This window comes from Leptodactylus fuscus, chromosome 9, assembly GCF_031893055.1.
Source record: "Leptodactylus fuscus isolate aLepFus1 chromosome 9, aLepFus1.hap2, whole genome shotgun sequence".
NCBI classification, from domain to species: domain Eukaryota; kingdom Metazoa; phylum Chordata; class Amphibia; order Anura; family Leptodactylidae; genus Leptodactylus; species Leptodactylus fuscus.
Window position 1 is genome coordinate 13,141,471 of NC_134273.1, and position 72,089 is coordinate 13,213,559.

Consider the following 72,089-nt stretch of genomic DNA (forward strand, 5'->3'; position numbering starts at 1 on the left):
CTGAATGTAAGAACATGAAGTGAAATTTACCTTTTAATGTATTACTGGATGCCTTGTGCCATGTACAGGTTATAGCCTCATTTCATCTGTACCCCGGTGCTACAGATATCATAGATAACTACTCTTTTCTCATACAAATAAGTCACAGTCAACCTGACTACAAAGGAAACCTTCAAAGAGATGTTCGGGATTAGTAAAACAGCGCCATAACTGTCTGGAGGTTGTGTGTGGTACTGCAGGAACAGCTCTATTCACTTCAATAGAACTGACAACCACAACTATAATGGGGTCCGTGTGTTTTCCGCACAAGTTATTCGAAGAGGAAAGTACTTTTCTCTCTGATTGACTCGTGCAGAGACCGCACGGAAAACATACGGACCCTATTATAGTCTATGGGGTCCATGTGCTTTCATGAGCTCACCACTTGTCAATGCATTCAGTATTCCATTCGGGGGTCCTCATGCAGACTCCCATAATGGTATACCAAACACGGATGTGAACCAGGTCTTACCTGAGCTTCTCCTCTGCTCTGTTAACAGCATCTAGTGATATGCTTTACATCATAGTCATGGCCATAGTCAGCATTAGGCTTTGGCCACTCATTGGGGTCTATGGGAAAGTTTTCTAGACATGTTTTGTGCCCCATAGTGCATGCCGTATTGAACCATATCAGTCTCATGGTAGTCCTTGCAGGTCCAGTTCCAGTCCATGGTTCCAGACTATGCATTTAGGTTTTTAACAGGCTCTGTAGTTTGCATTACTCTCCAAGCTGCCATACACAGCGTACAGTATACAGAGCAAAATCTGCCCCATAAGGGTAGAAAATGAAGAAGAATTTGAGGCGGGCAACACCATCATTCTGCAGTTCCTCATCCTCAAAAGTAGCAGCAGATTCTGCCATTTGACTATACCATAACTGTCTTTCTCACTCAGAAACATTTCCAGGATCATGCAGGACATATATAAAGAAGTACTGACCTGTATATACATTTTATCTGTAGCATCAGATTAAACACTTATTCACACCACAGTATTTTAGAAAATACCTGAACGTGTAAATGCACCTTAAGATCTGTCAAGGTATTGAGTAATGTATATTGAGCTCAATCACGATGTACGAATTCAGTGTCCTGACTTCCTATAACCACCCGAAAGCAAAATTGAGAGGCTGCCAAGATCTTCAGTTCCATTTAGAGGAGCAGGGCGGTGATCAGCGCAGTTTATCACGGAGGGATCGATACCTCCATTATATGGTGACAATTTCTCAGCTCAGATGTCCATTCCTTGTTCCTATTTCTCTGTCACTGGGTACAGTGTATCGCCAGCCTGTCTGCAGTCTAAGATAGATACTTGTGGGGTCGCCAAGAAAGTAGAAAAATGTCTAAAATACAAAGCACTGAATAGTGGAAGATATAAAACAAAGTGGCACTTGGTAGTTCAATGTAAAATTTACTCTACGTCGGAGAACTCCAACTCCAACAATGCCATTGCCAAATACAATATAGGATAATAGAAGGAAGAGTCGCAACGGAAGACCATCGTCTATCAACCAGTGTCGGAACTGGAAATCACAAAGGTCATCAAAGAACCAATAACTATAGTAATTTGAGGGATCATTGTAGTCACAGGCAGATAACATTTTGTAATTTAAAGGGATTATCCAGGGACTGTGGATATTTGAAGGGGTTGTCCAGGGACTGTGGATATTTGAAGGGGTTGTCCAGGGGCTGTGGATATTTGAAGGGGTTGTGCAGGGACTGTGAATATTTGAAGGGGTTTTCCAGGGACTGTGGGTATTTGAAGGGGTTGTCCAGGGACTGTGGGTGTTTGAAGGGGTTGTCCAGGGACTGTGGATATTTGAAGGGGTTGTCCACGGACTGTGGATATTTGAAGGGGTTTTCCAGGGACTGTGGATATTTGAAGGGGTTGTCCAGGGACTGTGGGTATTTAAAGGGGTTGTCCATGGACTATGGATAGGTAATAATTAGTATGAAAAATCAATTTGGGGTTGGATAACCCCTTTAAAGAAGTTGTCTGTAACTACCTTACTTCTTAAATTGGACCAGAGGGTTCAAGGCTGGTTCCAAGCCGGGGTGATATGATCGTAACCAGTCTCCGTCCCCTGAATAGTTCTGACTCTTCCTTCATTTTCCTTTTTCACAGGTTACCTTTGCCATAAGGGTTTGATGACTATTGTAAAGCCAGCCCCCAAAACAGAGATACCTGTGAATAAGAAAGAGGATGATGGAGGTCGAGCAACTTGGAGGGAGGGGGCTAGTCACATGACCCAGCCCAAAGCCCCCAGTCCAGTTTAAACTAATGCAAATCATAGTCCTTGGACAACCACTTGAAAGGTTCTCTCCGGCCCCCAATTGATTTTTATACTGGTGACAGATCCAGAATTTCCGGGTATCATTGCTATAGTGTGGATAGGGGTGCTGCGCTTCCCATAGGAGGGTGCTGCCATCCACTAACAGTGTCCAGCACCCAAAGCATCCCAGGACAGCTGATCTCTACGGACCCCCATAAATCACATATTGATGACTATACGTAAATCCCGGACAATCCCTTTAAATTCAGGAAACCACAAAGATATTCTTTGAAGTGAACCAGCCCAGGCCGAGCCTGTTCTTCGACGGCGGGCATTCACTTTGAAGGTACTTATTGATCAAATTCTGCCCAGAAATGAGAAATGCAACATTGAGATTTGGGTTATGATTTTGCCCATATTTCAGGATGATTTTCTTGTGATATCGTAGGATGTGGATACAGACAAGTCATCCGAACCCAGGCAGAAGGTCATAGCGAGGCCTTGAAGATGAATGATAATATAATGGCCACTAATCAGATATAATCACAAGACTCCCCATATAAGTGACATCTACTCTCTCATTACACATAAGATTCCTCCCATTAATAAATCAAAGGACGAGCCATGAAAGTGATCTCTTTATTTGCACCACTGAACCAAAGCTTTGTTCTTCTGCACTTCAGTGCTTTGTTCGTATTGAACTGTCAACTCTTTGATGAACTGAATTCCCTGTTTTCTGAGTGACATTTTTTATCTTTGGAGACCCCAAAGTCTAGTATCAGAAAAATAGTAATAACAGATACTCATGCTATTACCTCTCCTGGGCTCCCTCGTGGTGTTGTTTCCCGGGCATCTTCTGGCCTCTTCTTGCCTCCTTAGTGACATAAGGAGCCCAGGTCACCACGAAGACCCAAACACGTAGGGCGAGTCAATGCCATGATGCTTGGTCAAAGTGTCATGATGTCATTGCAACTAATCCCACACCTCAGCCATGACCTAGGGTGGCTGAAGTCATCCAAGAGGTTGGAAGAGGCCGGAAGATACCTTGGGGAGAAAGGGAGGGAGCCCAGGAGAGGTGAGGGAGGTGAGTATGAGTGTTTATTATTTTTCAGTACATCCCCTGGGCCTCCGAGACTTCTCAGATTATATTAAAGGGATCCTATCATTCAGATCAAATTTTTTTTGTCCCTAACACGTAGGAATATCCTTAAGAAAGGCTATTCTTCTGCTACCTTTAGATGTCTTCTTCGCGCCGTCGTTCAGTAGAAATCCTGATTTTTGCCGTTATGCAAATGAGCTCTCTTGCAGCACTGGGGGCGGGCCTCAGCGATCAAACAGCACTGGGGGCATCCCCAATGTTGCGAGAGAACTCTCCAGCGCCGCCTCCATCTTCTTCTGGAATGTCCTCTTCATGTGTCTTCTTCTGGCACAGGCGATGAAACTTGTAGGCCTCAGGCAAAGCCAACTGCGCATGCCCGTGGCCACAAGAAAAATGGCCGCTTACACAGTAAGTAAGCGCCCATTTTCTTGTGGCCTATGGGCATATAAAGTCGGCTCTGCCCTAGGCCCTAGGCCTACTAGTTTCACTGCCTGCGCCGGAAGAAGACGCATGAAGAGGGCGTTCCTGAAGAAGATGGAGGCAACGATGCAGAGTTCTTTTGCAGCACTGGGGACTCCCCCGATGCTGTTTGAGGGCTGAGGACCGCCCCCAGTGCTGTGAGAGAACTCATTTGCATACCGGCGATGTGGAGAAGATCTTAAGGCTACTCTTACGTGTTAGAGACAAAAAAATCGATCTGAATGATAGGATCCCTTTAATGGTGGTGGTGACCGCAAAATTTTGGAAAGGAACCAACTTGTCGTGAACAAATATCAGTCTTCTCAGCTCCACCTGCAGATCATGCGCCATGTTCAACGTGAGCAAGTAACCTTAAAAATAATCACGGTTATATGCGACCAGCAATTGTGTAACCATCGTGACAATCATGGCAGCACAAAGCTGATGACTACATAGAAGTGGAGGAGAGACGGCGAGACCAGAACATCACAATGGTGACTAATACTGAGAACATGTAATAGTTATCATCAAATATTAGAAATGAAAAACATAATAAAATATATGCAAATCACCGAGCGCTGCAAACACAATACATGACATCTGAATGCACATCAGATGGGAACAACGGCATCTGACGGATGGATAAGACGACGGCGCATGCAGAGAATGCCGGAAACTGCAATTACGGGATGATTGTAATGATAGCTATTGATAACTAAGTAATGAGAAAACAAAAGCAAATCAGCGGTGTATGTGCCGACATATTCAGATACAGGGGGACTCAATCACATAACAGCCACGTGAGAGGAGGCGAGATGGCGGTGATAGGTGATGATGGCGTCGGTAGATCGGAGAAGCAGGATACAATTACAGGTACCCAACCATAGGCCCCACAGATCCAGCAGGCGGTAGCCCTATTTGGAGTAGATTTTGGTGACTTATCACTTACAATAGCATTGGATTATCCACAAGTTACCTATTAGATCTTATTGATGACATGTCTCATGTAATAAAAGTGACTGTACATACGATCTATAGAGATGGACTTGAATAATTTCCAATGTTGGACCCAAGAAGCTCCAATCCTTCTCCCCTGTCTGCAGCTGAACCCCATCTTGGCCACAATAATGAGACAATTAAGCATTGCTTGACCAAGAGGTCTTGAGGCAGAAGGTTATCATGGTGTTTGCATATAGGGACCAATGCTTAGACCACCATTGAACAACCTTAATCTGTGGCACTGGCCTAACTATAAGGGTTGCCTGTAGTCGGATCTGCAACCAGGCCTAGAAGCCAAAGGAACAAACAGGTCCTCCTCAACACACCAGGGCTTTGTTAAAATACTTAGATCTCTTGTCTGATTTTTTTTTTTCATGTCTGGTATTGCAAATGTATTCCCCCTGCCCTCTGGTGCACTGGACTGAGAAGATATATGATACACAGCCTGCCACTGTCAGAAAGGATAAGGGCTGTGACACAAAAGGGGGGCACAATTATTACGTGTGGAGCACAGATAGGGGATGGGAATGATAGTCAGGTTAGGTACATAGAGATGTTGTGAACAAGTCTTCATGGCGGTCTGGGCAAAGTCAAGAAGGAAAGGGTTAATGTAGATGTTGCCAAAATGTATGAATGGGATGTGGCTGATGGTTGTGAAAAGAAGTTGTGCCCAAGCTGAGTTTTTGCACCAGGGCATGTAGTAATTGAAAATACAACCACTGACTTTTACAAGTGACTGCTACAAGGAGATTTGCAGAACTTCTAACTACAGTACTTTACATCTGTCCATGCACCAATAGCTCCTGACATTGTTATCCAGGAGCCAAAACCTTCTGCAATGTATTGACTACTGTAGACAATGAAACTTACTAATATAGGAGTCAATCCCCCACCATGCTGATTTGGATCTTTCAGTAGCCTTACCCAGGGGCCGGAAGTCTTCTGCTCTGACTTTGGAGGATGTGACTGACCCCGCTATACTCCGAGAACAAGCAGCAGGAGTGGAACAGAGTCGGCCAAGTGATCCAGAGACATAGTATCATCAGGAGAGCTAGAAGACTAGTTGGTATGGTATTGAATGCTTGTAATTGGTGCAATGGGGAGCAGCAACTCTATTAGGAAATTTACCTTCTGCTACAGTCAAAAAATTGGGAAGGTGCCTAAATTGGGAAAAAATTTACGGGGGAACTCTGGAATAATTTTCAGACCCCAGAGTATAATAATCGGAGACCCAGGCAAGGATACAAACATAAAAAACCCCTGTTAATTACCTCTCCTGGTATCCGGCGCCCTCCCGGCTGATATCGGTAAACATCAATGATGGAAGGGATGTCACTTGAGCCAGGCTTGCATCATGATGTATAAGGACGCAAGCCCGGCCCATGTGACGTCCACGATGTCACCAAGAAAACCCGAAGCCTTCCAGAGCCAGGAGAGGTAAGTAACAGTGTTTTTATGTTCCCTCACCTCTCCTAGCCCTCCATTCATTTCTCGGGGGGTCTCAAAAGACTGTACACACACAATGTTGCAAGATTTTTATGCAAGACTTTGCAAAGCTGCCTTTATTCTTTTAATGAAAATTTGTTGCAAATGTGAACAAGGCCAATAATTCGTTACACAATGACTTACTATATGTATAATGCAGAGTTTTATACAATACTGTAAACTGTCAGTATATTATAATATCTCCATTAGACTGGTGACAATGTTGCTTTTAGTAATGTGCTAAAGTGCTAATTCTCCTGGTAAATACGGGGACAGATAGAACATGAATGAATTATTAACATGCCAAGAGACTATTGTTCTTCTCCTCGCGTTCAAGTGACAGCGTGGAATATAAATGTCCAATCTCTCTCCCCCTGGCAGGTAGATGGGGAATGGTTTCTGTGCTGTGATTGTGGAAATAAGTTATTACTGTAACCAGGTCCTATCCAGGCAATCGGAGCAGCAGACAATCCATAGACATTCTCATGGAAAAAATCCTATTGCAATTGGACAAGGGACCGACCTTCGGGATCCCCGCAGATCAGCTTTTTTCCCATGGCGGACCAGCTGCAGTGACCCCATGCTCATTACGGCTGCCATTAAAAGTACAGCAAGCCAGCACTGCCACAGGACAATAGCTGATCTTTGGGGGTCCCAGCCGTTGGACCTGTGCTGATCTAAAATTGATGGATAGGATATCAATTTGTAAAAGTGTATCCAGAACAGATTCAGACTTAAATTTGAAGAAATTAAAACTTGAACTTTTTTGCAAATGTAAATAATTAAAAATTTTGCAAAATTGTAAAGATTTCCTTTAAAGGGATCTTATCATTAAAAGTCATTTTTTTGTCGCTAACACATAGGAATAGCCTTAAGAAAGGATATTCTTCTCCTACCTTCAGATATCTTCTCCGGCCCGCGGTTTGGTATATAATCCGATTTTTGTCGATATGCAAATGAGTTCTCTCGCACCATTGGGGGCGTCCCCAGTGCTGCCTGAGAACTCTCCAGCACCACCTCCATCTTCTTCAGGAACAGGGTCTTCACGCATCTTCTTCCGGCGGTGGCTTCAAACTTCTAGGCCTTGGGCCTAGGGCAAAGATAACTGCACAAGCCCATCGGCCACAAGAAAATGGCTACTTGCACAGTATTGTAAGCGGTGCAATATTGTGGCCGGCAGGCACGCACAGTCGGCTTTGCCTTAGAAGTTTGAAGCCAACACCCGGAAGAAGATACATGAAGACCCCGTTCTTGAAGAAGATGGAAGCGGCACTGGAGAGTTCTCTCGCAGCATTGGGGACACCCCCAGTGCTGTTTGAGCGCTGAGGACCGCCCCCAGTGCTGCGAGAGAACTCCTTTACATACTGACGAAAAATGGATTATTTACCGGAGAAGACATCTAAAGGTAGGAGATGAATAGCCTTTCTTAAGGCTATTCCTACGTCTTAGGGACAAAAAATTAACTTTTAATGATAGGATCCCTTTAACCCTTCCGTTGTCTTTATTGGTTACCAATGAATATGACCATGAATGTAGAAACTTTCTATGGTCAGAGACTTATCAGAAACATTTTTGCCTAGACAACCCCTTTAATAAAGGCGGAGGTAGAACGGGCTGCGTTGTACTATCCCCATAGAACGGGCCCGCCTTGTACTATCCCCATCATTGCCCGTGGCTTCTTATTTTAATAGTTTGCATTCAGTTTCAATACTGGATTCTTCTAGCAATATCAGTAATAATTTAGTTTTTATGCCTGGCCCAAGTTCATGTTAGTTTTTGCAAGTGCCCCAGTAAAATGTCATTAAAACCCCCAAAATGAGCGGCATTATTTCTTACCTTTTCCTAGATCTCCCGCTGCTTGGTGCTGTGATAGGTAAGCTACATTGTACATTCCCCTTAGATGAGGATATACAGGAATATTCTCTATTCAACCCTATGGATTACGCTGGTGGCATATAAATAATCTATTAAATATTAATATCTCCAGTATAAAAATTCTGAAAGCGCCATCAAAGTGAGCGCTCACCGTCACAGCGGACATATGTATTCAGCATCGAGTAGGCTCATGGGAATCTCACAATGTTTGGAAGAGAAGTACAATAAAATGAGACTGTTATGAAGGAATGACCCCGGCTGACCTCATAAGTATACAGCCCTTAGGTGATATATCAGGTGGTGACCTGCGAACACGAAAGGTCTAGTAACATTATGTTGTGCTAGAGCATTGAAACATCTTAACGATTCTTTGTTGTGTCATTTGGCTGCTACACGTTTCTTCCTAGTTGTGTTTCAGTTCTTGATGGTCGGGTACACTGGCCCTTTAAGAAACTCTAAACCTTCACCACCTCCTCCAAGCCCAACTCTGCATATTATTTAATAGCGGCTGCTCCATTGATTCTGGTACAGTTGGAATTTTCTCTCTAGCCCCCACCGTTTCTGAGCAATCAGTGCTGTTAGTTTTGGTGCCTGATAAACTATTTAGGCTCTGAACTGTCAAGAGGGCGGAGTCAGACAGAAGCAGACAAGGGGTCTGATTCTGAGCTCTGATACTGGCTGCCTCTGATTGGATCTCTGAATCACACCGCCCACCTGACAATACAGAGCTGAAATAGCACATCAGGCACCAAAACTTACTGCACTTGCTGCTCAGGAACCGTTGTATTGTAAGAAAAAAATTCCAACTGTGCTGGAATTAGCCCACTGAGCCCAGATGTCCACTACAATGGGGGATTCTGCACTGTACAAATATTGTGCAAAGGTGGGTTGAGCATGGCAGGTAGTGGGGTTGGTCGGGGACTCTTGGCCTGACCTATCTATTAGAACTGGTGTGCGTGTGTATAATGCATCCTTGGAAAACAGATTTTGTTGCAAGATAACCATCAACTACGCCAAGGCCTCTGCTTTGCATACAATGAGACAAATTGTGAATGGATGGCTAGCTGCCATTACAAACATGAGCATTCCTTCGGTGGTGGCTAGCATTTTTATTGCCACAGTTTGTAGGAGCCGGTTGTAAAGCGGTAAATAACCTGAGATTTGCAGATAATGCTATCTCTTTCGATGAAGTAATGCAATGGCGTCAGTAGAGCGCTCACCGTTTCATCCTTGTCTTGGCTATAGACTTGTTCCTAACACCCATTTACCGCGGGCACCCAGCCAGGTTTAAGTCTCATCTCTTTCACTTTAGCAATGAGTTTTATTTCAATGGTTTTTTCTTGCTCCTGTTTTATTTGGATTCTTTTTCTTCATCTATTCATTAGGTGGTAATGAAGGATCTTCAGAAAGCGAATTTATTTCATTATCTAGATAATTTTATATTTAGGACGCCGTCTAGCGCGGATCTTTGTCTCGATTTCGTAAATAAGTTTTATGAGATTTGCAGTTTGGTTAAAAACCCTTTAGCTGGAGGAAATACAGATTTTTCTTGTGCTAGTCTGAAGTTTTTAGGAATTTTTGTTAACCCTTCGTTCACATCTGTGTTCGGTATTCCGTTCAGGGAGTCCGCATGGGGAATACCGAACGCAACTGCAATCGGTGTGCAGTAAAGCATACGGACCCCATAGACTATAATGGGTTCCATGTGCTTGCCGTGCGCTGCCCGTGTCTGCTTGCCGGGTAAACTAAGACAACAAATAGGCGATTAGACTTAACCGTCTAAAAATCGAGTCCAATTGAGAAACAATTGTTGGCGGAGTCAGAGAAGCTGCTGTCTGACCATGGCTGTCAGTTTTGAAGGAGTCAGAGTCGGGCATTGGATAAATAGGAGTCCAAGACGGAGTCTTTCAGCATCAGACACCTTGGTAAATCTGGTTGACTGTTTAGTCTAACTTTGCACTGTCTTCTATTATCTGTGTCTCTGTCTCAGTAAGAGGAGGATAGAAGTAATAAAGGGAAGGTATTATCAGTAAATGTCAGGTTTTTATTGTTAACATTTTAGGAGAATTTATAATACTGATGGATTGTGCGCTGGTCGTTGTGTTCCCTGCGGTGTCAGAGGATTTGTGGCCTCATGTCTGGCCTATATATCTGTTCTCATTTATACACTATACACGGGAGTCCTATAGACAGTGAGTAGATTTGGACAGGAAAACAGGACCCTTGTTCTTGTGCTTGGCGAGGGTCTCATTGGTAGGACTCCCATCAATCAAACCCCCATCTGTTAGGGAACCCTGAAACGGGGACACAAGAGACAGTGAGCCCTAGGCTTATGCCCCCCGCTCTCCCTTCCTATTGCCAGGCCCTATCCTACGTAATAGGCGGCAACCACGAGGACAGTCCCTCCCTGAGTATGTGACACGCAAAACGCAGACAAGACGAACAACAACAATGGGAAGTCAACTTAGCCAAGGGTCAGTAACAGTCGGGCAATACAGTACCAAATTGGAGTCCAAAAAGAGAAGTCAGTGAGGAAAGCCAAAGGTCAAGTATAATAGAGTAATCAAAAACAGCGACAGTCAGAGCAGGTATGCGCACGGCAATAGCAAGCGCCGGTGTGAATAGGAACCAAGGTTAAATAGGGAGGAAGAACCCGCCCATGGAGGTGACAGGACGGCAGCTGTCAATCACAGGGCACGGCCAGATTAACCTCTAGAGCAGTGATGGCGAACCTTTTAGAGACCGAGTGCCCAAACTGCAACCCAAAACCCACAAAATTTTCGCGGAGTGTCAACACGACAATATAGACTTAATACTATGCGGATCCACAATTGCGGACAGTTACTGACCAAAAATTACAGTCATGTGGGGCTTTACAGAGCTTTCAATAATACAAACAACGTTGTACTGAAATGTAAAGGTCTCGGCATTTGGTACTTTGAACAATTAATTTTCACTATTTACATCGCACAGGATCTGTTTTATAGTTACCGTGTAATATTCTTACATCCTGTACTAATATCACGTCTGCTATAAAACAGATACTGTGTGATATAAATAGTGAGGGGACCCCAGACAGTATTATATGCTCTGCAGTGGGCCCACCACACAATATTATATTCTCCACAGTACCACAGTAGCCCCCCAGTGTTATATGCTCCGCAGTAGGTGTCCCCCCCCCCCCACAGGATTATATGCTCCACAGTGGCATCCACACACAGTATTGTGTGCTTATAAATAGGCCCCCCCCCCAGTATTATATGCTCTTTAGTACACCCCCCAGTATTATAAGCCACCCCAGTATTATAAGCCCCCCCCAGTATTATACACTCCCCCCAGTATTATAAGCCCCCTCAGTATTATACACTCCCCCCAGTATTATACACTCCCCCCAGTATTATACACCCCACCCAGTATTATAAGCCCCCCCAGTATTATACACTCCCCCCAGTATTATAAGCCCCCTCAGTATTATACACTCCCCCCAGTATTATACACTCCCCCCAGTATTATACACCCCACCCAGTATTATAAGCCCCCCCAGTATTATACACTCCCCCCCAGTATCATACACCCCACCAAGTATTATAAGCGCTCCCCCCAACATCATATACACAGTGAGCCACTCTCATACTCACCCCTGAAGAGCCGCCGGCATCCACCTTCTTGTCACTGGCGGCGCTGATGACGTCATCGCGCCCGCGTCGGGGCAGAGGTCAAACTCTGCAGCCAGTGTAGGCCGCGGTCGCGCGATCCGCGGCCTACCCTGACAGCTTTCAGCTGTATGTGCATTTGCACATACAACTGAAGGCAGTGATCGCTCATCAACGGGGAATCCTGTACCGGATTCCCTGTTGGTGAGCGATCCGGGCGACCGCACGCGTGCCAGCATGGAGGGCTCTGCGTGCCCTCTCTGGCACGCGTGCCATAGGTTCGCCATCACTGCTCTAGAGGATCAGAGCAAACTGAAGGTGAAGGAGATGGGTGTGGTGGAAAATCAATCACCAAGGTGAAAGAATAGGGCAGTGTTCAGACAGAGCAAGGAGAACCAAACGGAAAAAATCACAACCGAACACATCTCCTGCGCCGCAGCATGCGGCCGGATGTTACACCATCGATCCCCCATCAGGGATACTTAATACTTAGCCCAACCCCTTTAAGTATTAAAGGTTTGCTACTCTAACTTTTGATTATATACTATATATTATATGATATACTCGAGTATAAGCCGACCCGAATATAAGCCGAGGTCCCTAATTTTACCACAAAAAACTGGGAAAACTTATTGACTCGAGTATAAGCCGAGGGGGAGAAATGCAGTAGCTACTGGAAAATTTCAAAAATTAAAATGGTCGGAGTTTTTGGGTGCAGTAGGTGCTGGGGAAGGGGAGGGGGTGTTTTGGTTGTCTGTCTGCCCCTCCCTGAGCTTGAGGACTGTTTTTTTCCCCCTACTTGGAATTCAGTCTAGCTGACTATAGGGTATCTGCAGTGCTCCTATTAACCCCTTCCCGACAGAACAGGAGCACTGCAGATCCCCTATATTCAGTAGACCGGGCACTGCCAGACACAGGGATACCTAATGTGGACATAAACGGACACTTGAAGAAGGGACAGGTTGCGTCCCGAAACGCGTTGTGTGTTGTCTACTATATGCTGAATAAAAGTCGTTGGGAGGGTAAGCGCGGATCCATTGATTTTATTCTATCTTTCTCGTGTACATACACCTGGATGATTGGTCCTAATTGTATTTGCCTAATGTGTATGTGTGTCACAGTAATTCTCTACTTTTATATGTATTCTAGGGAAAGGAGGGGTTTACAACTTTTTTTAAAGCTTCTTTTTTCCCCCACTATTTTATGGGAGATTCTATACATTGATATTGCGGCTTATACTCGAGTATATACGGTATTTGACAAAATGTTACAAAAAACTAAAATTCCATTGAATAGAAGAAACAAATTGTGGTTTTGTATACCAAAGTCAACGATGAAAAATCATGAAAATTCACCAATTATGTGAATTGGGGATGTAATTTGGTTTTTTGCTTCTCCTGGGCTGAAGATTCAGGTTAGAGGCCCGACCATGTGTCTTAAATACCCTGGCCAAGGCATAGTGGGTTTTTGGTGCCCAAACCAAAATTTGAGAGTTCACTGATGTAATATCAGAGTGAGACCGGAGCAAGTGTTCACATTTCTGCTATAGTAGCTCCGTCTTATTCATAAGGCGAGCTATTTTTACAATGAGAACGCCATCAAAGCCAACAGAACCGGTTTATTTTCCAAGCAATGTCACTGTGTTCCCGGAAAAGCGAGATTAGTACAAATGCCACACAAAGACAGTGTAAAAGAGGCAATATAAATGTTTATTGATGGAAAGCGTGGCATGTGTGTTGTAAGGCGGCAGGCACAGGAGATCGAAGCCAAGCAGCTGGTTAAAAACACCGAATCCTAGCGCGATGACCTATGAAAAACAGAAGAGAAAATACACGTAAAGTCAAGGTTGAGTGGAATGAATTTCTAAATGTCACATACAAATAAATCGGCAGCAACGAAGAGAATGAACCAAAGGTCTCAATATCACATTGACAATTGGTTTATCCAACCGATGGCCCAACATCTAGGTCTGGAAACAAATCGTCCTTGTCAATGTTTAGCATTTCATCCACCAAAGATCGTTCCCGGGTCCAGCTCATGAAAATCTTTCTTCTGTTGTCCATTGTCATTGAAAATTTATGACCAGATTAAGATGATACCAATATTGAGTAAATCGTATATGGATGTAAAAGAATCGCTTACCAGATGATCATCTATTCAACCTACGTCTATCTAATGTGTATGGCCATCCTAAATGGGTTTTCAGAACTTTTAATTGTATGCGAGGGAAGGTGTTCTAGGTTTCTCATCCATAATTTTGTCTCAAAAGGAACTTTTATTCCAAACCGAGTTTAAAATTTTCAATCATTTCAGATTAGGAGCTATAAGAAATCCACCGATAAATCAGAAGATTCGTGAGTCCTTAGAGATTTCTTAAAGGGATCCTATCATTAAAACTGAATTGTTTCTGCCTACCACATAGGAATAGCCTTAAGTAAGGCTATTCTTCTCCTGCCTTTAGATGTCTTCTCCGCGCCGCCGTTCAGTATATAATCTGGTTCGTCGGTATGCAAATGAGTTCTCTCGCCGCACTGGGGGCGGTCCTCAGCACTCAAACAAAACTGGGTCGTCCCCAATGCTGCCAGAGATGTCTCCAGCGCCGCCTCCATCTGCTTCAGGAACAGGTCTTATTTGCGTCTTCTTCCGGCGCTGGCTTCAAACTTCTAGGCCTCGAGCCTAGGGCAAAGCCGACTGCACATGCCCACAGGCCACAAGAAAATGGCCGCTTACACAGTATTGTAAGCATCCATTTTCTTGTGGCCTATGGGCATGCGCAGTTGGCTGCCCGAGGCCTAGAAGTTTGAAGCCAGCGCCGGAAGAAGATGCGTGAAGTGGCCGTTCCTGAAGATGAAGGCGGCGCTGGAGAGTTCTCTAGCAGCATTGGGGGCACCCCCAGTGCTGTTTGAGTGCTGAGGACCGCCCCCAGTGCTGCGAGAGAACTCATTTGCATACTGACGAAAACTGGGATTTCTATGGAATGACGGCACAGAGAAGACATCTAAAGGTAGGAGAAGAATAGACTTTCTTAAGGCTATTTCTATGTGGTATGCAGAAAAAATTCAGTTTTAATGATGGACCCCTTTGATACCGGATCAAGATGATCGCTGGATATCGCTGGCACAAGGAGTTCCTAGACAAGATTTCCCAAGATGGGAATATCTCAACTCACGACCACGGTCCTAACACTTTGGAAATCCATTGGGTGTAAGATTGTAGAATCAACCAAAAGCACCCTCAAATATCTTTACGACTATTTTTTAGATAGGCCTCATGGTCCATGTCTAAACTATCGATCTATTCCTATTCTTAGTGCCAATTCCAAGACATAATTGGAAGGACTTGTGTTATAGCTCTTCAAGTTTCCCATTTTTGCATCATTGCTTCGACACAATGAAATCCCGCACAGACCGAAAGCCTGATTTCTGCAAAACGTGAACATGAAACATGAACATGAAATCCATTATGTGGAATCAGACTAGTGTTGGGGGGTGCACGTAACAAAGCATAACATAACATGCAGCCGGAACATTTCTGAGATTGGTAGATAAACAAATACCTGTTCCCGGCCATAACAGAGACCGAGAGTAATGAAGCTGTCGGTGCAGGATGTGATTCCGAGTTTAGCAAATGATCCATACGTACTTGTTACGACGACAGCTGAGCTCAAGAAGGTCCTTGTACGTTGATTGTTGTCACAGTTGCAAGGAAACATCGCTGGAACAATCTATCTGGGTCCTGGGGTTGGTTGTCACAGTCCAATTTATGGCTAAGAAAATGCCTCTTGAAGCCGTTGGGCACTGTGGATTGGTTGGATCTGCTGGGACCTTCCAATGAGCTTTGTTCTATGCCTAAAGGGAAAGAACAAGCGTGTTACATCCAATAGAGTAAGTCTGACACTAGAACTAAATACAAGAAGAAGTTCCATCCAAAAGTTTCCTTTTCCCCAAAAAATTGTTCCAAAATGACTTATGTCTATGTAAAATTCATCTCCCAATTCTCTTGTTTGGTCCTTGAGTCGATCTGTAACAGAGGTTGACCGCGCTTTCTCCACCATAAGTATTGCTCATATGCTTATACATAATATAAGTCAATTCACAAGTCGATCTTAACCCTGTGAAGTGGAGAGGGGTATAGTGCGGGAGAACCGTTATTGTTGCAGTATGCACAGGCGTTTAGCTTGTAGGTCCCGGATTGGAGTAAAGTTCGGGCCAGTCCTACAGGGCAATCCACTCCAGACTTAGAAACAGACCAGCAGGGCTTCGTAAGTAGCAAAGCAAGTGTCCGATGGTAATGTCTGCACAAGATTTTGAACGGACATTAGCAGCGGACACTAGCTGTCGGACACCTGGGCCGCAGCATTGTCAGATTGACATCGGATCCTGGAGAGGTAAGTAACATTGTTTATCATGTTCCCTCACCTCCCCTGGGGCTCCGATTATTATACTCGGGGGTCTGAAAAGACCCCCAAATATAATAATAGTGGTAGTGGGATCGTGGCCTGGCCAGGGCCTATTCACTACCGCCCGCCGCGGCCTATAGTACAAGGGGAAGCAGGGGCAGCAGTGAACAGGTCCAGGGAGGTTGGTATATAGGCTGCTACCGGCTGGGAATACTCAACAGGTAGCGGCCTATTATAAAACAAACAAACATAAAGTTCTCATACTTAGGGGCCACACGGTGCCTCAGTAGTTAGCACTGCAGCCTTGCAGCACTGGAGTCCTTGGTTCAAATCCTGCCAAGGGCAAAAAACCATCTGCAAGTAGGTTGTATGTTCTCCCCATGTTTGTGTGGATTTCCATCCCATATTCCAAAAAGACATACTGATAGGGGAAAAAATGTACACTGTGAGCCTGTGAGGCTCACAATCTACATAAAATAAAGTTCTCATACTTACCGACCTTGATGCTGCCACATACTTTTCTCTTGACGTCTGTACCGTCTACGCTGAAACGTAGATGTCTGAACCAGCGCAAGGAGAGCGGCAGCTTTCCTGTGCTGGTTCAAACAAAAAAAAGCTTAAAAAAAAGAAAGAAAGAAAGAAAAAATGTCACGCGATCGACCCATACGTCCTTTGTGATCGACCGGTAGATTGCAATCGACGTTTTGGGCACCCCTGCTGTACACCAAACCTGTGTGCTACAATAAAGTCTGTTTTTGGAAAGAAACCAGAGCTTCTGAATCCCCCGTACATCACAGCCCATATACCCTGGAATGTTCAAGGTTTCGAAATGACTGAACAACACATTCTCGCTGCATTCATATAAATGTAAAATAGTTCTGATTTCCAGGTAGCCGACAGAATAAAGTCTGATTGTGTTCCGATCCTGGACCTTCTCTTATAAATCACAAGGTTCTCGGTCGCTGACATTATTTATTTATATAGCACCATTAATTCCATGGTGCTATACATTATTATATTAATTCCATGGTGCTGTACATTATTATATTAATTCCCTGGTGCTGTACATTATTATACTAATTCCATGGTGCTTTACATTATTATATTAATTCCATGGTGCTTTACATTATTATATTAATTCCATGGTGCTTTACATTATTATATTAATTCCATGGTGCTGTATATTATTATATTAATTCCCTGGTGCTGTACATTATTATATTAATCCCATGGTGATGTACATTATTATACTAATTCCATGGTGCTTTACATTATTATATTAATTCCATGGTGCTTTACATTATTATATTAATTCCATGATGCTGTACATTATTATATTAATCCCATGGTGATGTACATTATTATATTAATCCCATGGTGATGTACATTATTATACTAATTCCATGGTGCTTTACATTATTATATTAATCCCATGGTGATGTACATTATTATATTAATTCCATGGTGCTGTACATTATTATATTAATCCCATGGTGCTGTACATTATTATATTAATTCCATGGTGCTCTGTACATTATTATATTAATTCCATGGTGCTGTACATTATTATATTAATTCCATGGTGCTCTGTACATTATTATATTAATTCCATGGTGCTGTACATTATTATATTAATTCCATGGTGCTCTGTACATTATTAGATTAATTCCATGGTGCTGTACATTATTATATTAATTCCATGGTGTTCTGTACATTATTATACTGTAGAATCAGACTACAAGGTTCGTTTGTAGTCTTTTACCACGGAGACACATAGATCTGTGCAAAAATGGTAGAAAGTAGAAACCAGTGGGTGTTACATACTGGCGACACTTTTTATTTCAGAAACAAACAAACTAGGTCTAGTGATGAAGGTGGACATAGAAGAATCAACAAGACTCCTTTAAGACTCTGGGGCATTGTAGAATTGATTTATGATGATTCTCGCTTTTTTTCACTTTTTTTCTTCTCTGAAGCTGTCAGGTCATTTTTCACACTAAATATCTTGGAGGGGCTGGGGTTTCATCGAGGTTGGACGCACAACTATATGCATTTTTTATGTCTTCTGATGCATTTTTTATGCTTTGAGCAGAGCTTCAAAAAAACGGCGTAGACTTTTATTTCGCACTTGAAAAGAGGAACCGAAAAAAGGGGCCGTTTTCATCTGTTGCTTTGATTCGGAAATGGGAGATCTGGATGGAAATGGTCACGAGAGTCATCATGAGCGGTCATCGTGGCGGGGCCAAGAATGTCTGCACACACTCAGTACCTACAAGACGTATCCCTTTAAGAGGGAAGAGAGTCATTGGATGGCTATGGAGATGCGTGACCGCACGTGACTGCTTTGATAAGGGAGTTTTTCATGTTTTTAGTGAGCAACAACATTAGTCCAAGCCTTTCGACACTGATCAAAAGCAAAGGGCTCTTTAATGTGAGAACAGATCGCTACAAAGTTATTTAACACTCCTTACAAGTACTAAGCCAAAGACGTGAAGTCTTTACGAGATCGTTACGTAGCCGACTGGTCTCAGAAGTCACAGAATTATATCTGATTCATCCATATGTTTAGAACTAAGGAAGGATCAGAATCAAGAAAAAACTCCTCAAAGCAAGCCAAGTATACAGGTCATGAACGTAGCCTTAAGAAAGTCTATTCATCTCCTACCTTTAGATGTCTTCTCCGCGCCGCCGTTCCGTAGTAATCCCGGTTTTTCTCATTATGCAAATGAGTTATCTTGCAGCACTGGGGGCGGTCCTCAGTGCTCAAACAGCACTGGGGGCGTCCCCAATGCTGCGAGAGAACTCTCCAGCTCCACCTCTATCTTCTTCAGGAATGGGTCTTCATCGTGTCTTCTTCTGGCGGTGGCTTCAAACTTCTAGGCCTCAGGCAGCCGACTCCGCATTCCCGCCGGCCACAATACTGTGTAAGCAACCATTTTCTTACGGCCAGCGGGCATGCCCTTGGCTCGAGGCTTAGAAGTTTGAAGCCAGCGCTGGAAGAAGACGCGAAGAAGACCCGTTCCTGAAGAAGATAGAGGTGGCGCTGGAGAGTTATCTCGCAGCATTGGGGACGCCCCCAGTGCTGCGGAGAAGTCATTTGCATACCGATGAAAACCAGATTATATACCGAACGGCGGCGTGGAGAAGACATCTAAAGGTCGGAGATTAATAGCCTTTCTTAAGGCTATTCCTACGTGGTAGTGAGAAAAAATTAAGTTTTAACGATAGGATCCCTTTAACATGGACTGGGCACATTCATGGTTGTGTGCATGCAACCTTAAGCAGAAGACCTTTCACCATCTCCATAAACTCCAGCTGAAAAATATTAGAGGAATCTAAATCCCATCAAAATTCGGTGTGACCTTTGCCCTTTGCCTTCCATCAGTTTTTCTCGGTACTTGCAGACAGTTTTTGGCAGCACTGGGCAGGGAGGTTGTTCCTGCCGCCATCTTGGAGAACTAAGCCCAGATCTTCTGTGGATGTTGCTTGCTCCAATCCGTCTGTCTCTCCATGTCATCCCAGACAGACTGGATAATGATAAGATCACGGCTCTATCTGTGGGGCTGTCTCATCACTTCCAGGACTCCTCTTCTATTTCTGATAGCCTTCATATTTTACAGAATTTTTTCCACTCCTTCCAAATCCCATACATTACAATGGCCCCGTATAGCTCCATATGTCACGTGTATAAGACCTGTATTATTCAGGGTTACGGGATGGATGTTCCGGCACGCAGGCTCGGTGCGCTCGTCCTTGCTATTCCAATAACCAATTGAGAATCCCATCTTAATTACTTCCATTATAATAAAAGAATTCCATCCTCATATGTTACATTATAAATCCGCCTTGCAGCCATCAGCTTCTTCTTGTATTCGCTCTGCTGATGGATCCATCAAGGTTAAGTTCATTACAGTGACACAGAGATCAGACGTTCCTAACAATACAACATATCTGAACGCCCTCGGTGCCCTCGGGGCAGGGTCTGGAGATCGCTGGGAGAACAATAATGAATTCTCCACATTATAACCGGGGTTACTAATTCTAAAGCATATAAACAAGAAGATGAAAGGAATTGAGAGCGGCGAATGCCTAAGTGAGAACAAGACGGACCTACGGAGGAAAAAATCTATACCAGAACCGCTGGAGAGGATTGCTTTGTGATTCCATGGGGTTAGAATGTATCAGTCTTATCTTTGTATCGGCAAATACCATAGAACAAAGATCCGGGGCCACATGTGCGATAAAGGGCTGCGTTCCCACTATCCGTTTTGCTGGCCACCATGGATGTGGTACGGCCTTGTGTATATCCGTGTCCTATCCATGTGTCAATAGTATATTTTGGCATCACAGACAGGTGAATGGATGAATTGGCTACAATGTGTCTTTGTGTTGTCCATGGCTGACCAATTTTTTTCATGGCTAGCACATGGACAGAATACTCAGGTGTTTCCATTCTGGTGCCGGGACGTGTGATGGGGTCCCTCCATGCATCAGTTATGCCCTTCACCAATAGGGGCCTTTATTAAGACTGACATACAATTTGCCAGTATTTAAGGGGTCACCCGGCCTCAAATAAAAATGTCATACTGTTGACTAGGGTTGAGCAATCGGGATCGGAGAAGATCGGATTCCGATCGGTGATCGAGCAAATTTCAATTGGCATGCCGATCCCAATCTTTTTAGGCGGGATCGAGGTCTCACGTTAGTTCCCACAATGCTTGGCTACTGGTATTAGGATTGAGCGATTGGGATCGGAAAAGATTGGATTCCGATCGGTGATCGAGCAAATTTCACGATCGCGATCAGAATTCCGATGCCGATCTTTTCCAGCGGGAATGAGGTTGGTATTTAAGGATAGGACATGCCCAAAGTTGTCAGGATTGATACCAAAAATATCCAGGATGCTGCCGATAAAGGGGGGATCTCCAGGAACACTTGACAAGTATCCCGGGCCCGGCAGGCTATCTGTTATAGTATATATAATGTGGGTAGGGTTGAGCGATCGGGATCGGAAAAGATCGGGTTCCGATCGGCGATTGAGCAAATTTCACATCGCGATTGGCTGGAAAATGATCGGAAATCGGATTTTGAAATGTCAATATCGGCTCAACCCTAAAATTGACTTTTCCCATAGAGAAGCATTGACTAGGGTTGAGCAATCGGAATCGGAAAGGATTGGATTCCGATCAGCGATCGAGTAAATTTCATGATCGGGATCGGCTGGAAAATGATTGAAAATCGGATTTTAAAAACGATCCTGAAATCTCAAGATCGACTCAACCCTACTGTTGACCTATCCCTAGGATACGCCATCAGTATGCAGTATGTGATCTGTCGTGGTCTGACTGCTGAATCCCGCACATATCATTTGTACTAGCCGCCTCCGGATGTCGGAAGCTTCTAGTGAATGGGCAGCGCCGCTCCTATTCCAGTATAGCGGCGGTTCTGGTGAATGACAACGCCATTCCTATTAAATGGACACAGGTGCCCGTCCATTCGAAAAATCCTCTGTATACCTTGAACCCCCTCCCTCTATAGAGCGAATGCCAGACATGATTTTTGGTGGCGTTCCCCTTTAAGAGAAAACATTTAAACCCAACCTATACTATGACTGTAATGTTTCCCCCGTTCATCTCATGCATTTAATAGCCTTGTCTGCCGGAGCGGCGCTTCTGTTTTATGTAAATAAACTGCAAACACAGCACACAGAGCCGTAACGCCGTGTAATTCTCTCCGGCCGGGTTTATCTCTGTGGTTGGCGAGTGATGAATGACAATGTTGATCATCGGCTTCGGGATACATATAACTACAATCACCTGATCACTCATTGTCAGCCAGCCATGTACCTGTCACCGCCACCGTCAGTCGCCGCAGGCATCCAGTTCCCCTATGTGTCTTCATATTGATCAGCCTCACAGGCAATAATAGCTTATCCTCAGACAACGCGCCTCACGTTGTGCTGAAAATACTATGTGTGTGTATATATATATATATATATATATATATATATATATACATATATATCCTTCTCCAGTTATTCTATGTTCTACCTATTAGTCTATGGAGAGGAGAGGGGGGAGGAGGCTGCTGGAAAAGACATACAAATAACTGCAGCTGCTACAGTCTACTGGTCTATAACTCAGTATCACTGCTGTGTATCAAGGTAAGACTCACAGAATGAGGCAATAAATCAATGAACAGTCTCCCCTCTCCTCTCCATAGACTTCTAAAGATGGAGATGTAAACAAACAGTCTGAGTGAAGATTAGTCGGAGGAGAGCAGACCAATAAGTGGAGAAGGAAACAGATTTCTTTCATAAGATATATGATAAGATTTCTTATATTCACCTGGACTATTCAATTATGACAAGTGGTTTTATAATTGGAGGTACACTTTAATTACAAGATCCTAATATTGTGAAGGACCTCCGATCTCACCTGAGTAAATAGCGGCACAATTTCAGGCCCCTCTGCTGCAGCATTTTAGGGGGATACTTGTTAAAACTTTGAAAAAAAACCCAATAAAAAAAAACACATTCGGACACCCATCGCTTTTGTTATATTTCCGTGTTCCAGATGTGTAAGCCATCTCTCATCACAGGCACTGCTACCAGGTCTCTGCTGTGTAAAACAGCAGAGACCCACAATGGCCACGACACCCACTCAAGTACCATTTTTAACAACCCTTTCCTATGGGAGAAGGTGAAACAGCTTTGCCATTTACACTGTGGCCTCTTTGCCAAATCTTGGCTCCCATCATTAGAAAAAACTCTTGGGCCCCAATGCCAAATTGCACATGGTTCCCCATCTACCATGACAATTTATAATAATGGTGTCTTCATTTTTGGTGGAGGGGCAACGGGCCTTGTCAGGCACCATTGCTGGGTGTGACTGCTACCTCTGCACCCCCTTAAAGCGAGCCCCTTGACATTCTATAAGAAACCCCTGATTTCCCGTAGACATGCCTAGGACTGAGCCATTCACTGATAACTCTTTGCTTGTTCTATGAGTATGAGGAGGGTCCGAAGAGAGCAATGTGGTCTGCTCAGATCACCCCCGCCCCTCCAAACTCTCAATCTCTGCCAGGTGTAAGGGGTTGTTCGGTTGCAGTCACCCCATTGCCCACCCTTAGGTTTGTATTCCCTTTGAGCTCCCACAAGTAGTTTTCCCTTCCAGTTTGCCCCAGTACAGTCGTAGCCCTGCTGCAATTTCTGGTGTTTTTGACAATCTTCTGCAAAGTCCTCACACGTTTGACCTTTTCTTTCCCTTAATCACTTTCTCCCAAAGGAACTTTTTGTCTTTGCTTTGAAAGAACACAAAGTCCAATTATTCCTACAAAGTACGGGGCGGCCATGTTGGGCTCCTTTCTCCTACAATACATCCCAGCAGTGCGCCATCACGATAAATGAGTCTACCGATCACCTAAAGGACACAATGAAAAAGAGATCAAATATAGACACATGAAAGGTCTGCGCGTTGCAAGAATCCAGCCGGGATCCCCTTGTTACCAGCGTCTGTCGGTTTTCATATGAGGAGACTATTGCAGGCATAGTAGGTGACATGTAGCGGGCGATGGGGCATTATCACATGAATACTCTTCCCTGCCGGTCTGGAGATTGTGCCCTGTTATTCTGTTCTCATGTACCATGCATACTCTGCAGGGTTTAGCAAGTCATCTAAATGGGAGCAAAGATTAAAGGGATTGTCCGACGGCAGAAACATCAAATTATTCAAGTAATGCAAACAAGGCGAATGTATGAATATAATATAATGGCTTTATTTAAGCAAGTATTCCAAGAAAACAGTAAAAAAGTTGCAGATTTTTGTGCAAAAAAATGAAAACATTTTCTGTTCTGCAGTTTTTGGAACCGGCCTCTACGCATCATCTTCCGGCCTGGTTTTCAATCTTCTATACATGTGCAATCGTCTCTGCCAGCGGACAGAGCCGACTGCACCTGCGTGCGGCCATTTTTTTGTGGCCGCTTACGCGAGCTCTTGTAGTAAGCGGCCACAAAAAAATGGCTGCGCGCAGGTGCAGTTGGCTCTGCCCAAGGCCGCTGGCAGAGCCGATTGTGCATGCATAGAAGATTGAAAGCCATGCTGGAAGACGACGCGTAGAGTCCGGTTCCTGAATAAGATGGAGGCGGTGCTGGAGATTTCTCTCGCAGCATTGGGGACGCCCTCAGTGCTGCGAGAGAACTCATTTACATAAAGACAGAAAACGGAATATCTACCAAATGGCGGCGAGGAGAAGAGGGTCTATCTACTTCTGACTAGCTGTTTGTGTTATAGATTAGATGTTAGTCATAGACAGCAAGCAGCCTTTCAGATTCTGTGTCGAGGATCTACTTAGCCGCATCATGCCCCGTATTCGCAGTCCAGTGTCCCTGGATCTCCTCTATTATGGGCTTTTCTCAGCTATTTATTTTCTGTTTACACTTGGTAATCTCAGAATTACATATATAATAGTAGAATCCAGTATGTGCTACAGCCATAATGGGGTTTTTAGAAGCAGAAAAACTCATAAGACACCATGTATTGAATCTAATATAGTCGATGGAAACCCTTACAGAATTGGCAGTCTATTATTAGGCTTAATGGCCAGAGTGAAAATTGCAAAACGGTAAAATTATATAAAAATATATATTTAACATAAAAAGTTGATTTAAAATAGGTCATATGAAACATAAACCAAGTAGCAGAATAAGGATGGGGAAGGGGCTGCAGGTAAAACAACCCCTCCCCCCAGATATCAATATTACTACTGATTCCAATGGACCCTGACAACCTTGCAAAGGATGCATCGAATACATTAGGGGAGTCTTAAAAATCGGTGCCCCCCCCTCCAGCATGCCCTAATAATACAAAGGAGAAGGGGTTGTGTGAACCGATAAACCCTTTTTAATTGCAGGACAATCGTTATTAATGGACTCTAGAAGAGGTCGGGAAGATACTTAAAGCAGAGTCTTTGCCTGAAAAATCTTTAAGATGTTCAGCTGAACTGACTCTCTCCAGTCCAGTGACGCCATCTGTATTTGTAAGATGTCATTCACATCTATAAAAAAGAGAACGAAGTAACCTACGGAAATAAAGGACGCCTGCCTCTTCACGGTCCAAGTATTTTCAATTACTGATACAAAAAGCTCCGGAAGAAAGGAACAAGTGTCTGCTCTCATGTGGCCCACCGCTAAATGTAATACCCCTGTGTGCAGCAGCGCCCTCTAGTGGCCAGAGCAGAAAAATGGGGTAAATTCTAGGCTTCTTCGGGCTATGATGTAGATTATGTCCAATCCATGGGAAAGGGCACAGCTTGCACCACTGATCAGAAGATTGGGGGGGGGGGGGTTTCATGTTCTCCTGATGGGTAGGGGGTTAAGAGTTGGATATGCAAGTTTTCCCTTATTTTAAGATCTTACACAGGTGGGAAAATCTGTTTATCCACTTCATGACCGGATACATTTTCAGGATTTTTTGGAACATGAAGATTTTCCAAAAAAAAGGTAATTTTTATTTTTGCATTTAATTTTTTTTTAATATCTGGGAAAATTTTATTATTTATACACATTGTGCCCCCCCCATCAGTTTATAACAAGCCTATGGGGACATAGGTGAGGATACAACACCAGACACCTTCATGGATCAACTGTTCTCGGAATGGAGCAGGAAGCAGACAGCGCTGTTCTCTTTGTAGTGGCCGAAGTGAGGTACTGCAGCTCAGATCCTATACAAGTGAATAGGGGCTGATCTTCAATACCCTCATCTGGCATGGACACAAACTAAGAAAATGGAATAAGACATTTAAGACATTGTACAAAGACCGGCTGTCCCCTGGAAACATTGACTACTTCTATTCAAGGCTTGTCAATGTCCCAATGGTAAAAACATAAAAGGCATTATAAGACCAGACTAATGAATCTGGTGTCTTGAGTCGTCTTTTGTTGGCCCGTAATAGACTTTGCAGCTTTTAGTCCTTGGATGAGGAATATAATGGGGTCTTAGTGACCCAGCACCTGCTTCCTTGCTAATAACCCTGAACCGGATAGGGCCACTCATCCCCAAGTGGTTGAGGCAGGATTCATCTCGGTGCTTCACATCTCAAGGACGGACTTCACGTTCCCGAAAACCACTTGACCTCACAGTCACGACCCATGCAGCCAGGATGCACATGTGATGAAGCGGGCAGAGAAGTGACATTTTGTGCCTTGATTGGATTACTCGCCATAAACCGGATTTTTATACAACATCATCGATTTTCTTGCTTTAATTTTATCTTTACCAAATAAGAAATCTCATCAGGGTAAAAGCTGACGGCGAGTGCGGCATCGCTATCCAATGCAAGGAGTGAATTAATTCTGTTATAGCTCTGGATACAATGCGGCTTCCTCCAGATCCGTGATTTATTGACGTGCCAAATGTGCTGACGCCGCCGTAAAAAAAATAGTCGTCGCTTATTTCTCCATAGTCCTTCATCTGCACGTTATGGCGGTTTTAGTGGGTCTGTGCGCGTATGTAAATTTTTTCGTTCAGCAGTTTGTGCTCCGGAGCTGCACTTCCAATTTATAATTAGGCACGGGAGGATAAAAGCATTAACATGGCCGGGGAGCTGAGTTGCGGTGGGGGAACCTGGGGAGATTGGTTTTGGGAATACTCACGAGGTTCGCTGGCAAAAATTTAGTTTCAACTGAAGGTATTTAGGACAAAGAGAAAACGAAATGTGAAGTTATAATCGAAAAATTTCTTCAGGCCCAGGAATATATTAACCAGTGACCAGGGACGGTGTCTAAAAATAAAGAAAAACTTACCATTCCTTATCTTCGCCATCACCTCCTCCGTCGTTCCGTTCTTCTTCCTTGGTCATGCACCGTCTTCTTCTGCCCCCCAGGTCACTTGTGATTGGGTTTCAGTGGTCACATGGGGTGCAATGATGTCATCACACTTGGACATTACATCATAATGAGGTTGTGGCTTGGGGCAGAAGAAGATGGCACATGGCCAGGAGAAAAGACCCTGGAGGAGCCCAGGAAAGTGAGCAAGTGAAATTTTTAATTTTACACACAATAGTGTTGGGCTTAAGCCGGTTGCACGTGACAAACTGGCTGCCATTAATAAGCCGGCATGGGCGGCATATGGAGGTTATCCATACGCTGCCCGTTCTCTGCCCGTGCATGCACGTTTCCTATCATTCCAGGCTGCAAAATCGGACAGGAATAGGACCTGTTCCATATTTCGTGGCCCACACACGGGACCGTGTAATTCACCATCATGTGTACGGGAACATAGAACCCCCATGGCACACTGACTTCAAGGGGACTTGAAAAGAGATCCCACTGGTTAGCTTTGGTAGATTCCCAAGTGGTGGATCCCTGAAAATTTGGGATTGTCCGAAATCAACTTTTTTGTACAATTTGCGCACACCCAGTTCATTTTGAACCAGTTCGCCCAATGCTAGAACTAGGAGTCTATACACATTAGACCTGTATGGAGCAAAATGAGTATCAGAGACTTCCCTAACAGTCAAGGTCAGGGGAAAGAGAGATTGGACTTTGGGATTTCCATAGGCCCCATCCAATTTTCCCACTTTACTTTCTACATTACAATCCTCTTTCTGAGCCTTTGCACAAAAACTGCCTAAAACATATATTGTTGACATCTGTCTTGTGCACATTGTTCTCCATTATACTCAATGGGGCAATTTGTTTGACGTGGGGGAGGGGCAATGTGGTGGTCATTGTTGTGAGAATTAACATTGGCCAAATGATAGAAGCATTATGGCTGACAATTGGGGTATCATGGCTGTGACTGTCATAAGGGGATTGTGGATGGCACGGTGTTGTCATTATTATGTGGGTACTACTGTATTTCCCTAAGAGGTTGACCTGTCCCAGAGGCAGGACTTAAAGTGTTCCTCCAACTACAAAACCACTCTTCATATATGAATAACACAAGTGATTTTAAGAAACTTTGTAATACATCTTATTAAAGAAATCTGTTTCCTTCTCCACTTTTCACACTCCTTTTCCCCTCTGTTCCTTCATTCAGGCTTTCATGACCAATATTTGTATCAAATCTGACAGAAGTCTACAGAGAGGGGCGGGGGGAGGAAGAGGCTGCTGCCAGCTAGTAACTGATTTATTGCCTCCTTCTGTACAATGGTAGAGCATCATCTTGAGAGATGGGAGTACTTCTTACCTACAATTGCAGATTAAGGTATGGTGACACTCATTTCTATAGATCCATAGACACAGCCGTAGTTCTTGAGGCTGTAGGACTGGACCATAGGGAAAATATGATGCAGGTCCAATACGGGTCAGTGAAAATCACAGATACCAATCCATGTGTCATCCAAGCTGTTCTTCCTGATCCATAGACTGCACACAGTCATGTGTAGGTAACCTCACAGTGTAGCAGAGAGTGCTCCTCCTCCCCTCTCCATAGACTTCTATGCCTGAAGTAACTCAGCCAGATAAATGGAGAAGGAAACAGATTTCTCTAATAAGATATATTACAAAGTTTCTTATATTCACCAGGATTATTCATATAGTCAAGGCACACTTTAAATTTCACAATTTTACCAATAAATTTTGTTGGCAACTATGAACTAGGTTGTATGTGTTAAATATAATCTAAAATTGCAGGTATACCACAGGGATTAGGTATAATACAAGGCATTAGTTTCTCCTGGAGTGTTCTTTTTAGCCTTACCATGCCAAATTGTGATATGAAGCATAGTGCCACTTGGTTCTGCTGTAAAGAACAAATTTGGTTATACTTCACTTGCCTATTTAATGCCATATTGCGTTTGCTGTGTCGCTGACACATATATTCTACCCTCAATTACCCTCCATCCTAAAGAATAGCCTGTCCCTGACCTGCTTATTCATATGGATGAAGGGCTTTATAATGGGTCACAAGATCCTGACGCCTCGCTTCTTTCTCAGAATATGGCTCTAAGAGCAGCGACTTTTTACTCTATGTAAGAAGATGAACCATTCTTGACCCCAAACATAGCATTATAACCAAGCACTCAGCTCATTCAGGGCCATTATGGAACTGCCAGGTGAATCAGCTTATTGCCTTCAGTGCACATAGAAAGGTCTAATATGACACATAATACAATCCATCATGAATCCTCACCCTAAACAGACGTCAGTCTTGTCTTCATAGCTCTAGACAATACATATTATTCCGCAATGTGCACAATTGCAAAGGATCCATATCTAAGAAGCAGATATAATACGAAGATGATATAGTCCGGCGTTTTGTGTCTTTCAAGACAGAATATTAAGAACACCATGGTATAGAAGGGTTGTTCGGAGAAGGTCAGACATTTCCAAGGCAAAGTTTGCATGTGAATCTGAAGTGTGAAAGAAGATCTTTTTTTGATCAGATCTTTCTATATTTAAGCAACTACAGGCTTCACGAGCCAATGCAGCGATATAGTCAGTCTTCTCACAAGCCAACGGCATCGGCATAGTCAGTCTTCTCACAAGCCAACCGCAGCGACATAGTCAGTCTTCTCACAAGCCAATGCAGCGCCATAGTCAGACTTCTCACAAGCCAACCGCAGCGACATAGTCAGTCTTCTCACAAGCCAATGCAGCGCCATAGTCAGTCTTCTCACAAGCCAACGGCATCGGCATAGTCAGTCTTCTCACAAGCCAACGGCATCGGCATAGTCAGTCTTCTCACAAGCCAACGGCATCGGCATAGTCAGTCTTCTCACAAGCCAACCGCATCGGCATAGTCAGTCTTCGCACAAGCCAACTCCAGCGGCATAGTCAGTCTTCTCACAGGCCAAATGCATCGGCATAGTCAGTCTTCTCACAAGCCAACCACATCGGCATAGTCAGTCTTCGCACAAGCCAACTCCAGCGGCATAGTCAGTCTTCTCACAAGCCAACCACATCGGCATAGTCAGTCTTCGCACAAGCCAACTCCAGCGGCATAGTCAGTCTTCTCACAGGCCAAATGCATCGGCATAGTCAGTCTTCTCACAAGCCAACCACAGCAGCATAGTCAGTCTTCTCCTTTCCATGGTGGTGGAGGAAATGAGGTCAGTTCTCTCTACCAAGGTGCCTGAGCTCATAGATCAGGTCAACAATCAACATTTCAGCTCATGTAAATCTGTAGTCACGAGATGGGCTATAGCCCTGCTCACTTTTATGAGACTTTGTGTGTGTGTAAGCTTGGGGATTGCATATATTTTTATGGTGTTCTTCAGAGACTTGTTGCACACTTTTTGAAGAGCAGACTGACCCTGCAAGGGAGACACTGACTGACCCAAGGCAGTACCATCAGTAAGCTTCAGCCATGTGGTGTTCCTCAGAACCGTGCCTGTATTACATAGAGGAGTTGTCGTTGTGTTACCTGTCTTGTTTCAAGGTAACTTTGAGTTGTTACACCATTCAACGTGGTCTTCTGATTCCTCTGTCCTGCGTTCACCATTACGGACACTCCAAACACCATCAGGCTCTGGGAGATTTACTACAAGGAAATGCCCCAGGGGAAATGGCTACCACCAGTCCTGAGGAGTGGTCCAGCCACCGGGAACCCATTTGTCACCAATTAGGACTCCCAACCCTATTTTGTTACTGCACCCTACCCATCAGTGGATGAAACTGGAGGTCTCTTGTGAAGATATATCCGGCCTTTGGGGCATTATTTAGTAGGGTAAAAATGGAAGAACTCCAAGAGGACCACCGATGTGTGAAGAGTCTGAGCTATGGGTAAAAAGCTAGTCAGTGAGGGTCTTGCACCCCAGTTTGGAGGGGATGTTGGTCGGAGATGCCTCACCTCCTCTTTGGCCCACAGCACTCTACTAATACCATTGGTCTCATTGAAATGAATGGAGAGGGATGAGCATATCCAATCTCTGCTACATCCAAACTGGGTGTAAAATGCCCTACGATCAAACCCAAACCAATCAGCAAGTTACCCCCTAATCTGTGAATAGGGACTAATAGGTTGTAACTGGAATTTGGGTATAAGTTAAAGCAAATGAAGTCCCAGATGGACCCAATGGGGGCAAGACCAGCTAAATAATGAGTATAAGGATCAGACAACAAATAAGTAAGATTTATGACCCTCATAGGATACTGTAGACTGTGTAAGGATCTTATTCTAATCCTTATACCCTTAAGAATATTGCAGAGGTTTCTACACCTACAACGACCTCTAGTAATAACTTTTTGCAATTGTTGAGTTTACCAGTTCTAGGCAAGACAGAGAAGTCTGAAAGCAGAAATCTCCTTGTGAGAAGTACAAGACGCTATCAAGTCCCTGAAGTGTGTGATAAGGCCCCAGGCCCCGATGGCTATTTAATTGAATATTATAAGGAACTCACGCCGCTCCGGGCCCCACATCTTACACTACTTTTTAATTATTTTTGTGCTAAAGCTAATCCTCCAAAGGAAAGGCTGGAGGCGAGAATCATTACAATCTGTAAGTCAGGGAAAGATCATTTGCTGCTTGCAGATTGTTGCCCTATCTCGCTATGTAACAGGGACAAGAAGATCTTCGTCTTAGCTTTGGCCGCGAGGTTCTCTCCAGTACTAGATATTCTTATTGTACATGACCATGTTGGGTTCATGGTGGGTAAACAAACCCAGGATACCACTAGACGGGTGAGTCATATCATTATTAATGACCCACCAGGTCGCCCCCTGCCTGACACCACCAGGGTTACCTCAGGGCACTTGTTTCATTAGATGCTGAGTAGGTGTTTGACAGGGTGCATACTTAAGGCACTAAAGGTACTTATTATATTAAGTTTCTTGGGTTTTTATTTAGAGAGGACCTTTCACCACCATCAACAAGTCTTTAGCCACCCCTCCATTGATTCTGGCACATTTGGAATTTTTTCTCTAGCCCACACCTTTCCTGAGCTATCACTGCTGGTAGTTTTGGTGTCTGATATTCTATTTAGGCTCAGGAGAGCAGTGTCAGGCATGGGCAGACACTGAAATCTGACACTGGCTGTCTCTGATTGGAGCTCTGAGTCACGCCCCCTGCCTGACACCGCCCACCTGACATTACAGAGCTGATTCAGGCACCAAAACTAACTGTGCTTGTTGCTCAGGAATGGTGAGGGCTAGAGAGAAAATTCCAACTATTCTGGAATCAGAGGAGCACCGGCCAAAGGGTAGTAAACAGGGCTCCCCTCTGTGCCCTCTCACTTGCTCAGATGATGAAAGGGATTGTCCGGGAATTATAGGAAATTCAGGGGCATAGTCATACTCTGTCCTTGGAGCTCCATTGTATAGTCCCAGTCTTCTTTCCTCATTGGACCAAAGGCAGGGAATCAATGTTCACCCAAACAGCTAGTCTTTGAGGGTCCCCAGTGTTGAACCCCCACCAATCAGATATTGATAAGCTAACCTAAAAAGTGGTTATCAATAGTTCAGCATTAGAAAACCCCTTTACAGCTATTAGTTTTTTTAAAAAAACACCATAACTTTGCTGCCAGTACCCCCAGACACCCCAATATGGTAGTCCTGACAATGAATATACCCAAAGACACCGTCATGACAGTCACTTTTGCTAGAAAGCCAGAACACCAGCAATTACAGAGCGCTAGCGTTACACTCCTACTATACTTCTCAAAGGGGAGCCACCCCAACCCAAATACATGAAGTTACATATAGAGGATGATTTCTCCAGGAGCTCTTGGCCCCCCTCCCAAACTCATGCACCATTTCGTTTACCACTTCAGGGGCAGATGTTATTGAGATTGTGTCTTCCAACCATCGATAATGGAAGTCTCATCCCAAGCTTTAATAGCCCAGGGGACAAGTCCTTATAAACTCATAAGGCGGCCGCTGGCCTAAATTAGTTCATTAAGAATTTTAGAATAGATGGAGCAAAGATCTGAGTTCTAATTAGTCCTAATCCGCTAAGGAATACTAAGTCCCTTTTTATAATTCAACGTGTTGTGTCCATAAATTCCTCTTACGATGAGATGTAGAAAGGTTAAACACCTTCAGGGATTCTTCTAACTTCTTCAGAGAACGTGGTGTCGCCTTCTTGGCTTTCATATGTCTCTTTTTTCTGGGGTCTGCTATCAACCTTACGATCCCACAGCACTGTGTCACTTGGACAGCTATAGACTGTACTATATCTACCTGCTCTCAGCATGGGCAGCTAAAGACTGAACTATATCTACCTGCTCTCCCAACATGGGCAGCTAAAGACTGTACTATATCTACCTGTTCTCCTAACATGGGCAGCTAAAGACTGAACTATATCTACCTGCTCCCAGCATGGGCAGCTAAAGACTGAACTATATGTACCTGCTCTTCCAACATGGGCAGCTAAAGACTGAACTATATCTACCTGCTCCTAGCATGGGCAGCTAAAGACTGAACTATATCTACCTGCTCTTCCAACATGGGCAGCTAAAGACTGAACTATATCTACCTGCTCCTAGCATGGGCAGCTAAAGACTGAACTATATCTACCTGCTCCTAGCATGGGCAGCTAAAGACTGAACTTTATGTACCTGCTCCCAGCATGGGCAGCTAAAGACTGAACTATATGTACCTGCTCCCAGCATGGACAGCTAAAGACTGAACTATATGTACCTGTTCTCCTAACATGGGCAGCTAAAGACTAAACTACTTGTACCTGCTCCCAACATGGGCAGCTAAAGACTGAACTATATGTACCTGCTCTCTCAATGTGGGCAGCTAAAGACTGAACTATATGTACCTGCTCTCCCAATATGGGCAGCTAAAGACTGTACTATATGTACCTGCTCCCAACATGGGCAGCTAAAGACTGAACTATATGTACCTGCTCCCAGCATGGACAGCTAAAGACTGAACTATATGTACCTGCTCTCCTAACATGGGCAGCTAAAGACTAAACTACTTGTACCTGCTCCCAACATGGGCAGCTAAAGACTGAACTATATGTACCTGCTCTCTCAATGTGGGCAGCTAAAGACTGAACTATATGTACCTGCTCCCAGCATGGCCAGCTAAAGACTGAACTATATGTACCTGCTCTCCCACCATGGGCAGCTAAAGACTGAACTATATGTACCTTCTCCCAACATGGGCAGCTAAAGACTGTACTATATCTACCTGCTCCCAACATGAGCAGCTAAAGACTGAACTATATGTACCTGCTCCCAGCATGGGCAGCTAAAGACTGAACTATATGTACCTGCTGGGAGCAGTCTAATTATCCTCTTGTCTATAGATACATTATAAGTATATAGTTGGCAGGGACACAGCAAGGCACATGCCCTAGTTGTCAGTCAGGCACTAACAAGACTCTTTTATGTATTTAGATACAGAGTACAGGTAGTGGATTGAGCCTTTGCCCCAGGTGAAGGAATACCTTCATCATCGCTGTGTGACCGGAACTGTCTGCTCCTCAGTAGTTAGTAACAGAAGGTTCTGTCTGCCCCTATAGATCAGAGTAAGAGTCAATCATGTCAGAGTAAGAGTCAATGACCTTACTAAAGAGACAGACTTGGACAGACAGGAATAACCATCAGTTATTCCTTCTGACTCCCCACACACATGCACACTCAGTTCAGCCAACGTTGTCAATGGGACCTAACCTCTGTAACCTTGAATATGACACTATAGGAAGATATAGCCTAACATATATTCTAACAAAATTGCCCTTATACATACAAGAGATAGTGTACTCATATCTGCAGAGTATAGGGGCTGCTCTCTAGCACACGCTTCATTCAGTCAATGCATGTCCTACGTTACCAGGGGTGGAAGAAGATGAAAGCCTTTTTATTCTGCACATATATCTGCGCGCTATCTCTTGTATGTACAAGGCCAATATTGTTCCATTATTTATTGTAATACTTTATATACATTAGGCAGCGGTAATAGCTATTGTAGTGATATGTATATGAGCGGGCTCGTGTATTATACATAGTATATAATGTATTATTGGGGCTTACCTATGATTTATGAGCAGCTAGTGTCAGCGGGGTGAGATAGATTATACCGTACAATGCTCATGAATTTATCATCCTCATGTTAACAAGTCTCTTTATATAAGACCAATTTATAATTTTTAATTAGGTTTATAAATCTAAGATTTACTGCTGACACACTCCCTTTAAATGAGCCCCGATCATCATACTGTCCTTTAGGGGTAGGAAATCTGTCTGCATATAAGGACACTTAGATCTTATCATGTCCTTGACCACCGAATGGATGCACATCTACATACATACCGTATATACTCGAGTATAAGCCGACCCGAATATAAGCCGAGGCCCCTAATTTTACCACAAAAAACTGGGAAAACTTATTGACTCGAGTATATATGGTATGTAGTGGTCCATATGGTAAAATGAGTCGACGTAGTAGATATCACGTGTGTGATGATGTGATCCATATGGGTATATGGGTCCATATGGGTCCATATACTGTATGTCAGCCTAATAGATAAGATGTGTGTGATGACGTGGTCCATATGGTACAATAAGTCAACCTAGTAGATAGGATTTGCGCAATGACCAGGTCCCAATCAATATGGACAATGGAGCCCTGATTACATTTGCATTAGTAATACAGGCAGTGCTCAGTGGTCACCAGTCAGGACTGATCTGTCCGCGGTGTCATTTAATGAGACATTCATGTAAATCTGCTGGGAAACAGCTTGAGCTCTTTACTCCAAAGAACTTCCATAAGACGACATCCCTCCCAGCGTCTAACTAGATACGGGTTTACTAAGAGCTGAACAGAACCAAAGGATAAGATCGCTCTTTACCAGGTGTCAGATAGGAAGGTTATCCCATGTTGTAACACCGATACGGGTCTGAGACAAGGACTCTAACTAGGTATCTCCTCGTACTGCCGCCATAGCACATCATGTACGTGTGTCACACTGAGCTCATCTCAACTCCGATGTCAAATTAGCGCTTTCCCTCATTAAATAAATCTTCTTGACAACCTTCTGTCAATGGCTGCTCAACCTAAATCACTTTATTAGGCTGATACTTTGCAGTTAGGAAATATCCGCAATCTATTTTATTACAGTTATTTATTTGTGAGCCTCTGGATGGCGGTAATAAAAATCAGGTAGGTTTATTATAGACTAAGCAGGTAAGTGTCCAGAGCAGGGAAAAGCAGCTGAGACTGGTAGAGATGTGCGGTATATTACTCTACATGGTAGGATTACCATCATATGTGCGGTATGTTACTCTACATGGTAGGATTACCATCATATGTGCGGTATGTTACTCTACATGGTAGGATTACCATCATATGTGCGGTATGTTACTCTACATGGTAGGATTACCATCATATGTGCGGTATGTTACTCTACATGGTAGGTTTATCATCATATGTGCGGTATGTTACTCTACATGGTAGGTTTATCATCATATGTGCGGTATGTTACTCTACATGGTAGGTTTATCATCATATGTGCGGTATGTTACTCTACATGATAGGTTTATCATCATATGTGCGGTATGTTACTCTACATGGTAGGTTTATCATCATATGTGCGGTATGTTACTCTACATGATAGGTTTATCATCATATGTGCGGTATGTTACTCTACATGATAGGTGTATCCTCATATGTGCGGTATGTTACTCTACACAGTAGGTTTATCATCATATGTGCGGTATGTTATTCTACATGGTAGGTGTATCATGATATGTGCGGTATGTTACTCTACAGGATAGGTTTATCATCGTATGTGTGGTATGTTACTCTACATGATAGGTTTATCATCATATGTGCGGTATGTTACTCTACATGGTAGGTTTATCATCATATGTGCGGTATGTTATTCTACATGGTAGGTGCATCATCATATGTGCGGTATGTTACGCTACATGGTAGGTATATCATCGTATGTGCGGTATGTTACTCTACATGGTAGGATTACCATCATATGTGCGGTATGTTACTCTACAGGATAGGTTTATCATCATATGTGCGGTATGTTATTCTACAGTATAGGTTTATCATCGTATGTGCGGTATGTTACTCTACATGGTAGGTTTATCATCATATGTGCAGTATGTTACTCTACAGGATAGGTTTATCATCGTATGTGCGGTATGTTACTCTACATGGTAGGTTTATCATCATATGTGCAGTATGTTACTCTACAGGATAGGTTTATCATCATATGTGCGGTGTGTTACTCTACATGTGTTTGTTATTTATTGACTTATTTTTTAAACTGAATGCGTTTATTCAGCAAAAAGGCACAGTGTGAACCCATCCCAAACAGAACAGCAGTGTGCATATACCATCCATCAATGTATTCAAACAAGGAGCAAGGGATCTCCATTCCCATGAGCGGTCAGGGTCCCGGACCACAAGTGATCATCCGTGTATCATCTATACTGATATATTGCTATCATGGAGGGAGACCCCTTTAAGGTTAGTGCTGCATATCACTCTCTATCGGCTGCCATGTCATGTCTGGCTTGCTCGCTATCCTGCACCTGCTACAAAGCCGTGTTATTTCTGTTTTGCTAACCATCCTGTCAGTTTTCCTGATATCATTTGTTTTCCAGCTTACAATGGATGCGAAGCTCGGAGAAGGGCACAGTGTATACAGGGATGGGCAGCTGTACGCCCTCTCTACCATGAAGGGTATACATAGATGGCTGAAAGCCCAGAGATGGAACGTCTCTCCGCTCACCTGCTGTCTGGAGGCTCAGCCCAGTGTCCAGCTTGTTGTGCGGCTTGTTACTGATGAACAGATAGCAGAGAACACAAACGGTGATGATAAATGCCAACAGGACGACCGCTGCTATGGATAAGCCCACCAGCGCCCCCACGCTGCAAAGACAAGAGCACATACTGAATGCCTTGTACAATGAGATATACGTCTAGATATTTAAAGGGTACCTCTAACTATAAAAATAACTTTTCATAAATGAATAGATCAACCTTGACTTATGTCTTATTATAGACATCTGTTACTAGGCTGCTCTCCTTGTCTTGGTCTCCATACATAAGTCTATGGAGAGGGGAGGGGGCAGAAGCTTGTAGAGTCTTATCTTGAAGATGCAGCAGTGTCAGAAGCGCTCACTCACTCACAGTATAGCAAAGTATAGCAGCTGCGTTATTTGTGTCTTTCCTGTAGCCTCCTCCTCTTTCCCTCTCTATAGACTTCTATGTAAACTCAAACTGATAAGTGGAGTTAGTTTTTAGAGATGAGCGAACAGTGTTCTATCGAACACATGTTCGATCGGATATCAGGGTGTTCGCCATGTTCGAATCGAATCGAACACCGCGTGGTAAAGTGCGCCAAAATTCGATTCCCCTCCCACCTTCCCTGGCGCCTTTTTTGCACCAATAACAGTGCAGGGGAGGTGGGACAGGAACTACGACACCGGGGGCATTGAAAAAAATTGGAAAAAGTCATTGGCTGCCGAAATCAGGTGGCCTCCATTTTAGACGAATAGTGGATTTCAAATCCGGGTCATATGAGAATGTGAACTTTGTGACTATGAGACAGGGATAGCTGTACAGGCAGGGATAGCTAGGGATAACCTTTATTTAGGGGGGAATGTTATTAAAAATAACTTTTTGGGGCTCTATCGGGTGTGTAATTGTGATTTTTGTGAGATAAACTTTTTCCCATAGGGATGCATTGGCCAGCGCTGATTGGCCAGAGTACGGAACTCGACCAATCAGCGCTGGCTCTGCTGGAGGAGGCGGAGTCTAAGATCGCTCCACACCAGTCTCCATTCAGGTCCGACCTTAGACTCCGCCTCCTCCAGCAGAGCCAGCGCTGATTGGCCGAATTCCGTACTCTGGCCAATCAGCACTGGCTAATGCATTGTATTGGCGTGATGAAGCAGTGCTGAATGTGTGTGCTTAGCACACACATTCAGCTCTACTTCATCGGGCTAATAGAATGCATTGGCCAATCAGCGCTGGCCAATGCATTCTATTAGCGTGAACTGAGTTTGCACAGGGGTTCTAGTGCACCCTCGGCTCTGCTACATCAGATTGCTAAATCTGATGTAGCAGTGCCGAGTGTGCATCAGATGTGTAGTTGAGCAAAACTGACTCAGCACTGCTAAGTCTCTGCATTCGCATAGGAATGCATTGGCCAGCCTTCGGCCAATCAGCGCTGGCTCTGCCGGAGGAGGCGGAGTCTAAGGTCGGACCTGAATGGAGACTGGTGTGGAGCGATCTTAGACTCCGCCTCCTCCAGCAGAGCCAGCGCTGATTGGTCGAGTTCCGTACTCTGGCCAATCAGCACTGGCCAATGCATTTCTATGGGGAAAAGTTAGCTTGCGAAAATCGCAAACTGACAGGGATTTCCATGAAATAAAGTGACTTTTATGCCCCCAGACATGCTTCCCCTGCTGTCCCAGTGTCATTCCAGGGTGTTGGTATCATTTCCTGGGGTGTCATAGTGGACTTGGTGACCCTCCAGACACGAATTTGGGTTTCCCCCTTAACGAGTATATGTTCCCCATAGACTATAATGGGGTTCGAAACCCATTCGAACACTCGAACAGTGAGTGGCTGTTCGAATCGAATTTCGAACCTCGAACATTTTAGTGTTCGCTCATCTCTATTAGTTTTCTTTAATAAGCTATATTAAAAAATGCCAATGCTATTAACAGTCCTACACTACTTGCTGACAGTTTCCTCTTGAGTTGGATATTTCTGCTCTAATTCCACTGCATGGACAAGGTTAATAGGGACTGACAGCAGAAGTAAACAGGAATATTGAAAATAAAATACATTGATATTCTGGTGTAAAGTTGTAGCCATGCAAAAATCCTCTCCATGCACCTGACTGTATGTATTCAGATGCCATGCAAACAGGACACATTGCAAGGGAAAGGGTAACATCAAGTTATCAACTGATTTATACATTTGCAGGAGGAATAACAGAGGAACAGCATAATGCAGAATACTAAGAAGATGCTTAAAATCTTCCCCTATGTGTCCATATACTGCATCAGCTCTCAGCAGAGACGATTCAGGGACACAGGGCTCAGCGCAGTGAATGGGGGTCTCAGCACTTGGCCCCACAGGGAGCAAAACCGCTGATGAATGACCAATGTCTTTATTTTTTCTTTTTAATGATAGGTTCCCTCTAAGAAGAATGATTTCCTAGGGACTATATGGACTTATTATACAATATACAGGAATACTATACAGCAGGATAATAGAACGTATACAACTGCGGCAGAAATAACATTAAGGAGAAAGCAGACTCATTGTATACAGTCATTTGTTCCCATCAACTCTAAGGTCTCATGTCAGACTTTGCCCTATTACAGTAACTGCGCCTGACTATGTCTTATTGTAGCGTCGGCCACAAGAATGTACCGTATTGTAGAAACCACCAAGAGACTGTGCTTCATTATAGAAACCACTAAGAGACTGTGCTTTATTGTAGTAACCACCAAGAGACTGTGCTTCATTATACAGTAGAAACCACTAAGAGACTGTACTCCATTATAGAAACCACTAAGAGACTGTGCTTCATCATAGAAACCACTAAGAGACTGTACTTCATTACAGAAACCACTAAGAGACTGTGCTTCATCATAAAAACCACTAAGAGACTGTGCCTTATTGTATTAACCACCAAGAGACTGTACTTCATTATACAGTAGAAACCACTAAGAGACTGTACTCCATTATAGAAACCACTAAGAGACTGTGCTTCATTATAGAAACCACTAAGAGACTGTGCTTCATTATAGAAACCACTAAGAGACTGTGCTTCATTATAGAAACCACTAAGAGACTGTGCTTCATTATAGAAACAACCAAGAGACTGTGCTTCATGATAGAAACCACTAAGAGACTGTACTCCATTATAAAAACCACTAAGAGACTGTGCTCCATTATAGAAACCACTAAGAGACTGTGCTTCATGATAGAAACCACTAAGAGACTGTGCTTCATAATAGAAACCACTAAGAGACTGTGCTTCATTATAGAAACCACCAAGAGACTGTGCTTCATCATAGAAACTACTAAGAGACTGTACTTCATTATAGAAACCACCAAGAGACTGTACTTCATTATAGAAACCGCTAAGAGACTGTACTTTATTATAGAAACCACTAAGAGACTGTGCTTCATTATAGAAACCACTAAGAGACTGTGCTTCATGATAGAAACCACTAAGAGACTGTGCTTCATTATAGAAACCACTAAGAGACTGTACTTCATTATAGAAACCACTAAGAGACTGTGTCCTAATGTATTGACCACCAACAGACTGTGCTTCATTATAGAAACCACTAAGAAACTGTGCTTCATGATAGAAACCACTAAGAGACTGTGCTTCATGATAGAAACCACTAAGAGACTGTGCTTCATAATAGAAACCACTAAGAGACTGTGCTTCATCATAGAAACTACTAAGAGACTGTGTCTTATTGTATTAACCACCAATAGATTGTGCTTCATTATACAAACTACAAAGAGACTGTACTTCATTATAGAAACCACTAAGAGACTGTGCTTCATCATAGAAACCACTAAGAGACTGTACTTTATTATAGAAACCGCTAAGAGACTGTGCTTCATTATAGAAACTACTAAGAGACTGTGCCTTATTCTAGTAACCACCAACAGACTGTGCTTCATTATAGAAACCACCAAGAGACTGTGCTTCATTATAGAAACCACTAAGAGACTGTACTTTATTATAGAAACCACCAAGAGACTGTGCTTCATGATAGAAACTACTAAGAGACTGTGCCTTATTCTAGTAACCACCAACAGACTGTGCTTCATTATAGAAACAACCAAGAGACTGTGCTTCATTATAGAAACCACTAAGAGACTGTGCTTCATTATAGAAACCACTAAGAGACTGTGCTTCATTATAGAAACCACTAAGAGACTGTACTTCATTATAGAAACCGCCAAGAGACTGTGCGTCATCATAGAAACCACCAAGAGACTGTGCTTCATCATAGAAACCACTAAGAGACTGTGCTTCATTATAGAAACAACCAAGAGACTGTGCTTCATGATAGAAACCACTAAGAGACTGTACTCCATTATAAAAACCACTAAGAGACTGTGCTCCATTATAGAAACCACTAAGAGACTGTGCTTCATGATAGAAACCACTAAGAGACTGTGCTTCATAATAGAAACCACTAAGAGACTGTGCTTCATTATAGAAACCACCAAGAGACTGTGCTTCATCATAGAAACTACTAAGAGACTGTACTTCATTATAGAAACCACTAAGAGACTGTACTTCATTATAGAAACCACTAAGAGACTGTGCTTCATGATAGAAACCACTAAGAGACTGTGCTTCATTATAGAAACCACTAAGAGACTGTACTTCATTATAGAAACCACTAAGAGACTGTGTCCTAATGTATTGACCACCAACAGACTGTGCTTCATTATAGAAACCACTAAGAAACTGTGCTTCATGATAGAAACCACTAAGAGACTGTGCTTCATGATAGAAACCACTAAGAGACTGTGCTTCATAATAGAAACCACTAAGAGACTGTGCTTCATCATAGAAACTACTAAGAGACTGTGCCTTATTGTATTAACCACCAATAGATTGTGCTTCATTATACAAACTACAAAGAGACTGTACTTCATTATAGAAACCACTAAGAGACTGTGCTTCATCATAGAAACCACTAAGAGACTGTACTTTATTATAGAAACCGCTAAGAGACTGTGCTTCATTATAGAAACTACTAAGAGACTGTGCCTTATTCTAGTAACCACCAACAGACTGTGCTTTATTATAGAAACCACCAAGAGACTGTGCTTCATTATAGAAACCACTAAGAGACTGTACTTTATTATAGAAACCACCAAGAGACTGTGCTTCATGATAGAAACTACTAAGAGACTGTGCCTTATTCTAGTAACCACCAACAGACTGTGCTTCATTATAGAAACCACCAAGAGACTGTGCTTCATTATAGAAACCACTAAGAGACTGTGCTTCATTATAGAAACCACTAAGAGACTGTGCTTCATTATAGAAACCACTAAGAGACTGTGCTTCATTATAGAAACCACTAAGAGACTGTGCTTCATTATAGAAACCACTAAGAGACTGTGCTTCATTATAGAAACCACTAAGAGACTGTGCTTCATTATAGAAACCGCCAAGAGACTGTGCTTCATCATAGAAACCACTAAGAGACTGTGCTTCATCATAGAAACCACTAAGAGACTATGCCTTATTCTAGTAACCACTAAGAGACTATGCCTTATTGTATTAACCACCAATAGATTGTGCTTCACTATACAAACCACCAAGACACTGTGCCTTATTCTAGTAACCACCAAGAGACTGTGCCTTATGGTGCAAATCTCCAAGAAACTTTGCCGTATTATACTAACCTACAAAAGACTTCTTTATTGTAGTAAATGCCAAGCAGCTCGGCCTCATTGTATAAACCGTGTTTCGCGTACGAACCACAACCACTAAGCTTGTGTCCCACCATTGAGTAAAGGTCCTGTTTTTCACCATCCTATATGTATGTGAGTGTACGACACCATTTTCCTGTCTGGCAGAGCCAACAACCAACCCTATCTATGACCCAGGCACTCACAGTACATCCAATTGTATTATTTTACTTCTTTTCCCTTTATTCACTTATTTCAGAGGTGCGGCCATTCCGAGATTTACTAGATTGCCCTATTATTTCCGGGTACACCGACGACTGACGGACTGCAAGCTGTTCTTACAAAAACCTTCACCGTGAGAGTTAATAAGGGAGTATATATTCAAGTGAATATGGAGGCAGGAAGGACGGCCTGGGAGGATCTCACAGCAGGGGATCCGCAGGATCAGGAGCCATCACTGTAATACAAAGATGAAATTTTAATGAGTCGTATGGCCTATTTGCAGAGGCGGGGGCCGGTCTGCGAGCAGTGGGTGCATTTCACAGATTACAAAACCTTTGGAAGAAATTGGGAAAAAGCCAGTTAATTTTATGTTTTTTTGGATCCTGCAGTTTTTATGAAGAGCCGAGCGACGGCGGTGTCTACTTCACATCGATTCTCACAGTAATAACTTCAGACGTCTTTGATGACAAAGATGATATCGCGGTGGTAAGAGGATCACAAAAGCTCTCTCGTACCGGCTCTTCAAAGGGCCAAAAATGAGTTATGAAACAATTAGCAAAGTTAAAAATACTCGATCCTGAATTAAACCATATTTACATGTAAAAAACTGCTGCGCTTGTCAGCAAGAAATTCAGACGCGGCGACGGGAGAGGGTCGATACTAAGAAAAATTATAAGAAGAACTGAGCAATTTTCTGTATTTGATGCGATCAATACACAGTTTTTTTAATCTCAGTCTTGGCTGGAAACCGGGCTTGTCCATCAGGATATTGACGAAAGCGTCCGCCCAACGCAGGAACGGACGCGGCAGCTCCAATCCCGTAATATAGGTAGAAGACCGACAGGGCGATCAGCAAACAAGAAAGGGTTAAAAGCAGCAGACTCCAATTCTGCATTGTTTCCTTAAATATGACATATGTATTGTGCAGCGAGAAATACAGGCCCATTATATTTTACGGCTACCGGAGATGTTCAAGGCTTTGAGTGGTAAATGGGCCCCTGGCGACCTTCAGCTGCATTGTATATTGCAAAATGGTCGGAAATGTATGTTCAGATAGAGCGGTATTGTGCAAGTGATAATCCTTCTACACTCCTGACAAAGGAGATCGCAACGAGTTAGACATTTCACATACAGACATATACAATGTGGGGGAAATGCGGCAATGTGAGATATGGAAGGGTTAATAGTTTAGTCAATTACCAATCCCATCAATATTCGGTGTGACCTTTGCCCTTTGGGGGAGGAGTCCTGGAAGTGATGATATGACCCCCAAGTGCCCATTGGGTTGGTATGACTGGCCCATGTAAGATGGAATGCTCTATCATGGCGGTCAGGAGTTTTGTCTAAGCCAGACTGGGAATCTCAGTCCGCATAGCAGCCGGATTTACTGGCCCATAGGTAGCTCAGCTTGCCAGTTCAGTCCAGCTGAGCCGGGTTCGGGCCAAAAAGTCAGACCGAATATCCTGTCCCGAAAGTGAAAATGCCGCAACGTAAAAATCTATCGCCTATTAAGCAGCAATTGTATCTCTAGCAATAAAATTGCTCCATTTGACTGCGACCTTTTGAAGAGATTTTTAATCTATGCAATACGTTCCGTATGGACATGGATTGTTTGTAGTGCTGTGCGGGCTCACACTGTAAACACTGGGCAGTTCTCCTCTTTGTCCATAAGACAGTTGCAGAGTCAGGCAGGATTCGGGGTTCAGCCACGCATTATACTCATCACAGCAGTATGTCACAGTGTGTCCCAAGTTATGGTTGTAATGGTTGTGTTACATGATATGCTGGTTTGCAATTTTGTGTAATGCTAGGGCAGACTAGATGGACTATGTTGTCTTCTTCTGTCAGGGTTGAGGGGATATCGTCACTCCATAGGGAGAGAACCACCATATAGGTGTGTGGAGTCTTATTAAGCCATGAGCGCTCCACTGCAAAGGAACATGGGAAGAATATGCAAATCTGACTTCCATGATGTAATTAGGATGTCAGTGACTCAAGTATGCACACCAATAGAGGGCGCTGACTGAGAATGTGCAAGTCTATCTTCCATGATGAAATTAAGAAGACAGAGTCTCAGTCAAACAAACCTATAGAGGGCGCTCCCTTTAACATCATGCCGACCTTCTCAGAGGCCTTTGTTTGCAATGATGTTGGGATTTAACCAGATACAGTCTTCTCAGCCAAGGACAGCTGTTTCTATGTACTTGCATCTCATCAGCTTGGCGCAGAGAGGACTGATCTGGCAGAGGTGAGAGGCTTAGACAGGGTTGAGGGGATATCATCACTCCATAGTCCCATGTCTTCTTCTGTTGTCAGTCTTCTATGTTTCTATGTGTATTTATCATTGATGAGTACATCAACAGTCATGGGGCAGTTAGTGCTTCGGAACTTTCTGGACTCTGTTGCACCTAAGAGTTGCGCTGCAGGAGAAGTTAAATGTGACTGTAGGTTCACACCTGCACTTGGGTTTCCGTTCTTCAGGTCCTCTTGAGGACCCAAAAAATGGAAACCCAATACACTTAAAGAGTGGATACCCACTTAACCCATGGATCTCATAGACTAAAATGCGGAGAGAAAAGTCCTGCTTGCATTTTTCCAACAGATTTGGGGATGGATTTCCTGAACAGAAACAAAGTGCAGGTGCAAACCCAGCCTTACTCTGCCGCAATGCAACCTACTAACACCAGAGGTTGGCAAGGCTACCCAAGGAACTTGCATACTATTTAATGGCCCATTCCAGGGCTTGAGGGAGTACTCAGATAGTCCACCTAAAGGGCAGCCGCTTACTGGTAGGAGGATAGCTTGATGTGCAGTCAAAACAAGAGGCATGGATAGCTTGAGGCAACTGGTCCCTGAAACCAAGACACCACCAACACCTTACATGGCAGTGGCATGAGTTGACTGTTGGCAGCCATTGCAGTCCCTGCAACATCAGAAATGCATTGTCTGTCACTAAGGGCCAAGGATTTGCCCGCTGACTCCACTATTCTACTGCTGGTGCCATCTTGTCTGCTCTAATAGGAACATTGATCCAGTAAATAACGTTACGATAAAGATCCCAGCGTCCACGATGTGAGTTTCTTTGCCACCATTGGAAAGCACCAGGAGCCGGCAGGAATAGGCAACTGATGAGGGCCAACTGGATAAATGGTAAATTGCCCACAGTCCCATGAACACTGTATTGCCTACAATGAGTGCACCAACCATGCTACAAAAAGTGTAAGCGTATCCTAAGAGAAAGATCTGCCGAGTGCACGGTCCCTGGACACAGCAGCTTTCTGGAGGGCTTTATAAATGGCCATCCACATAAGACAATCGCTGGCCCCTGTTATAGGTTTTCTTTTATCACACAGTATTATTTCAAGGCTCTTCAGGGAAAGAACACTTCTATGAATGCCCTTGTTCATGTAGCAGCGAGGTGTTTGGGGTCTTGATCCGCACAATGATAGGGTTTCCTGTATTTTTATAGAGTCTGTGGATGTTTTATCTCCTTATTTCTGTTTCCATTGTTGCATTCGAGTTCTTTGTACTTATAGAGCTGAAATCAATACAAATGCTGGAAAAAGCAAAATAAAATCCAATAAACCATAAAATCCACCAACATTTGATCCAGTGAGTGTCAGATGGTATTAACCAGCATCAGTGTGAATTGCACTTGTGTTTGCCTATATACAGTATACGTGTGTGTATATGTCTGAATTCAGGAGCACATTTAGGTTTAGGGCTATACAGCGTATTTGGCTCAATTTGACACTTGTTGCACAACCAAGGCTTGGTGTACCGCCCTTCAACTCCTTCAGTAATATAACGAAAGGGAGTCACATTGTGACCCTGAGGATGCTGAGGCTGCAAAAAAATTAAGCACAAATTTCTATAACCTAAGAGTTGCATCCTGGGGGTCACAATGCGACCAATTCACTTACATTAATGTAGGAATCACAGTGATCTCTGGCAGGGGTTAACATAGCCTCTCTGCTGCCTGAGGCGAACTGTAGAAAGCTTCCCCCCCAAAAAAAAAATAAAAAAAAAAAAATAAATAAATAAATATATAAATAAATTAGAAATGATACCCAACCTGGCAAATCAGGACACCCCTCAGTGGCAGATCAAAAAATTTGGCCCCTACATATTATGACACTCCCTTTTTTTGGCTCCCAGACAATATACATCCCCTTTTTTAGGGACCACCAAATAATACAAGACCCCGTTTTTGCAGGGGCAGGGCAGGTCCAGGCTACAGCACAGCTCATCCCCTCCTAATGTGAGGTCCAGTGGAGCTCAACCCCTCCTAACCTGAGACCCAGTAGAGGTCATCGCCTCCAAAACCGAGGTCCAGCACATCTAATCCACAGTACATCCCCTTCTAAACTAGGTCTAGCACTAGGCTTGAGCCGATCTTGAGATTTCAGGATCGATTTTAAAATCCGATTTCCGATAATTTTCCAGCTGATCCCCAACCGCGATTGTGAAATTTGTTCGATCACCGATCAGAATCCGATCTTTTCCGATCCCGATTGCTCAACCCTAGTCAATGCTTCTCTATGGGAAAAGTCACTTTTATGGTTGAGTTGTTCTTGAGATTTCAAAGTCCAATTTCCGATCATTTTCCAGCCGATCCCGATCATGAAATTTGCTTGATTGCCGATCGGAATCCGATCTTTTCCAATCCCGATCGCTCAACCGTATCTAGCACATCTCACCCCTTCTAAGTCGAAGTCCAGCACAGCTCATCCCCACCTAGACCTAGGTCCAGAACAGCTTATCCCCTCCTAAACTGAGACCCAGTAGAGGTCATCCCCTCCTAAACCAAGATCCAGCACAACTCATCCCTGCCTAAAACAAGATCCAGCACAACTCATCCCCTTCTAAACCAAAATCCAGCACAACTCATCCCCTCCTAAACCAAGATCCAGCACAACTCATCCCCTTCTAAACCAAAATCCAGCACAACTCATCCCCTCCTAAACCAAGATCCAGCACAACTCATCCCTGCCTAAAACAAGATCCAGCACAACTCATCCCCTCCTAAACCAAGATCCAGCACAACTCATCCCCGCCTAAACCAAGATCCAGCACAACTCATCCCTGCCTAAACCAAGATCCAGCACAACTCATCCCCGCCTAAACCAAAATCCAGCACAACTCATCCCTGCCTAAACCAAGATCCAGCACAACTCATCCCCGCCTAAACCAAGATCCAGCACAACTCATCCCCGCCTAAACCAAGATCCAGCACAACTCATCCCACCTAAACCAAAATCCAGCACAACTCATCCCACCTAAACCAAAATCCAGCACAACTCATCCCCGCCTAAACCAAAATCCAGCACAACTCATCCCCGCCTAAACCAAAATCCAGCACAACTCATCCCTGCCTAAACCAAAATCCAGCACAACTCATCCCCGCCTAAACCAAGATCCAGCACAACTCATCCCCGCCTAAACCAAGATCCAGCACAACTCATCCCACCTAAATCAAGATCCAGCACATTTCAGGTCCTCCTGAACCAAGATCCAGCAGATTTCGGATGAGGTCCATCAGTGCTAGCGGCACGATACATCACAAGCCCTTCACCTCTGTGTGCGGGGAGGCCCAGGGTTGTCACCCTCCGGCTGCTTCTTTTGTTGCTAGGTAACGATCTAAACATATTCAGACTGCAGCGCGGCAAACACATCAGCGGGAGTATTATTTACTATGGCGTCTGTAATTACACGACTGAATGACACCCTAACGTAACACATTGCGGCACTTTATACCAAGTGTGATTGTGGCTTACAGTCGTGTGTCTGGTTATGTCAGAGGCATGGACGGTAGCCTGCAGCTCTGGCCAACGCTTCGTTATGTGACTGTGTGTAATAACACATTCACGGGCGGGTTCGTGACAGCAGATCCATCATTGTAAGCAATAAGTGAGAGAGAACGTGAGAAGAACGCTATAACTCTATTATCACATGGATATTTCCATATACGTTGTTGGTCTACGGAGATCCAGCAGCGAGACTGACGCATTTCTGTGACATCTTCAGAAAATTAGACGTGACCTTGTGAGTAATGCAAAAAAATTAAGAAAAAACAACAACATGCGGGCCTGCGACTTTGTTCCCGTAAAGAGACACAGCACAAGCAACGGAGCTCCTCAGATAGGGGAGGGGGGAGGTGAGAGCTTCGGGATTACTGTGCTGTCTCTTCAGCTTTTCCACTTATCAGCCGGTTTAATTGAATTTGGCTGATAAGGGCTGAGATAAGGAGTCCATTACCTCTGTATGTAATGCAAGCTGACTCAAATCCAGCTCTGCTACATCAGCTTCTACATCAGCTTTATACTGTGGTAATGGATTTACAACCAATCCCTCATTACTGTCTGCAAACATAGCAGATAGCAGAGCAAGTGAAACCCCGCCCACCAATGTGCTGAGAAATCCAGGAAGTGAAGAGAGCACAGAGCCCAACAAGAGTTATGGGAATACCCCTTTAAACCATAAGTGGTCAGAACCTTTCATATACGTACCAACTTGGCGGTCTATAGGGACATTAAGGTCTTGCCCAAGACCAGTCCCCTGGCCTGTCTCAAGATGGCAAACCCCAATTTTTTCTCAAGTCGCACCCCTTTATGGGCGGCGTTTCGATAAATCCCACCCATTTAAGGATAGGACATGCCCAAAGTTGTCAAGATTGATACCAAAAATATCCAGGATGCTGCCCATAAAGGGGGGATCTCCAGGAACACTTGACAAGTATCCCAGGCCCGGCAGGCTATCTGTTATAGTATATATAATGTGGGTAGGGTTGAGCGATCGGGATCGGAAAAGATCAAGTTCCGATCAGCGATCGAGCAAATTTCACAATTGAGATCGGCTTGAAAATGATCGGAAATCCGATTTTGAAATCTCAAGATCGGCTCAACCCCAAATGTGGATTTTCACACTGTAACAAGGTCCATATGATAGGGCATAACTTGCAAAATGGTGGGGGTCCGACCCCAACGATCAGAATGAGATAGTCTTGTCTCCTGTTCTGAATGGAGCGTTGGTTGGAACCATGTGCGTAACGCTCTATTCATTTCAACGGGAGCACTGGAGATAGCGGAGCACTGTACTCACTCCTATTGAAGTGAATGGAGCAGTGCGCATTGTCGCAACCACCGTTCCTTCAGAACGGGACACAAGCGGTCAGACCCCCACTGATCTGCAAGTTATTCCCTAACCATGGATAGGTGGTGAAAGGTTGGATAGGGGATAACTTGTCTGGGTTATAGTTCAGAGCTGCATTTACTATTCTGTAAACTTCAGAGCTGAAATCGGTACAGTAATCGATGTAGAAAAAAATAATATCTGCCCGCCAGGATGTTTCCACCCCCAAAAAAAAGTTTTGTTGACAACCAGCAGAATTATGAATACATCTCTGAGATATAATACAGACTGTAACAAAGAACATAGACCTGAAGAACTATCATAAGCTCCTCCATGTATTACACCCATAGTATGATCTATTACCTTTAGAACTGATGATCTATCCCAACAGCTCATCATCCATACCTACACCGCTTCCACCAACTTGAACTAATCCCATCCTTTGATAGGTGCGGCTCGTCGGATTCCAACCCAGTTGGAATTATTTCTCTAGCCCCCACCATTCCTGAGCAATCAATACTGTTAGTTTTGGTGTCAGATAGATTAACTAAGCTCCCTAATGTCAAGTGGGTGGTGTCTGTTCCTGATTGGAGCTTGAAGTCATGCCCCCTTGTCTACTCCTTCCTGACAGTCTAGTTATTATACCAGACACCAAACTAACTGCATTGATTGCTCAGGAATGGTGGGGCTAGAGAAAAAATTCCAACTTTGCTGGAATCAGTGAGGAGCTTGAGTTGGTGGAGGTGGTGAAAGGTCCTCCTTAACTATCTATAAGTCCCAGTATTCGTCATTTGGCACAGCTCATCATGAAATGTGATATTGCAATGTGTTATAACCCCACGGTTGCATGCTAACTCAATGAAGTTATCATCATGGTCCAAATACAGAATAAGACCACGCTTTTTACATCAGTTTAAGATATGCAAACACCACGCGACACCCCAAATGGGGGTCTTGTGGTCTCCGTCAGGTGTATAGGGGTCTATGGATCCAGTTATCGTGTATGTCAAAAGTTGTCTTGTTGCCTGCTGTACACTATCTCAAAAACTACATGAAAGTAGCCGCACGTGACCAGTTCAGCTCTGCTACATCGGTAAATGACTAATAGTAAACAGAAAAGTAACCTATAACTTCCAAGTTCTAGCTGGTTGTTTCTTGATTATCAAGGGAAGTTGTTACGTGCACAAGACGCAGCTCTTACCTCAGCCACCACATGTAACTGTGCTCGTAGGGGAAAAAACTGTTCGGGTCATCACAGCAATACTTGAAGTCCTTAAATCCACAGCAATATATGGCTCCCAGGTCACTGTCCGCCCTCGGACAGCTAAAAGCCCCAACCAACACCTTCTCGACTGTGGTGTAACTGGAGCACTCTGCACTCATAGTCCTCCTGGGCACTTCACCAAGCAAGCAACATGAAAGGACACCAGGAGTGCCAGAGGAGAGCCCAGGAATCCTGTTACCACCATCCCATGGACAACAAGATGAATGCTATAGTCCTGAGAAGAAGCATGGCATGAGGTCCTCACAGCCGCATCCTCAGCATCTCTGCTCTCCTCAGGACCACAAGTGATGCTCCCTATATAGGAGCTGCCTGCATTACTGCTTGCTGGGGCTACATGCACCTCTGTCTCCCTCTAGTGGCAGCATCATGGCAAATACATGCAGGATCGCAAAGTTGCAATTATGCAATATAACATAAGGCTAATATTCAATCTAAATATTAACTATTGAACAATTTCCCTCCAGAATGTATACCATTGTATTTCTATCAGGGATACAATGGAGCCAGGGTGCAGCGGGGCAGGGTAGATGTCTAGAAGTGCGCACAGTGAGGACACAACATATCCTTGCCACATGGACTATTGGCGATGCATGGCCGGCCAGTATTCATCTCATGACAAGGTGACAGGGTGCCAGGCGCCTGCTCAGTCCACTGTTTAGTGTAGATGCTGTACACTGTACAAGTTGTGGACAGGGGGTACCCCGAGAAATCATTTTTACCAAAAGACAAAAAACAACCTAAAGGCAGAGGCAACACGGTGGCTCAATGGTTAGCACTGCAGCCTTGCAGCACTGGAGTCCTGGGTTTGAATCCTGCCAGGAACAACATCTGCAAGCAGTTAGTATGTTCTCCCCGTGTTTGTGTGGATTTCCTCCCATTCTACAAAAACATACTGATAGGGAAAAAATGTACATTGTGATCCCTATATGGGGCTCACGACCTACATTAAAAAAAAAACAACCTAAGCCCCGATTCACATCTGTGTTCGGTATTCCATTCGGGGACCCCCAAATACTGAATGCATTAAAAAGCAGTGAGCAATGAAACTTCATGGACCCCATAGACTATAATAACGTCCATGAATGTGTTTTCCGCACAAGTCATCCGGAAAGAAAAGTGCAAATTGCAGGACTTTTCTCTCCGCATGTTTCGTGTGGACACCGTACGAAAACCACACGGACCCCATTATAGTCTATGGCAGGGGTAGGGAACGTATAGCTCTCCAGCTGTTGCAAAACTACAACTCCCAGCATGCATACTTGCTCTGCTGTTCTTGGAACTCCCATGGAAGTGAATGGAGAATGTTGGGAGTTGCAGTTTCACAGCAGCTGGAGAGCCGAAGGTTCACTATCCCTGGTCTATGGGGTCCGCGGGTTTCCCAGGTAACCGCTTTTTAATGCGTATAGGTTTCTTCTTAGGGGTACCCAAGTTGACTCCCCGAATGGAAACATAGATGTGAATCAGACCTGAGATAACAATAACTGTACTGCAGTCGCCAGTTGGCTGCATAGGCGGAGAGAAAGGTATTCTGGAGCCTGAAAGCGTCATTTCGAAACTTTGAGGATGATTTGAGCAAGAGCCGCAGAATACTGACCCGGGTGTATTGAGATTGGTACCTGTTTAGTAATTCTATGTTCACACTAGTGTTTGTGCAAATCCACCCCACACTCTACTTAAATCGACAGAGAGAAAGGTTGGTGAACCGAATGGACCGAAGGATGGAAACCGAGCGCTAACGTGGACCTAGCCTGAGTGAGTTTCAAGGGCAGAGACTATCACGGTCTTTATTACAAGACGTATTCATTAGATATTGTCAGTCAGTTCCTGTTTTTTCAAGTAAGATTATGTTTGATCTGTTTCCTGCAACCACAAGTCTCCTAAATCTGATATCCTGCATCACCATCATGGGCACTCCAACTCCCATCAGTCTCAGGAAAGCTGAAGAATATTAGGAAATGCCCTGAACGATAGACAACCATCACATCAGGAATACTGCAGGCCCCCTTAGCGCTGCACCAGCCCAGGAACAGAGTTGGAGGATTTGGTTGTTATCCAGCCACAAATTCTGTTTCCAGTACTACTACTCCAATCCTCCAGGTTATCTTCAAGGGGTTGCTGCATATGAAGAGGCTGAAACACTATATATGCATACTTACCAAGTCTCCAGAATTTTCCACAATACTCTGAATTTTGCAAACAATCCTGGCAAAATTGGGTGTTCCCAGTAGATTTAGTAGCAGCCCAGATACTGTTTAGGATCAGAACCTGAAGCATACTTAGTTTACCAGGGTACGGGGTACATATGTGCCTGTTATTACCGGTGAAATAATCTATATCACGCTGTGCATTGACAGATATGGGAGATGAATTCTGCAGGGTTCTATAGTATTGATTTCTGTAGAGATCTGCAGGACATTGCTCTGTCTTCTCTGACAGGTGTATATTGATGTGTTCTGCAGATTACGGACAGTACCTCTTCGTGTATGGGGGGGGGGAGCTGGTTCTATATAGGATATACTATATCAATAATACATGGTGCATTGATTCCTTGTTAAGTGCAGATCTGTTTCCTCTACAACAAATTAGTAACCGAGTGCGTGTGGAGAAGGCTGCGTTCCAGAGTGTGGGGATGAATGACGTGACAAGGGTCCTGCCAACATCCTGCTGATACTCGCTGCAATGTCATTACCATCATTATGTCTCCTCTATAAACGTACCTGCACCGCTTATCTCCTGCTGACTAGTTCTTCTATATACCTCCAACAGGAGGCCTTGGTTATTCAGCTGGTTAGCAAAATATCTGGCAGCCTCGGAAGAAAATTACATGGCATGTGCCCAGATATGTGCTGGCAAAAACATCGAGGAATACTGTTCATGCAGCGCAGGTATGAACTAGCTAATCTCTCATCATATCAAAGCCCCATCCTTAAAGAGCACCTTTCACCACCTCCTCCAACTCTACATCCTTCTGTGGTGCAGATGGATTTTTTTTCTCTAGCCCCCCACCGTTCCTGAGCAATCATTGCTGTTAGTTTCAGTACAGTGCCCTCAGCCATCAAGTGGGCGGTCCTGGACTGGAGCAGAAAGGGACAGGAACCACCCATCTGACAGCAAAGAGCATAATTCATCTGAGACTAACTGCATTGATTGCTCAGGAATGGTGGGGGCTAGAGAAAAAATTCCAATTGCACCAGAATTAATGGAGCGGAACCTATTGGTGTAAAGAGTTGGAGTTGGTGGAAATGTTAAAAAGTACAAAAAAGCGTGGCGGCAAAGCATTGCAGTTTTTTCTGCAGTGATTTTTACAGATTTTTCTGTGTCCATTAAACATATAGGGAAACCGCTAGGTATAATGAACATGTGATTTCCGAAACTGCAATGGTTTTGGAAATGGCACCGTGTCCCCTGCACGTTTTTTGCAACATGTGGTTGGGTTTCTCTAGTGTTATCCGTCTTGTGCTTTGTTATCGATTTCTGCAATATTTGCTGGCAGGTTAGATACACTTCAAGTACAATTGCAAAGTATTTAGAAGCAGCACTTTAGTACATACGTCTGCGCCTGGGGATGTATCTAGATATATTCACCATTCCTGCACAGTTTATGACTAAAGCTGCAAAGAGCATCTGCCCCGGATGACGGGAGAGACCCCGATGACATTATGTTTTTAATGGGTCTCAACAGGCTGTCAGGAAAAATCAATAAGAGTGAGGAATGATCTCGCTCACAAGTTAATCTTTCCGTTATTATGTTATCAGAATCCTGGACATCTGCGCGGTGCAAGGTCCAGGCACTTCATTCCCAGTGAAGGATCGGTTAATATTGGCTCTTACTGCCCCGGAGCAGGGTTCACTCCACAGACTGAGAATGCAACCAAAAGTCTTATCAATGAAAGTTGTCGCAGGCAGGAACTGAGAGATGTCATCGTGCTACGAGATTCCTCTTGTTACAATATAAGATATGAGGAATGTTTCCTGGCAGGAACAGTCACTTGGTTAATGGGGTCTTTACAGGCAAACTGCCTTAAGGTGGGCTAAACTACATCCCCCAGCCCATCTGTCCCCCAGTCCATTCCAACCACAGAACAGAACGGTGAATCCGATGCTGGAACAGAGGATCGTTGTGTATTTGACCCCCACCTGGTGCTGACCCCAACTTGTTTCTGACTACTGAACCTTGGCTACGTGCCCTGACCTCTTGCATGTACAAGATGAACCAGCCCTGACCTTTGCTCGTACCTGGTACTGTGCACCATCACCAGACCACCTACCAGTTACCTACACCAGGACTCCTCTGGTGGTCTCTCTACAATGAAGTCCAGATACCTGTATAGGCATTAGGCCACTTAGACATTGTCCTTAGGAGTGGCGCTAAGCCCAAACAGTTACCAAACTAGTGGGTCTATAACTCGCTGGTTGTCATAGATTTTAATAATAAAATTCTCTTTGCTTACAGTTGCCACTAGGGGGAGCCGAAGAGCTTACTGCATACTGGTTACAAATATACCCAAAATTAAGCTCCCTCTAGTGGTGGATGAAAGTTGCCAGAAATTGATCATTTATTTCCTGCAATAACAACTTATCACCTATGCAGAGGATACATGTCTATTCACTGAGGGTCCTACTGCAGGGCCACATGAGATTATTGGGTCTCCTGTCCCCTATTTCAATAATGTGATGATCACACATTTATTCTGCTACTAAAGTCTACAAGGCCGACAACAAGTTCAACAACATTCAAATAGAGGGCACAGCATCCCCCTTTTCATGATCGGTGAGGGGATACTATTCAGCCTTGTCCCTCTCTAGACAGGACGCCCTCCATTGACTTCTATGGGAGTAATTCCATGGAACCGTTCCGATGTTTGCATTATCTTTTGCTCATACGATAGAAGATAAGATGTAGATTATTCCTTCTCTTCCTCTTCACATTTCAGAATCCACAATATTAAAATAACTTGCAAATACTTAACTGCAATAGAAACGTCTGACACCTCCATTATAGATGTCACAAAATCTCTCCCAAGAAGCTCTTTAATGTGTAGGACGAGCGGCGCCTACATTTACCTATCCTTAAAGGCATCAGGACATATTTCTAAGTTAAAGGGTTTCATCCAAGATTAGAAAAGGGAACCTACTTTTTTTTGTTAGAACCAGCAGTCACATGGACCTAGAGCTATACATGATGTCTATGAGAATGTTGTGGGCATGCTCTATGATCTGAGGTCAGTGTGTGGGGAAGGAGAGGAAATACAACTGTGACCATCACCTATTGAGAATTGCAGATCCTGTGTTATCTGTATATAGGTGATACGTGTCATCCTGCCTATGATAATGAGAAGTGATCTCTACAAAGCAGGAAGTCGCAGAATATTATTAGAGAGATGTTACTTTGTAACAAGGCATGGAATGAATTTCGTATAAACTTTGGGTTTGGACGAACCTTAAATTTTGGGGTTTTTGCCCACCATGAGTCAGTATTATAATATGGAGTTTCTACAGACCCAGGGAAGGCCCAGACAAAAAAAACCCAAAAAACTGATACTCACCTCTCTTGGGCATCCAGTTTTTTTCATGGTGTGATCTCTTCCAGCATCTTCACTGATGTCATGCCCTGTGGGGTCACCGCTGAGGCCTGTGATTCTGATAAAAACGTGATTGAACTCATAGCCCATTGTCTGATGACACTTTCCCTTTAAGTGGAAACTTGCTATTTTTGAAGTTTTCTATCTGCTCCGAAATGAAATATAATGAAAGTCGTTGTTGATTCCATTTTCTAAAAATGGCCAAATTTAAGCATGTCCTGACGATTTTTGTAGCCCTGGACTCCTGCTTGGATTTTTTTGATGTGTGTGACGGGGTGCGTATGAGCGCTGCACACCAATTCACTTCTATTATAATCCAGAAAACCACTTTTTGCCTCTCGTGAAGCTGCACAATCAGATTTTCCAACGTATTAAAGAAGCCGAGAGCACCTAATGCTTCAGAAAGTGCGGAGAGGAGATTCAATTAGAGATAAGACGACGGCCCGTAGGAGCCTCGCCCGGATACTGATTCCCTGGCGCATGTGTCCTAGCAGAGTTGTGTGTATACAGAAAGCGGACCCGTCACCTCATCTCATGTGTCTGCTTTACTTGTATTCCCTATCAACTAACAATACTCACCAAGAACTCTGCATGATGCAGTCCCTCTGTTACTCCTCCTGGAAATGTATGAATAAATTGACATTTGGGTGAACTATTTGCCTAGTAAGGACACACCCCTTTGTCTAGGGAAATGGTAACACCCATTTGTCAGTATTCCAATCTAAGACCTAAGCCCTCATTCATATAACCATTGCATTTGAACAAGCGCCCACGAGAAACGAATAGAGATGAGCGAGTAGTACTCGATCGAGTAGGTATTCGATCGAATACTTCGGTATTCGAAATACTCATACTCGATCGAGTACCACTCGCTGTTCGAATGTAAAAGTTCGATGCAGAACCTGCATTGATTGGTCGAATGCTATACAGTCGGCCAATCAACGCTGGTTCTTCTCCTACCTTTAGAAGTCTTCGCGCATGTCTTACGGACATGCGCAGTCGGCTCTGGCCAGGCCCGATGCCTGGCAGAGTGAATTCAGAGCCAGAAGACGCCACGGGGACGCTGCAAGGAGAAGACTGCTTGGAGGATCCAGCCCGACCCTCACTCGTGGACTTGGTAAGTGTAATTTGATCGAACGTTGCCTACCCCTGAAACGAGCATTTTCCCCCCATAGACTATAATGGGGTTCGATATTCGATTCGAGTAGTTGAATATTGAGGGGCTACTCGAAACGAATATCGAACCTCGAACATTTTACTGTTTGCTCATCTCTAGAAATGGCTGATCAGCATCCGTTCCATGTCCGTTCATCAGTTTTTGCCCACCAAGTGTCATCCATTTTGCATACGCTTCCGAGCGCAGATTGACAATGTCCCAAAACCTGCATGAAATTCCACTAGGCGACTATAACCTTAAAAATCCCAGTCTGACTACTGCCAATGTGGACGTTTACGCTGATATAATGCGATTATTTACCCGCCGAGGAAAATGCCTATTTTCTAAAGCCGTCACGAATCGGCGACAATAATGTAACCATGAAGATGAACCTTTTATGTTTCATATGGATAAGGTTAATACAGGTCGCGAAGCGTATTGAATAGTAATAATAATAGCAGAAAAAAGGAAAATTGAAGCGATGTCGCGGAACGCAGGCCGTTACCAAGGCGATGCGGGACGCTTTCCGGCTTCATAAACCTGCAGGGTTTTCTTCTCTAAGCTTCATGTTCTAAGTTCAATCCTCGGGAGAGAAGGTTACACGTCTTGTAAGAATTTCTAAGTGCCACCATAGAAGCAGAAAGAAAGGCTGGATGAAATTGTCTGTCCTTAAGATCTTCTTTTCTTAAAGGGATCCTCTCACCCAGGGGTGGGCTTAGTGTTTTCGGTAAGGAGGGGGTAGTGGGGTGAGGCGGTATTGTGTAATGGTCAATGTTGACCCTACACAGTATCCCCTGATCCTACACACTATAATGTCCCACCCAGCGCCGCACCTCCCATGAGGCGACCTGAAGCGATGCTCAGGCGGAGAGCAGGTCCTCTCCCTGCCTGCTCTCTGCCTGCTGAAGACGCTCGCTCCGCTCGGCCCCGCCCCCTACGTGTGGTCCCGCCCCCTACACAGCCCCGCCCCACCCCCTTTATGCTCGGCCCACCTCTCCGCTCCGCCCCCTCTTCCGGGGGGGGGGGGGCGGCTTTCTGACGTCCGCCTCAGGCGGCAGAAACCCATGGTCCCACCCAGTATACCATCCCCAGGTACCACCTAGTATATTACCCTCATGCTCAGTTCCCACACAGTACAATGTCTCCGGGCTGTACAACACCATTGCAACGGCTGTTTCTATTGAAGTCAATGGGAGCTAAGATACAGTAACAGAGCTTGACCACTATACAGTGTACAGAGTCATCTGAATAGTACAGCCCTGAACACCTGATCTATTTAGGGACAGCATGCTGTTCCTCCACCAGGATTCAGTTCCCATTATAAGACTCTGTATACATTGTGCTCCCCCTAGTGGTGGCTGTATGTAAACAGAATTTTAGAATTTGCTTTGGTCATCTTTTTCTGTACCTACATCATTGTCAGGATTTTTTGGGATGAATGACTTGTCCTGTTCTCTACAGGTGTTAACAGCAGGTAAATGAGGTTTCTAACCAGCATGATGCCAGCTTACAATGGTCGGCCTTGGCTGGCATCGCTGCCTACTTGTCATCTCCTATAACAGGCAGTGACCTATTTCCTTTCGTACTTGTCTGGTTTTACAACATAAGTTACGAGAACAGACGGCAGGCCTCGACGGGGTTATCGTATAATTAGAAATATTAATTGCATCAAATGATAATGAACTTGGGGACACCGGAGACATCGGCATTCCTCCGGCGTTGTGATGTTTTAACTGGGCTGCGCTCTTCTGTAAAATTGCTTTGCATTGATTCACGCTGCGGCGGCTGATGGAAGGACGAGGACGAGACATCTCGGAGCTGCTCAGCCTTCTGTGAGATTAGCTAAAGTGTTTTCCGAGGATCTGGGAGGCATCAGGGGAAGAATTAGAAATTCTACTTGTGGTCCGGACTCTAGGTCTGTGGATTACTTGTGACAGATGGTAATGTGTAAAAGACAACTATTAAGTCTGAACAGCGGCAAAGGCTCTTCCCTTCTACTCGTGGGCATAGTTACCAGGGGGCAAAGCATCCGCAATGGCGCCCAGCTAGTACTTTTATACTTATATAATTTGTATATGTTATCAATGCCAGATTGGTGGGGGCCCAATTCCTAGCACCGCCAATGATCAGAGGATTGAAGGGTCCATAGTGTTTGGGCTTGGTATTGCAGCTTTGTCCCATTCACTTGAATGGGACTGAGCTGCAGAAGGACCATGCGACTGATGGATGGGACACTATGATTACTAAGAAACAGCAGCAGGACTTGTTTGGGGTCGGCAGGGGTAGCGGGAGTTGGACTCACACTGATCTGACATTGATGATGTAAGGATATGATTTGTCAAATTTTCTGCTCATTCTTTGAGTCCAGTTGTGGGCGGATTAGACCACCCCGGGCCCTGGGCTGTAGGAAGGTTGTGGGCCCCCACCAGGCTAAAGTTTTCATGGTCTTTTAAATGGATTGAATAAGTATTCATAGGAATTCTCATTCCCAGGGACTGGTACATTGCGCATGCGCTGCACGCAACATGCACCCATGATACTGCCGGACCCCGAGATCAGATACATGTAGCTGAAGGTAATGGCTTTGGGATACAGGATGGGAAGTAGGCATGCACCGCCTACTGCCCCCTTGTTTATGGCAGGACTAGTTGTAGCCGTGCGTGTATTTACAGGTACTTTTTATGCAACCACAAGCCACATCTAAGTGTCATACACTTGCTGAGAGATTTGGGAGGTCATGGGTCCCCCAAAAACTTCACGTGCCAGGAGGCTTCCCTAAAAGCCCATATGATAACCTGCTGCTGAGTCCAATGGGCAGTCCAGCTTAGTAGCTTCCCTATATGAATGTGCATCAGTCACTACGTAGCTCCACCCCCTTGACTCTTAAACTATCAAGGTGCCAAATTCCAAGATTTCCAGATGAGTGTTGAGGCACTTCAGCGCCCTGTTCTGTCATGGGGTTAAACTGTATAAGCGTGCACAGCCCACCACACAGATACAGCTCTGGAGCTCCGGAGGGCCCCTTTGGGGGACGGGGGCCCTGGGCAATTGCCCAGTTTGCCCCTCTCCCCCTTAATGCCAGGAGGCATGCACTGAATGCCACAAGGAGGCCTAAAAGAATTGAGGGAAGGTGAGTATAATTTATTTTTTTGCAGACCACCTGAAGGAACCCTAGTGTATAATAATTTACTGCAACGTATGCCGCCGCGGCCATTGAAGCCATCCAAGACAAATCCCCAATTGCTTGGATTTATTAAAAACCGAACAATTTGGACTATTCGGGTCGGACCTGAATGAATTGGTTCACTCATCTCTAGTTATAACTTTACTTTAATGTATGACTATGTTAACAATTTGCTGTCACCAGTTGTGGGTGTTTCCTTACAGACTGACTTGCCCAATCCTTGCAGACTGTGCAGGGGACACACCCCTTTGACAATTGGGATGGTAACACCCAGGAGGAACGGCACATCAAAGAGTTATAGGAAAACAGATGTCAGATTGATACGAGTTCTTTAAATTGCAAAAACTGAGTTTTCTTTAAAATCTGACAATCCTTTGTAACGCGTGATTGATTTGGCCCCTCTCTTTCCCCATCCATTGCCTGCTGTGTATTCTCTCTCCTTCTCCATCAGGGTATAAGAGGATTGAAGATTACCGTCCAGCTGCTGCCGACAAGCGAAGAGATTCGCGAATCCCAGCATAGCATGAGCTTATCGTGATGCAACGAAGAAATGTGTATTGGAAGACGTGAACCCATCTCTTGGCAGCAAACACCTAGAATTCCGCCTTGGGGCAGATACACCGGCCAGCAGAAGCCTTTGTAAACCTTATTAAATATATAAGATATAGTAAAGAATGGAGACGGGGCTCGAGGCTGACAGGCACGTCTACGAATATGGCAGAAAGAGGCACAATGTTTTTCTATTATGTTAATTGTTTTGGGCACCGTGATCCAAGGCATATGTAACCTGGTGGCTTCTAAGGGGTTAATGAAAAGAGACTTGATTTAGGTGGTGGTAATTGGGGCTACTGCTGGGGGCCTCTGTTACCTAAGGGTCCCTTGGCACTGGAGTCACAGGAGGACTTCACTAAATTTTACCATTTACCCCTTCGCTGCCCTAGATGACCAGCAAATTACCAATTACATCTACAGTATTGAGAAAAAAGCATATGGCAGTATGATACGGCTCTAGATACTGTATGGCGGTATTATCTAGGCACCGAATGGCGGTATTGTATAGGTATTGTACTGAGCCTAATGGAGAGGTATGTTAAGAGGTATTCTGTATTCATCTAATAGGGGTCCCACCAACCACAAGAACTGGGTTCCCCCATCTGATACAGTGACACATACCACGCCATTCATTCTCTATAGGATAATCAAGAGTTCGCCATTTTCCGACAGTCCCATAGAAGCGGATGGAGCTGACATTCCATAGATATAGGGCTATAAGGCGCCCACATTCTCATGATCAGAGGATGGGCCCCTGCGGATCAGAAGGTTATCTGCTATGACGTGAATAGGGTTACCTGAATTATCAGAATACTCCTTTAAGAGACTATCACTATAAGTGTAAAGCCTCTTCTACGAAGAAGAACCGCCAAGCTAGTGCCTCTGCCCAGAAGTGTTTGCAAAACACAACTGTACATGCCAAGAAATTTTTGTCCAGTAACCAGTAGACTTGTCTATAAGAAGCTTCTGTAACCATCATGCTGGTCGCCTCTCTATATCACTGTCTGTAACCACCAAGCCTGCTGGCTCAATAGTCAAAACGTTATCTTCTGCTTAATTTGTTGCATCACTGCTTTATCCACTAGCGGGGCCCTACGCGTGAGGGCCCATAATCCTGGTAAGGACTGACCCTTTTGCAACCTATATTATAGATATTCATCTCCCATCCGGACACCTTGTAAAAAAAATCATTCATGCTCAGTGTGTAAATTACGTGTAATGTGACGGCGGCCATGTCACCTCATTCTTGTGCGCCCTGAATATATATTACAAGCTTCACTGCGCACAAAACTGTCCCTGAAGAATCCAATTTTCAGCCATGGATGAGAATATACATCCAGCCAAGAGATTGACATCCCCGGGTATATGTGGGATCGGATGTTTTGAGAAATTGATCCGTGTAGAACCAGGAATATGTAACAACTTTATTGGATCCGACAATTTCCAAAGTAATTTGAGCCCAATTAATGGAATTCTAAGGGAGATAAATTCTTATAGGACGTAATGCACCTATAGTGAGTAGTGATTGGTGAACTTGGCGAGACGCGAAAGGTTTGCAAACAAGTTTTGATCCTTGGTCCAAACCAGAAATGCAATTATTATACCCTTCAGACCCAACAGTATAATAAAGGGGTCCCCGGCAATGTGGAGAAATAATAAACAGCTCATACTCCCCTCTCCTCACATCTCCGGGGCTCTTCTGTTACGTCCGGGCTTCTCTCCCAGCCTCCTAGGTGACGTCCATGGCCTCGGGGGACCATTGAGGATTGGACGGGGTCACATAGGATGCATGACACATGTCCAATGACCTCACCCAGGAGATCAGAAAAGGCTAAACTCATGGAGAGAAGACCAAGTGAGGAACAGCAGAACTTAGAGTACTCATTCCTATAGTCTAATAGAGACATTTAAGAAGTTGCAGAATTTCCTTACACATCTCCATAGGTTCATTCGTGACTTCCTCTAGATGAAATAACCTATGAACCCTCTTTGGTTTGCCCGTCTATAATATCTGGACATACAAGTCAGGGCTTCCAAACTGCACACAAGATCAATGTCATGTTAGAAGAATACATACGGTATATTAGGAGAAGTCGATAGCCCCACTGCTAACTGGAGACTCTCAGAGCTGCCAAGACCTGTCAGAAGACCACCGAAGTGTAATAATAACCTTCTTAGATAAGGATCGATGGGGATTAGTAAAATCCTTCACTAGTCTCTGTTATTACATGAGCTTGGCTACATCCGGGGCTTCCATCATCACTATGGTAGTCTTACATTATATGCCATGTCTACTGCAGGATATGGCGTATTATCCCTCATAGTGTGCAGGGGCCACTATGGGGGATAATACTGTGTGCAGGGGCCACTATGGGGGATAATACTGTGTGCAGGGGCCACTATGGGGGATAATACTGTGTGCAGGGGCCACTATGGGGGATAATACTGTGTGCAGGGGCCACTATGGGAGTTAATACTGTGTGCAGGGGACACTATGGGGGATAATACTGTGTGCAGGGGCCACTATGGGGGATAATACTGTGTGCAGGGGCCACTATGGGGCATAATACTGTGTGCAGGGGCCACTATGGGACATAATACTGTGTGCAGGGGCCACTATGGGACATAATACTGTGTGCAGGGGCCACTATGGGGCATAATGTGTGCAGGGGCCACTATGGGGCATAATACTGTGTGCAGGGGCCACTATGGGGGATAATACTGTGTGCAGGGGCCACTATGGGACATAATACTGTGTGCAGGGGCCACTATGGGGCATACTACTGTGTGCAGGGGCCACTATGGGGCATAATGTGTGCAGGGGCCACTATGGGGCATAATACTGTGTGCAGGGGCCACTATGGTGGATAATACTGTGTGCAGGGGCCACTATGGGGCATAATACTGTGTGCAGGGGCCACTATGGGGCATAGTGCTGTGTGCAGGGGCCACTATGGGGCATACTACTGTGTGCAGGGGCCACTATGGGGCATAATACTGTGTGCAGGGGCCACTATGGGGATAATACTGTCTGCAGGGGGCCACTAAGGGGCATAATACTGTGTGCAGGGGCCACTATGGGGCATAATACTGTGTGCAAGGGCCACTATGGGGCATAATACTGTGTGCAGGGGCCACTATGGGGCATAATACTGTGTGCAGGGGCCACTATGGGACATAATACTGTGTGCAGGGGCCACTATGGGACATAATACTGTGTGCAGGGGCCACTATGGGGCATAATACTGTGTGCAGGGGCCACTATGGGGCATAATACTGTGTGCAGGGGCCACTATGGGGGATAATACTGTGTGCAGGGGCCACTATGAGGGATAATACTGTGTGCAGGGGCCACTATGGGGCATAATACTGTGTGCAGGGGCCACTATGGGGCATAATACTGTGTGCAGGGGCCACTATGGGGGATAATACTGTGTGCAGGGGCCACTATGGGGGATAATACTGTGTGCAGGGGCCACTATGGGGGATAATACTGTGTGCAGGGGCCACTATGGGACATAATACTGTGTGCAGAGGCCACTATGGGGCATACTACTGTGTGCAGGGGCCACTATGGGGCATAATGTGTGCAGGGGCCACTATGGGGCATAATACTGTGTGCAGGGGCCACTATGGTGGATAATACTGTGTGCAGGGGCCACTATGGGGCATAATACTGTGTGCAAGGGCCACTATGGGGCATAATACTGTGTGCAGGGGCCACTATGGGGCATAATACTGTGTGCAGGGGCCACTATGGGGCATACTACTGTGTGCAGGGGGCACTATGGGGGATAATACTGTGTGCAGGGGCCACTATGGGAGATAATACTGTGTGCAGGGGCCACTATGAGGGATAATACTGTGTGCAGGGGCCACTATGAGGGATAATACTGTGTGCAGGGGCCACTATGGGGCATAATACTGTGTGCAGGGGCCACTATGGGGCATAATAGAACGCGCTGGAATGCGTAGGAGGGGGTTGGGGGGGCCATGTCAAAAGTTTGCCACGGGGCCACGCCATTCCTAGTTACGCCACTGGTCTTGAGTATAGTCATCGGAAGTGGCTCAGTACCTCTAAACCTAAGGATAGGCCATAAAACCTAAATCATGGACAACCCCTTTAACTCATATTCAATATTTATTGAGACTTTTTGTTAATTCTACTAGAAAGCAGATTCTTAATCCTCAGGAAGAAAGGGTCTTGGGTCAAATGTGCGCCACAATCTCATGCATCTAGGAATTGCACAAATTTTTCCCCAGTCGGCTCCAAGGACAGATCTCCAGCAATAATCCTAGTTATTATGGATAGGACTGGTTCACAAACATATATATGTTGTTTTTTTTGCAGACTCGCCTCCTTCCCTTGGATCAATACAAGGAATTAGGAGATTGTAGATCAGCGGCATCACGAGCCGCCCTGACAGATCTCTCTCCTCTAACAATACAACTAATTGCTCAGACGAAATTGCCTGAAGATCTCCTTGTCCCAGACCTAGTTATGTTCCGTATCTCAGATTTACAGCGCTGTCATTCCATGGGAAATCGAACATGTTGTAACATTCGCTAGAATACGCCTTTTCATTTCACTGTACTGAAACGCCCAGGCCCGGACCCAGTGGTATGTTAAGGGGTATTCACTGAACAGGGGATAACTGGCTTATCAGTAGGGGTCCAACCCCTGGGACCTCCACTGATCATATGAGAACCCGGGCCCTGTTCTCCCATGTGTAGAGGTGTAACAAAGCTTCTAGGCCCCAATGGATGCAATGGGTTCCTTTTTACTCTATGCCTTTGGGCCCCCTGACGATCCAGGGCCTAGTGGCAATTATTACCTCAGTGCCCCCTATAACTACGCCCCTAGTGGCAGGTCAAGCATACAGAACCTGCTCCATTCATTCCTACTGCATTATCCTGGAGTGGCACCCCGAGCTCGAGGGCTTATAATCCTGATAAGGTCTCCCAACCCAAGCACCCCTCCGCCGCCCCCTTACAATCTATGATATAGATATTCGTCTTTGCTGCGGACACTTTCCTGAGCTCAGTTGATAATCGGAGTAAATGGCGCCATAAAGTCGATTAACAAGTTACCTTGTAAAAAAAATCATTAGCGTACAAAGAATAAATCACGTATTAAGTGACAGCGAACGTTTCGCTTAATCATTGTGTGCACTGAGTACCGAAAATATAGTGAAAGCTTCACGCGGCAGAAAAACAGTGCCTGAGGAATCCAATATTCGGCCATGTGCGCGAATCTGACATCCACAGGATTATGGCAGACTACCGGACTGTCGCGAGAAACAGATCCAAATAGATCCAAGAAAATAAAATGTTATCGTTTGGAACTTTATATGATTGAGACTGGGAATAAATTCCTATCAGATTCCATACTGAACATAGTAGTGATGGGCGAACCTGGCGAGATTTGTGTTGCGAATATGTGCAAGGATCACCTGCACCTGTACCTGAAAATATAATTTGTGCCCCCTCTGTGGTTTGCCCATCTGTAATATCAGAGCTGTCAAACTGCACACAAGATCAATGTCATGTTAGAAGAAGATATATATGATAAGTCGATATCCTTGCTGCTAACTGGAGACCTGTCACAAGACCACAAAGTCTAATAACAACCTTCTTGGATAAGGATCGATGGGGATTATTACAATCCTTCATTAGACTCTGTTATTACATGAGCTCGGCCACATCCGGGGCTTCAATCATCATTATAGTGGTAGATATATACATTATATACCATGTCTACTGCTATGAAATTGGGACTGAAGAGTGATGAGCAATGGGGCAGAGGGTTCGGTAATGATGGTGCACATCCATTTGTGAAAAGGCATCTTATGAATACTGATAAGGTCAATACAAAGAATTGGTATAAGGACTTTTTATCCCAAGAACTGTAGAACAACGGTAAAGCTATGGCCTTTCCTGATTCACAGTTCACAATCCATAGAGTAGACATCCACTGGTGGCAGGTGCTCTATAGTAATGTCTGGAGTGCAACGGAATCAGAGTAAATGAAGCCAGGGGTCCCCGGGTGAGCGGTCAAAATACAAGAAAGCAGAAGAGGACACGGACACAGGCCAGGAGGTCAAATCCAGGAAGTCGAAATACAAGTATCAAGTGACAAATCCAAAAGAGCAAGTTGAAGGCAAAATCAAGGCTGAGGTCAAGGTCAGGGCCAAAACCTAGATTGACTAATGTAGAAAGAATCAGAATACAAGTGAAGTCACAATTCCTTAATAGAGCAGTCAGACTACAAGAAACTAGAGGAGGGGACAAAGGCAGGCCAGGGGTCAATGCCAGGAGGTCTAACGACAAGTATCAACCGACAAATGCAACATCAAGGCTCAGGTCAAGGTCAGGGCCAAAACATGGATTGACTAATTCAGACATAATGAAGCCAGGACTCCTTGGGAGAGCAGTCAAAATACAAGAAACCAGAGGAGAAGACAAAGACTGGACAGGGGTCACCACCAGAAGGTTGAACTACAAGTATCAAGTGACAAATCCAAAGGAGCAAGACGTAAGGAGAATCAGGAGGGTTAGGCTAAGGTTGACTGACTTCGATAGGAGGAACCTGTTAAATATCTTGTATTTGCCGGTGAGACTTGTGTCCACTGTTAAATATCCGGACCTGGCCTTGTCCACGATAGGAAGAAGTCAGCTTGTTATAAATCAGTGTAGAGGTTTATTAATATCTTGAAGGAAAACACAGGAACAGGGAAAATGTCCAAATAACACAAATATCAGTCAATTGTCAATAGCTTACATCTTCAGAGAAGTTAAATCATCTGGATATCTTGTAGTTACAGCTTGGTTCATGCTTGTCATCTGGTTGGTGGACTTGGGCTGGTTACGACGTCCATGGATGTCCATCTGCCTGGACCACCCACCCTGGTGTTCCCAAAGACAGACCTCCTGGTCTTCCCCTGGTCTTCCCAAAGACAGACCCAGACATGTGTATTTCTTACTCATTTATATTCATGAGTGGGTGTTACCTTCCATCTTGTAGCTATGTAAGGAGATTTCTAAAATGGTCTACTCTAACCGCACCCATGCACCCAAAATATAAGACTATGATGTCAGTAGAGTGTTAACCCCATGTCTGCTAGAGAATATTGTAAATATATAATATTTAACATTTCCCCCTTTTGAGAGTGAAATATCTGTTTGAACTCTCAAGATATACCATACAACAATATTCATACAATTAGATTATATCTTCTTTCTTCTTTGCTGAATACTGGAACTTAATTTTCATTAATTGTCCATATAACAATAATTTCATCAATTTGCAATAAATTTTGTCATAAATGTTATGGTATGTTATGGTAAACTGTGATCAAAGATGGAAACAATTTGATCCACTATCTAACCTACACCTGATGAAGGCTCTTCTTTCATCGTCTGGTCTTCTGGTCATCTCTTCTTCCGTCATAATAGAAGGCTTACCACAAATGTAGTTCTTGACTTAAAGTCCTTTAGATTTCCTCCGTGTTGTGCAGATATTATAACATTGTCCATTAAAGTTCATATTGTGAAGATATTGATATAACAGCAAAGTCCATATGTTATGTTTCACTTCACCAAGACATAGACTGTAGAAGGGTTTCCTTCTGTAATTACCTTGACCTCCTGTCACTGTACAATCATGTGACACTTCTGGAGCAATACTGCAAAAGCAAGGCAAGTGTGAATTCTGACATCATCCCTGCTGCTTGTCAGTAAGGTTCAGTCCTGGAATCTCAGTCTCTTGGATACACAATATCTGTGTTCGGGTTTTATCATTCATAACCCTTTTGCGTACAAACAACTTGAAGTCTTGAAATAGAAAGGATTCCACCAAACATTGATGAGGACGTCTTTATATCTGTCCAATCATCCGCTGATCAAAGGTTCCAAACTCCAGTAATAGTTTTTAAACACAGTCCTTGGCATAAGCTTAAGCATATAGCATCATACCTTCAGATTTTGTCTTTTCCCGCACATCTTCTTCTTGTAACTGTTAAAGTCTTTTTATTAACATTTGATATCAAACTTTATCATAATCTTGGACTTGATTGAAGATAAGTTTTCTTTCCCTAATAACTAAGCCAAATTAGGCAATTGACTAAACTATAATATCACAGTGTACCATACCACTCATTTATATATCATACTTCTCTTTATATTGTATCAATATTTATATTTGACTTATAAAATATTGATATTCAATACATTTATCAAACTATCTGATAATAGTACTTTGGATACAATAATCTATATAAACATCATATATCAACATATATATATCTTTATATCTATATGTATGAATATGTATGTGTACTTTACTTGTGATGACAAATTGCAACATGACTTTGAAATATAATGTGATTATTAATTACCATTCTATAGACAATCACTATATTTATTCTTTAGTTAGAACTTTTCACCAATTATACTAAACATATATTCCTATATGAATGTGTTATCATACTTATCATACATTTTCTAAAGTTTAGTCACTTTATTTACCTTTTTTAATAAGAAATAATTTTATTTTGAACATTACTTTATTAAATATCATTGTGTTCTTTATCTGAGACACAATATTAACCCTTTATTCATAAAAACTTATGTGACTAAAGTTTCCTCTTAACACCTCGTCTCTTCACAGACTCCTGTGACCTTTTTCACCTTTCAGATACCTCCAATACCAAGAATAGAGACAACACTTGTGCCAACACACTCTTGTCTCTGTCTTAAACTTAACTGTATATATTCTTGTGTACTGGCTGTATATGAATACCATATATATGAAATAAGTATATAAACATAAACATTTCAAAATATGTCACATCCTATAATCAGAAGTTTAAAGAATAAACCAGAGACTATCTCTCTTGATATCCCATATCCTTTGATGATATTATACTTCTCCTTTCATGAAGATGATTAGCTTATCTCATTTGCATATAAGACATATTTTTCCCAATGTTTGTTTTCCCAATGTTTGTTTTCCCAATGTTTGTAGATGTTGATGTGTGTAAGTGTATGCAAGTGTGTGTGTACATGTAAGAATACATAATGAATAATAATACAATAAATCAATACTGCAATACTGGCTATAGCTAACTAGATTTTCCCACCATAACTAATATATTTATTATCCCATGATCCAATTACCACAATAAACCTTTATTATTTGTCAGGTTTGAACAAATATATTGAAGATTATCTGTATCTTCTCAAAAGCTACTTTTTCCTACAGAATGTTCACCTAAAATAACCTTGCTTTGTAGTGCAGCTGTCACCTTTTCTCTCAGCTCATGTGACTTAAACACTTGGTATAAACATATGAGGTTCCTTTCA

The 72,089-nt window shown here is 43.9% G+C and overlaps 1 protein-coding gene across 1 annotated transcript; it reads right to left on the reverse strand.

The window, feature by feature from the left end:
• Positions 1-13,569: 13,569 nt before the first annotated feature.
• Positions 13,570-52,482, reverse strand: SHISAL2A (shisa like 2A). The gene is made up of 4 exons (XM_075287864.1): positions 52,169-52,482; positions 37,925-38,064; positions 15,524-15,729; positions 13,570-13,688 (listed from the first exon to the last, which is right to left on the reverse strand). The coding sequence occupies exons 1-3, from the start codon at positions 52,348-52,350 to the stop codon at positions 15,545-15,547; spliced, it is 507 nt and encodes a 168-aa protein (XP_075143965.1). The 5' UTR covers positions 52,351-52,482; the 3' UTR covers positions 13,570-13,688; positions 15,524-15,544.
• Between the last annotated feature and the right edge of the window lie 19,607 nt (positions 52,483-72,089).

What these genes read in the sequence shown, in the direction of transcription:
- SHISAL2A (XM_075287864.1), bottom strand. Translation starts at nt 52,350, where the DNA reads ATGAGTGCAGAGTGCTCCAGTTACACCACAGTCGAGAAGGTGTTGGTT. An exon ending in AGTTACATGTGGTGGCTGAG is followed by an intron (nt 38,065 to 52,168) that starts GTAAGAGCTGCG and finishes TTGTCTTTGCAG; the next exon opens with CGTGGGGGCGCTGGTGGGCT. An exon ending in GCTGAGCCTCCAGACAGCAG is followed by an intron (nt 15,730 to 37,924) that starts GTGAGCGGAGAG and finishes CTTTCCCTTTAG; the next exon opens with GCATAGAACAAAGCTCATTG.